Source organism: Martes martes (assembly GCF_963455335.1).
Source record: "Martes martes genome assembly, chromosome: 14".
In the NCBI taxonomy this organism is placed as follows: Eukaryota; Metazoa; Chordata; class Mammalia; order Carnivora; family Mustelidae; genus Martes; species Martes martes.
The window spans coordinates 78,700,063-78,767,177 of NC_137902.1; positions in this window are offsets into that span (position 1 = coordinate 78,700,063).

Here is a 67,115-nt window from a genome sequence, read left to right on the forward strand (position 1 = left end):
TCCCTCAGGCGGGCGAACGCCGTCAGTCGGCCCCAGCGGAGCCAGCCTTCTCGGGGCCCCTTGCTGCGCCCCGGCTCACGGAGAGGTCGGGAGGGCGACGCCGGCCTGCCGGCCAAGCGCTCCGGGGGCGCCGTGAGCAGGGAGGCCCGCCAGAAACGCACGGGGGGAAGCGCCGAGCCCCGGCCCCGGGACGGCTTCTGGGCGACGCCTTGGCCCAGCAAGCCCCACTCCGCGCCGGGCAGAGAGAAGCGGCTGGGACGCCTAGAAGCACGGAGCCAGGCGCCCAACCCTCAGCTCTTGGCACGCGCTTCCCGGAGCAGGCCCTGTCAGCTCCCCATGCCCCTCAAGCACAAGGCCTCCTCTGGGGCGCGGAGGCCCAGGCGCACAGCCTGCCGGCTCGGGCCTCCACCCCAGGGACCTGCGGGTGCCGCCAGCAGCTCCGGGGCGACCGTGGGCTTCGGGGAGTCCAGGTCGTCACACGCCTGATCCCGGAAGCCGAAGGAGACAGCGGGGCCCAGGCTCCCGAGCAACCCGGTGCTGCGGGGGAAAACGTCCGCCCGGGGAAAGACGAGTGCGAAAGGAGAGAAGCGGGGAGGAGAGAGGAAGGGCGCGCTCCGTGAGGCCCGAGCGCCCTGGCTGTGGGGCCGGCCTCTCCCGGGCCGGCGCCTCGCGTCCCCCACGGGGAAGCGGTGGGCTGACTCGCCGGGGCTGGCCACGCCCGGGCTCAAGCCCCTCGACCTCCCTGTGAGAAGCAAGGCAGGGTGCAATGCCACCCCCGTCCCCGTCCACACACACGTCGCTCCACGGAGAAGGATGCCTTCGCAAGGCCTAGCCTGGCAAGCTCGAGTGAGCAGCACAGCCGGACCTCCGAGAAGCCAGCCTGAGGCCGAGCTGCCTTCCGCGGGCAGGCCTCCTTCGCGAGGAGAGAACGCTGGCCGCGGCGGGGTGCGGCGGAAGCCGAAGGAGGGCTGCCTGCCGGGCCTCGGGTGGGGGGCCGTCCTGGAAGGCGGCCCCCGCCCTCGGCCTCAGCGGAGCACCCCGCAGGGGCGTGGGAAGCGGCTCCTGCTGCGACCGTGACGCGGGACCCACGGCAGAGCCATCCCACTCGTTCCGAGGGCGCGGGAGGCCTTCTGGCCGCAGCCCGGCTTCCCTCAGCCAGGCGAACGCCGTCAGTCGGCCCCAGCGGAGCCAGCCTTCTCGGGGCCCCTTGCTGCGCCCCGGCTCACGGCGAGGTCGGGAGGGCGACGCCGGCCTGCCGGCCAAGCGCTCCGGGGGCGCCGTAAGCAGGGAGGCCCGCCAGAAACGCCCGGGGGGAAGCGCCGAGCCCCGGCCACGGGACGGCTTCAGGGCGACGCCTTGGCCCAGCAAGCCCCACTCCGCGCCGGGAGGAGAGGAGCGCCTGGGACGCCTAGAAGCGCGGAGCCGGGCGCCCAACCCTCAGCTCTTGGCAGGCGCTTCCCGGAGCGGGACCTCTCAGCTCCCCATGCCCCTCAAGCACAAGGCCTCCTCTCGGGCGCGGAGGCCGAGGCGCACAGCCTGCCGGCTCGGGCCTCCACCCCAGGGACCTGCGGGTGCCGCCGGCAGCTCCGGGGCGACAGTGGGCTTCGGGGAGTCCTGGTCGTCACACGCCTGATCCCAGAAGCCGGAGGAGACAGCGGGGCCCTGGCTCCCGAGCAACCCGGTGCTGCGGGGGAAAACGTCCGCCCGGGGAAAGACGAGTGCGAAAGGAGAGAAGCGGGGAGGAGAGAGGAAGGGCGCGCTTCGTGAGGCCCGAGCGCCTGGCTGTGGGGCCGGCCTCTCCCGGGCCGGCGCCTCGCGTCCCCCACGGGGAAGCGGTGGGCTGACTCGCCGGGGCTGGCCACGCCCGGCCTCAAGCCCCTCGACCTCCCTGTGAGAAGCAAGGCAGGGTGGAAAGCCACCCCCGTCTCCGTCCACACACACGTCGCTTCACGGAGAAGGATGCCTTCGCAAGGCCTAGCCTGGCAAGCTCGCGTGGGCAGCACAGCCGGACCTCCGAGACGCAAGCCTGAAGCCGAGCTGCCTTCCGCGGGCAGGCCTCCCTCGCGAGGAGAGAAAGCTGGCCGCGGCGGGGTGCGGCGGAAGCCGAAGGAGGGCTGCCTGCCGGGCCTCGGGTGGGGGGCCGTCCTGGAAGGCGGCCCCCGCCCTCGGCCTCAGCGGAGCACCCCGCAGGGGCGTGGGAAGCGGCTCCTGCTGCGACCGTGACGCGGGACCCACGGCAGAGCCATCCCACTCGTTCCGAGGGCGCGGGAGGCCTTCTGGCCGCAGCCCGGCTTCCCTCAGCCGGGCGAACGCCGTCAGTCGGCCCCAGCGGAGCCAGCCTTCTCGGGGCCCCTTGCTGCGCCCCGGCTCACGGCGAGGTCGGGAGGGCGACGGCGGCCTGCCGGCCAAGCGCTCCGGGGGCGCCGTTAGCAGGGAGGCCCGCCAGAAACGCCCGGGGGGAAGCGCCGAGCCCCGGCCACGGGACGGCTTCAGGGCGACGCCTTGGCCCAGCAAGCCCCACTCCGCGCCGGGCAGAGAGAAGCGGCTGGGACGCCTAGAAGCACGGAGCCGGGCGCCCAACCCTCAGCTCTTGGCACGCGCTTCCCGGAGCGGGCCCTGTCAGCTCCCCATGCCCCTCAAGCACAAGGCCTCCTCTGGGGCGCGGAGGCCCAGGCGCACAGCCTGCCGGCTCGGGCCTCCACCCCAGGGACCTGCGGGTGCCGCCAGCAGCTCCGGGGCGACCGTGGGCTTCGGGGAGTCCAGGTCGTCACACGCCTGATCCCGGAAGCCGAAGGAGACAGCGGGGCCCTGGCTCCCGAGCAACCCGGTGCTGCGGGGGAAAACGTCCGCCCGGGGAAAGACGAGTGCGAAAGGAGAGAAGCGGGGAGGAGAGAGGAAGGGCGCGCTCCGTGAGGCCCGAGCGCCCTGGCTGTGGGGCCGGCCTCTCCCGGGCCGGCGCCTCGCGTCCCCCACGGGGAATCGGTGGGCTGACTCGCCGGGGCTGGCCACGCCCGGGCTCAAGCCCCTCGACCTCCCTGTGAGAAGCAAGGCAGGGTGCAATGCCACCCCCGTCCCCGTCCACACACACGTCGCTCCACGGAGAAGGATGCCTTCGCAAGGCCTAGCCTGGCAAGCTCGCGTGAGCAGCACAGCCGGACCTCCGAGAAGCCAGCCTGAGGCCGAGCTGCCTTCCGCGGGCAGGCCTCCTTCGCGAGGAGAGAACGCTGGCCGCGGCGGGGTGCGGCGGAAGCCGAAGGAGGGCTGCCTGCCGGGCCTCGGGTGGGGGGCCGTCCTGGAAGGCGGCCCCCGCCCTCGGCCTCAGCGGAGCACCCCGCAGGGGCGTGGGAAGCGGCTCCTGCTGCGACCGTGACGCGGGACCCACGGCAGAGCCATCCCACTCGTTCCGAGGGCGCGGGAGGCCTTCTGGCCGCAGCCCGGCTTCCCTCAGCCGGGCGAACGCCGTCAGTCGGCCCCAGCGGAGCCAGCCTTCTCGGGGCCCCTTGCTGCGCCCCGGCTCACGGCGAGGTCGGGAGGGCGACGGCGGCCTGCCGGCCAAGCGCTCCGGGGGCGCCGTTAGCAGGGAGGCCCGCCAGAAACGCCCGGGGGGAAGCGCCGAGCCCCGGCCACGGGACGGCTTCAGGGCGACGCCTTGGCCCAGCAAGCCCCACTCCGCGCCGGGAGGAGAGGAGCGCCTGGGACGCCTAGAAGCGCGGAGCCGGGCGCCCAACCCTCAGCTCTTGGCAGGCGCTTCCCGGAGCGGGACCTCTCAGCTCCCCATGCCCCTCAAGCACAAGGCCTCCTCTCGGGCGCGGAGGCCGAGGCGCACAGCCTGCCGGCTCGGGCCTCCACCCCAGGGACCTGCGGGTGCCGCCGGCAGCTCCGGGGCGACAGTGGGCTTCGGGGAGTCCTGGTCGTCACACGCCTGATCCCAGAAGCCGGAGGAGACAGCGGGGCCCTGGCTCCCGAGCAACCCGGTGCTGCGGGGGAAAACGTCCGCCCGGGGAAAGACGAGTGCGAAAGGAGAGAAGCGGGGAGGAGAGAGGAAGGGCGCGCTTCGTGAGGCCCGAGCGCCTGGCTGTGGGGCCGGCCTCTCCCGGGCCGGCGCCTCGCGTCCCCCACGGGGAAGCGGTGGGCTGACTCGCCGGGGCTGGCCACGCCCGGGCTCAAGCCCCTCGACCTCCCTGTGAGAAGCAAGGCAGGGTGCAATGCCACCCCCGTCCCCGTCCACACACACGTCGCTCCACGGAGAAGGATGCCTTCGCAAGGCCTAGCCTGGCAAGCTCGAGTGAGCAGCACAGCCGGACCTCCGAGAAGCCAGCCTGAGGCCGAGCTGCCTTCCGCGGGCAGGCCTCCTTCGCGAGGAGAGAACGCTGGCCGCGGCGGGGTGCGGCGGAAGCCGAAGGAGGGCTGCCTGCCGGGCCTCGGGTGGGGGGCCGTCCTGGAAGGCGGCCCCCGCCCTCGGCCTCAGCGGAGCACCCCGCAGGGGCGTAGGAAGCGGCTCCTGCTGCGACCGTGACGCGGGACCCACGGCAGAGCCATCCCACTCGTTCCGAGGGCGCGGGAGGCCTTCTGGCCGCAGCCCGGCTTCCCTCAGGCGGGCGAACGCCGTCAGTCGGCCCCAGCGGAGCCAGCCTTCTCGGGGCCCCTTGCTGCGCCCCGGCTCACGGAGAGGTCGGGAGGGCGACGCCGGCCTGCCGGCCAAGCGCTCCGGGGGCGCCGTGAGCAGGGAGGCCCGCCAGAAACGCACGGGGGGAAGCGCCGAGCCCCGGCCCCGGGACGGCTTCTGGGCGACGCCTTGGCCCAGCAAGCCCCACTCCGCGCCGGGCAGAGAGAAGCGGCTGGGACGCCTAGAAGCACGGAGCCAGGCGCCCAACCCTCAGCTCTTGGCACGCGCTTCCCGGAGCAGGCCCTGTCAGCTCCCCATGCCCCTCAAGCACAAGGCCTCCTCTGGGGCGCGGAGGCCCAGGCGCACAGCCTGCCGGCTCGGGCCTCCACCCCAGGGACCTGCGGGTGCCGCCAGCAGCTCCGGGGCGACCGTGGGCTTCGGGGAGTCCAGGTCGTCACACGCCTGATCCCGGAAGCCGAAGGAGACAGCGGGGCCCAGGCTCCCGAGCAACCCGGTGCTGCGGGGGAAAACGTCCGCCCGGGGAAAGACGAGTGCGAAAGGAGAGAAGCGGGGAGGAGAGAGGAAGGGCGCGCTCCGTGAGGCCCGAGCGCCCTGGCTGTGGGGCCGGCCTCTCCCGGGCCGGCGCCTCGCGTCCCCCACGGGGAAGCGGTGGGCTGACTCGCCGGGGCTGGCCACGCCCGGGCTCAAGCCCCTCGACCTCCCTGTGAGAAGCAAGGCAGGGTGCAATGCCACCCTCGTCCCCGTCCACACACACGTCCCTCCACGGAGAAGGATGCCTTCGCAAGGCCTAGCCTGGCAAGCTCGAGTGAGCAGCACAGCCGGACCTCCGAGAAGCCAGCCTGAGGCCAAGCTGCCTTCCGCGGGCAGGCCTCCTTCGCGAGGAGAGAACGCTGGCCGCGGCGGGGTGCGGCGGAAGCCGAAGGAGGGCTGCCTGCCGGGCCTCGGGTGGGGGGCCGTCCTGGAAGGCGGCCCCCGCCCTCGGCCTCAGCGGAGCACCCCGCAGGGGCGTGGGAAGCGGCTCCTGCTGCGACCGTGACGCGGGACCCACGGCAGAGCCATCCCACTCGTTCCGAGGGCGCGGGAGGCCTTCTGGCCGCAGCCCGGCTTCCCTCAGGCGGGCGAACGCCGTCAGTCGGCCCCAGCGGAGCCAGCCTTCTCGGGGCCCCTTGCTGCGCCCCGGCTCACGGAGAGGTCGGGAGGGCGACGCCGGCCTGCCGGCCAAGCGCTCCGGGGGCGCCGTGAGCAGGGAGGCCCGCCAGAAACGCACGGGGGGAAGCGCCGAGCCCCGGCCCCGGGACGGCTTCAGGGCGACGCCTTGGCCCAGCAAGCCCCACTCCGCGCCGGGCAGAGAGAAGCGGCTGGGACGCCTAGAAGCACGGAGCCAGGCGCCCAACCCTCAGCTCTTGGCACGCGCTTCCCGGAGCGGGCCCTGTCAGCTCCCCATGCCCCTCAAGCACAAGGCCTCCTCTGGGGCGCGGAGGCCCAGGCGCACAGCCTGCCGGCTCGGGCCTCCACCCCAGGGACCTGCGGGTGCCGCCAGCAGCTCCGGGGCGACCGTGGGCTTCGGGGAGTCCAGGTCGTCACACGCCTGATCCCGGAAGCCGAAGGAGACAGCGGGGCCCTGGCTCCCGAGCAACCCGGTGCTGCGGGGGAAAACGTCCGCCCGGGGAAAGACGAGTGCGAAAGGAGAGAAGCGGGGAGGAGAGAGGAAGGGCGCGCTCCGTGAGGCCCGAGCGCCCTGGCTGTGGGGCCGGCCTCTCCCGGGCCGGCGCCTCGCGTCCCCCACGGGGAAGCGGTGGGCTGACTCGCCGGGGCTGGCCACGCCCGGGCTCAAGCCCCTCGACCTCCCTGTGAGAAGCAAGGCAGGGTGCAATGCCACCCCCGTCCCCGTCCACACACACGTCGCTCCACGGAGAAGGATGCCTTCGCAAGGCCTAGCCTGGCAAGCTCGAGTGAGCAGCACAGCCGGACCTCCGAGAAGCCAGCCTGAGGCCGAGCTGCCTTCCGCGGGCAGGCCTCCTTCGCGAGGAGAGAACGCTGGCCGCGGCGGGGTGCGGCGGAAGCCGAAGGAGGGCTGCCTGCCGGGCCTCGGGTGGGGGGCCGTCCTGGAAGGCGGCCCCCGCCCTCGGCCTCAGCGGAGCACCCCGCAGGGGCGTAGGAAGCGGCTCCTGCTGCGACCGTGACGCGGGACCCACGGCAGAGCCATCCCACTCGTTCCGAGGGCGCGGGAGGCCTTCTGGCCGCAGCCCGGCTTCCCTCAGGCGGGCGAACGCCGTCAGTCGGCCCCAGCGGAGCCAGCCTTCTCGGGGCCCCTTGCTGCGCCCCGGCTCACGGAGAGGTCGGGAGGGCGACGCCGGCCTGCCGGCCAAGCGCTCCGGGGGCGCCGTGAGCAGGGAGGCCCGCCAGAAACGCACGGGGGGAAGCGCCGAGCCCCGGCCCCGGGACGGCTTCTGGGCGACGCCTTGGCCCAGCAAGCCCCACTCCGCGCCGGGCAGAGAGAAGCGGCTGGGACGCCTAGAAGCACGGAGCCAGGCGCCCAACCCTCAGCTCTTGGCACGCGCTTCCCGGAGCAGGCCCTGTCAGCTCCCCATGCCCCTCAAGCACAAGGCCTCCTCTGGGGCGCGGAGGCCCAGGCGCACAGCCTGCCGGCTCGGGCCTCCACCCCAGGGACCTGCGGGTGCCGCCAGCAGCTCCGGGGCGACCGTGGGCTTCGGGGAGTCCAGGTCGTCACACGCCTGATCCCGGAAGCCGAAGGAGACAGCGGGGCCCAGGCTCCCGAGCAACCCGGTGCTGCGGGGGAAAACGTCCGCCCGGGGAAAGACGAGTGCGAAAGGAGAGAAGCGGGGAGGAGAGAGGAAGGGCGCGCTCCGTGAGGCCCGAGCGCCCTGGCTGTGGGGCCGGCCTCTCCCGGGCCGGCGCCTCGCGTCCCCCACGGGGAAGCGGTGGGCTGACTCGCCGGGGCTGGCCACGCCCGGGCTCAAGCCCCTCGACCTCCCTGTGAGAAGCAAGGCAGGGTGCAATGCCACCCCCGTCCCCGTCCACACACACGTCCCTCCACGGAGAAGGATGCCTTCGCAAGGCCTAGCCTGGCAAGCTCGAGTGAGCAGCACAGCCGGACCTCCGAGAAGCCAGCCTGAGGCCAAGCTGCCTTCCGCGGGCAGGCCTCCTTCGCGAGGAGAGAACGCTGGCCGCGGCGGGGTGCGGCGGAAGCCGAAGGAGGGCTGCCTGCCGGGCCTCGGGTGGGGGGCCGTCCTGGAAGGCGGCCCCCGCCCTCGGCCTCAGCGGAGCACCCCGCAGGGGCGTGGGAAGCGGCTCCTGCTGCGACCGTGACGCGGGACCCACGGCAGAGCCATCCCACTCGTTCCGAGGGCGCGGGAGGCCTTCTGGCCGCAGCCCGGCTTCCCTCAGGCGGGCGAACGCCGTCAGTCGGCCCCAGCGGAGCCAGCCTTCTCGGGGCCCCTTGCTGCGCCCCGGCTCACGGAGAGGTCGGGAGGGCGACGCCGGCCTGCCGGCCAAGCGCTCCGGGGGCGCCGTGAGCAGGGAGGCCCGCCAGAAACGCACGGGGGGAAGCGCCGAGCCCCGGCCCCGGGACGGCTTCAGGGCGACGCCTTGGCCCAAAAGCCCCACTCCGCGCCGGGCAGAGAGAAGCGGCTGGGACGCCTAGAAGCACGGAGCCAGGCGCCCAACCCTCAGCTCTTGGCACGCGCTTCCCGGAGCGGGCCCTGTCAGCTCCCCATGCCCCTCAAGCACAAGGCCTCCTCTGGGGCGCGGAGGCCCAGGCGCACAGCCTGCCGGCTCGGGCCTCCACCCCAGGGACCTGCGGGTGCCGCCAGCAGCTCCGGGGCGACCGTGGGCTTCGGGGAGTCCAGGTCGTCACACGCCTGATCCCGGAAGCCGAAGGAGACAGCGGGGCCCTGGCTCCCGAGCAACCCGGTGCTGCGGGGGAAAACGTCCGCCCGGGGAAAGACGAGTGCGAAAGGAGAGAAGCGGGGAGGAGAGAGGAAGGGCGCGCTCCGTGAGGCCCGAGCGCCCTGGCTGTGGGGCCGGCCTCTCCCGGGCCGGCGCCTCGCGTCCCCCACGGGGAAGCGGTGGGCTGACTCGCCGGGGCTGGCCACGCCCGGGCTCAAGCCCCTCGACCTCCCTGTGAGAAGCAAGGCAGGGTGCAATGCCACCCCCGTCCCCGTCCACACACACGTCGCTCCACGGAGAAGGATGCCTTCGCAAGGCCTAGCCTGGCAAGCTCGAGTGAGCAGCACAGCCGGACCTCCGAGAAGCCAGCCTGAGGCCGAGCTGCCTTCCGCGGGCAGGCCTCCTTCGCGAGGAGAGAACGCTGGCCGCGGCGGGGTGCGGCGGAAGCCGAAGGAGGGCTGCCTGCCGGGCCTCGGGTGGGGGGCCGTCCTGGAAGGCGGCCCCCGCCCTCGGCCTCAGCGGAGCACCCCGCAGGGGCGTGGGAAGCGGCTCCTGCTGCGACCGTGACGCGGGACCCACGGCAGAGCCATCCCACTCGTTCCGAGGGCGCGGGAGGCCTTCTGGCCGCAGCCCGGCTTCCCTCAGCCGGGCGAACGCCGTCAGTCGGCCCCAGCGGAGCCAGCCTTCTCGGGGCCCCTTGCTGCGCCCCGGCTCACGGCGAGGTCGGGAGGGCGACGCCGGCCTGCCGGCCAAGCGCTCCGGGGGCGCCGTAAGCAGGGAGGCCCGCCAGAAACGCCCGGGGGGAAGCGCCGAGCCCCGGCCACGGGACGGCTTCAGGGCGACGCCTTGGCCCAGCAAGCCCCACTCCGCGCCGGGAGGAGAGGAGCGCCTGGGACGCCTAGAAGCGCGGAGCCGGGCGCCCAACCCTCAGCTCTTGGCAGGCGCTTCCCGGAGCGGGACCTCTCAGCTCCCCATGCCCCTCAAGCACAAGGCCTCCTCTCGGGCGCGGAGGCCGAGGCGCACAGCCTGCCGGCTCGGGCCTCCACCCCAGGGACCTGCGGGTGCCGCCGGCAGCTCCGGGGCGACAGTGGGCTTCGGGGAGTCCTGGTCGTCACACGCCTGATCCCAGAAGCCGGAGGAGACAGCGGGGCCCTGGCTCCCGAGCAACCCGGTGCTGCGGGGGAAAACGTCCGCCCGGGGAAAGACGAGTGCGAAAGGAGAGAAGCGGGGAGGAGAGAGGAAGGGCGCGCTTCGTGAGGCCCGAGCGCCTGGCTGTGGGGCCGGCCTCTCCCGGGCCGGCGCCTCGCGTCCCCCACGGGGAAGCGGTGGGCTGACTCGCCGGGGCTGGCCACGCCCGGCCTCAAGCCCCTCGACCTCCCTGTGAGAAGCAAGGCAGGGTGGAAAGCCACCCCCGTCTCCGTCCACACACACGTCGCTTCACGGAGAAGGATGCCTTCGCAAGGCCTAGCCTGGCAAGCTCGCGTGGGCAGCACAGCCGGACCTCCGAGACGCAAGCCTGAAGCCGAGCTGCCTTCCGCGGGCAGGCCTCCCTCGCGAGGAGAGAAAGCTGGCCGCGGCGGGGTGCGGCGGAAGCCGAAGGAGGGCTGCCTGCCGGGCCTCGGGTGGGGGGCCGTCCTGGAAGGCGGCCCCCGCCCTCGGCCTCAGCGGAGCACCCCGCAGGGGCGTGGGAAGCGGCTCCTGCTGCGACCGTGACGCGGGACCCACGGCAGATCCATCCCACTCATTCCGAGGGCGCCGGAGGCCTTCTGGCCGCAGCCCCGCTTCCCTCAGCCGGGCGAACGCCGTCAGTCGGCCCCAGCGGAGCCAGCGTTCTCGGGGCGCCTTGCTGCGCCCCGGCTCACGGCGAGGTCGGGAGGGCGACGCCGGCCTGCCGGCCAAGCGCTCCGGGGGCGCCGTAAGCAGGGAGGCCCGCCAGAAACGCCCGGGGGGAAGCGCCGAGCCCCGGCCACGGGACGGCTTCAGGGCGACGCCTTGGCCCAGCAAGCCCCACTCCGCGCCGGGAGGAGAGGAGCGCCTGGGACGCCTAGAAGCACGGAGCCGGGCGCCCAACCCTCAGCTCTTGGCAGGCGCTTCCCGGAGCGGGACCTCTCAGCTCCCCATGCCCCTCAAGCACAAGGCCTCCTCTCGGGCGCGGAGGCCGAGGCGCACAGCCTGCCGGCTCGGGCCTCCACCCCAGGGACCTGCGGGTGCCGCCAGCAGCTCCGGGGCGACAGTGGGCTTCGGGGAGTCCTGGTCGTCACACGCCTGATCCCAGAAGCCGGAGGAGACAGCGGGGCCCTGGCTCCCGAGCAACCCGGTGCTGCGGGGGAAAACGTCCGCCCGGGGAAAGACGAGTGCGAAAGGAGAGAAGCGGAGAGGAGAGAGGAAGGGCGCGCTTCGTGAGGCCCGAGCGCCTGGCTGTGGGGCCGGCCTCTCCCGGGCCGGCGCCTCGCGTCCCCCACGGGGAAGCGGTGGGCTGACTCGCCGGGGCTGGCCACGCCCGGGCTCAAGCCCCTCGACCTCCCTGTGAGAAGCAAGGCAGGGTGGAAAGCCACCCCCGTCCCCGTCCACACACACGTCGCTTCACGGAGAAGGATGCCTTCGCAAGGCCTAGCCTGGCAAGCTCGCGTGGGCAGCACAGCCGGACCTCCGAGAAGCCAGCCTGAAGCCGAGCTGCCTTCCGCGGGCAGGCCTCCCTCGCGAGGAGCGAACGCTGGCCGCGGCGGGGTGCGGCGGAAGCCGAAGGAGGGCTGCCTGCCGGGCCTCGGGTGGGGGGCCGTCCTGGAAGGCGGCCCCCGCCCTCGGCCTCAGCGGAGCACCCCGCAGGGGCGTGGGAAGCGGCTCCTGCTGCGACCGTGACGCGGGACCCACGGCAGATCCATCCCACTCATTCCGAGGGCGCCGGAGGCCTTCTGGCCGCAGCCCCGCTTCCCTCAGCCGGGCGAACGCCGTCAGTCGGCCCCAGCGGAGCCAGCGTTCTCGGGGCGCCTTGCTGCGCCCCGGCTCACGGCGAGGTCGGGAGGGCGACGCCGGCCTGCCGGCCAAGCGCTCCGGGGGCGCCGTAAGCAGGGAGGCCCGCCAGAAACGCCCGGGGGGAAGCGCCGAGCCCCGGCCACGGGACGGCTTCAGGGCGACGCCTTGGCCCAGCAAGCCCCACTCCGCGCCGGGAGGAGAGGAGCGCCTGGGACGCCTAGAAGCGCGGAGCCGGGCGCCCAACCCTCAGCTCTTGGCAGGCGCTTCCCGGAGCGGGACCTCTCAGCTCCCCATGCCCCTCAAGCACAAGGCCTCCTCTCGGGCGCGGAGGCCGAGGCGCACAGCCTGCCGGCTCGGGCCTCCACCCCAGGGACCTGCGGGTGCCGCCGGCAGCTCCGGGGCGACAGTGGGCTTCGGGGAGTCCTGGTCGTCACACGCCTGATCCCAGAAGCCGGAGGAGACAGCGGGGCCCTGGCTCCCGAGCAACCCGGTGCTGCGGGGGAAAACGTCCGCCCGGGGAAAGACGAGTGCGAAAGGAGAGAAGCGGGGAGGAGAGAGGAAGGGCGCGCTTCGTGAGGCCCGAGCGCCTGGCTGTGGGGCCGGCCTCTCCCGGGCCGGCGCCTCGCGTCCCCCACGGGGAAGCGGTGGGCTGACTCGCCGGGGCTGGCCACGCCCGGGCTCAAGCCCCTCGACCTCCCTGTGAGAAGCAAGGCAGGGTGGAAAGCCACCCCCGTCCCCGTCCACACACACGTCGCTTCACGGAGAAGGATGCCTTCGCAAGGCCTAGCCTGGCAAGCTCGCGTGGGCAGCACAGCCGGACCTCCGAGAAGCCAGCCTGAAGCCGAGCTGCCTTCCGCGGGCAGGCCTCCCTCGCGAGGAGTGAACGCTGGCCGCGGCGGGGTGCGGCGGAAGCCGAAGGAGGGCTGCCTGCCGGGCCTCGGGTGGGGGGCCGTCCTGGAAGGCGGCCCCCGCCCTCGGCCTCAGCGGAGCACCCCGCAGGGGCGTGGGAAGCGGCTCCTGCTGCGACCGTGACGCGGGACCCACGGCAGATCCATCCCACTCATTCCGAGGGCGCCGGAGGCCTTCTGGCCGCAGCCCCGCTTCCCTCAGCCGGGCGAACGCCGTCAGTCGGCCCCAGCGGAGCCAGCGTTCTCGGGGCGCCTTGCTGCGCCCCGGCTCACGGCGAGGTCGGGAGGGCGACGCCGGCCTGCCGGCCAAGCGCTCCGGGGGCGCCGTAAGCAGGGAGGCCCGCCAGAAACGCCCGGGGGGAAGCGCCGAGCCCCGGCCAAGGGACGGCTTCAGGGCGACGCCTTGGCCCAGCAAGCCCCACTCCGCGCCGGGAGGAGAGGAGCGCCTGGGACGCCTAGAAGCGCGGAGCCGGGCGCCCAACCCTCAGCTCTTGGCAGGCGCTTCCCGGAGCGGGACCTCTCAGCTCCCCATGCCCCTCAAGCACAAGGCCTCCTCTCGGGCGCGGAGGCCGAGGCGCACAGCCTGCCGGCTCGGGCCTCCACCCCAGGGACCTGCGGGTGCCGCCGGCAGCTCCGGGGCGACAGTGGGCTTCGGGGAGTCCTGGTCGTCACACGCCTGATCCCAGAAGCCGGAGGAGACAGCGGGGCCCTGGCTCCCGAGCAACCCGGTGCTGCGGGGGAAAACGTCCGCCCGGGGAAAGACGAGTGCGAAAGGAGAGAAGCGGGGAGGAGAGAGGAAGGGCGCGCTTCGTGAGGCCCGAGCGCCTGGCTGTGGGGCCGGCCTCTCCCGGGCCGGCGCCTCGCGTCCCCCACGGGGAAGCGGTGGGCTGACTCGCCGGGGCTGGCCACGCCCGGCCTCAAGCCCCTCGACCTCCCTGTGAGAAGCAAGGCAGGGTGGAAAGCCACCCCCGTCCCCGTCCACACACACGTCGCTTCACGGAGAAGGATGCCTTCGCAAGGCCTAGCCTGGCAAGCTCGCGTGGGCAGCACAGCCGGACCTCCGAGAAGCCAGCCTGAAGCCGAGCTGCCTTCCGCGGGCAGGCCTCCCTCGCGAGGAGCGAACGCTGGCCGCGGCGGGGTGCGGCGGAAGCCGAAGGAGGGCTGCCTGCCGGGCCTCGGGTGGGGGGCCGTCCTGGAAGGCGGCCCCCGCCCTCGGCCTCAGCGGAGCACCCCGCAGGGGCGTGGGAAGCGGCTCCTGCTGCGACCGTGACGCGGGACCCACGGCAGATCCATCCCACTCATTCCGAGGGCGCCGGAGGCCTTCTGGCCGCAGCCCCGCTTCCCTCAGCCGGGCGAACGCCGTCAGTCGGCCCCAGCGGAGCCAGCGTTCTCGGGGCGCCTTGCTGCGCCCCGGCTCACGGCGAGGTCGGGAGGGCGACGCCGGCCTGCCGGCCAAGCGCTCCGGGGGCGCCGTAAGCAGGGAGGCCCGCCAGAAACGCCCGGGGGGAAGCGCCGAGCCCCGGCCACGGGACGGCTTCAGGGCGACGCCTTGGCCCAGCAAGCCCCACTCCGCGCCGGGAGGAGAGGAGCGCCTGGGACGCCTAGAAGCACGGAGCCGGGCGCCCAACCCTCAGCTCTTGGCAGGCGCTTCCCGGAGCGGGACCTCTCAGCTCCCCATGCCCCTCAAGCACAAGGCCTCCTCTCGGGCGCGGAGGCCGAGGCGCACAGCCTGCCGGCTCGGGCCTCCACCCCAGGGACCTGCGGGTGCCGCCGGCAGCTCCGGGGCGACAGTGGGCTTCGGGGAGTCCTGGTCGTCACACGCCTGATCCCAGAAGCCGGAGGAGACAGCGGGGCCCTGGCTCCCGAGCAACCCGGTGCTGCGGGGGAAAACGTCCGCCCGGGGAAAGACGAGTGCGAAAGGAGAGAAGCGGGGAGGAGAGAGGAAGGGCGCGCTTCGTGAGGCCCGAGCGCCTGGCTGTGGGGCCGGCCTCTCCCGGGCCGGCGCCTCGCGTCCCCCACGGGGAAGCGGTGGGCTGACTCGCCGGGGCTGGCCACGCCCGGCCTCAAGCCCCTCGACCTCCCTGTGAGAAGCAAGGCAGGGTGGAAAGCCACCCCCGTCCCCGTCCACACACACGTCGCTTCACGGAGAAGGATGCCTTCGCAAGGCCTAGCCTGGCAAGCTCGCGTGGGCAGCACAGCCGGACCTCCGAGAAGCCAGCCTGAAGCCGAGCTGCCTTCCGCGGGCAGGCCTCCCTCGCGAGGAGCGAACGCTGGCCGCGGCGGGGTGCGGCGGAAGCCGAAGGAGGGCTGCCTGCCGGGCCTCGGGTGGGGGGCCGTCCTGGAAGGCGGCCCCCGCCCTCGGCCTCAGCGGAGCACCCCGCAGGGGCGTGGGAAGCGGCTCCTGCTGCGACCGTGACGCGGGACCCACGGCAGATCCATCCCACTCATTCCGAGGGCGCCGGAGGCCTTCTGGCCGCAGCCCCGCTTCCCTCAGCCGGGCGAACGCCGTCAGTCGGCCCCAGCGGAGCCAGCGTTCTCGGGGCGCCTTGCTGCGCCCCGGCTCACGGCGAGGTCGGGAGGGCGACGCCGGCCTGCCGGCCAAGCGCTCCGGGGGCGCCGTAAGCAGGGAGGCCCGCCAGAAACGCCCGGGGGGAAGCGCCGAGCCCCGGCCACGGGACGGCTTCAGGGCGACGCCTTGGCCCAGCAAGCCCCACTCCGCGCCGGGAGGAGAGGAGCGCCTGGGACGCCTAGAAGCACGGAGCCGGGCGCCCAACCCTCAGCTCTTGGCAGGCGCTTCCCGGAGCGGGACCTCTCAGCTCCCCATGCCCCTCAAGCACAAGGCCTCCTCTCGGGCGCGGAGGCCGAGGCGCACAGCCTGCCGGCTCGGGCCTCCACCCCAGGGACCTGCGGGTGCCGCCGGCAGCTCCGGGGCGACAGTGGGCTTCGGGGAGTCCTGGTCGTCACACGCCTGATCCCAGAAGCCGGAGGAGACAGCGGGGCCCTGGCTCCCGAGCAACCCGGTGCTGCGGGGGAAAACGTCCGCCCGGGGAAAGACGAGTGCGAAAGGAGAGAAGCGGGGAGGAGAGAGGAAGGGCGCGCTTCGTGAGGCCCGAGCGCCTGGCTGTGGGGCCGGCCTCTCCCGGGCCGGCGCCTCGCGTCCCCCACGGGGAAGCGGTGGGCTGACTCGCCGGGGCTGGCCACGCCCGGCCTCAAGCCCCTCGACCTCCCTGTGAGAAGCAAGGCAGGGTGGAAAGCCACCCCCGTCCCCGTCCACACACACGTCGCTTCACGGAGAAGGATGCCTTCGCAAGGCCTAGCCTGGCAAGCTCGCGTGGGCAGCACAGCCGGACCTCCGAGAAGCCAGCCTGAAGCCGAGCTGCCTTCCGCGGGCAGGCCTCCCTCGCGAGGAGCGAACGCTGGCCGCGGCGGGGTGCGGCGGAAGCCGAAGGAGGGCTGCCTGCCGGGCCTCGGGTGGGGGGCCGTCCTGGAAGGCGGCCCCCGCCCTCGGCCTCAGCGGAGCACCCCGCAGGGGCGTGGGAAGCGGCTCCTGCTGCGACCGTGACGCGGGACCCACGGCAGATCCATCCCACTCATTCCGAGGGCGCCGGAGGCCTTCTGGCCGCAGCCCCGCTTCCCTCAGCCGGGCGAACGCCGTCAGTCGGCCCCAGCGGAGCCAGCGTTCTCGGGGCGCCTTGCTGCGCCCCGGCTCACGGCGACGTCGGGAGGGCGACGCCGGCCTGCCGGCCAAGCGCTCCGGGGGCGCCGTAAGCAGGGAGGCCCCCCAGAAACGCCCGGGGGGAAGCGCCGAGCCCCGGCCACGGGACGGCTTCAGGGCGACGCCTTGGCCCAGCAAGCCCCACTCCGCGCCGGGAGGAGAGGAGCGCCTGGGACGCCTAGAAGCGCGGAGCCGGGCGCCCAACCCTCAGCTCTTGGCAGGCGCTTCCCGGAGCGGGACCTCTCAGCTCCCCATGCCCCTCAAGCACAAGGCCTCCTCTCGGGCGCGGAGGCCGAGGCGCACAGCCTGCCGGCTCGGGCCTCCACCCCAGGGACCTGCGGGTGCCGCCGGCAGCTCCGGGGCGACAGTGGGCTTCGGGGAGTCCTGGTCGTCACACGCCTGATCCCAGAAGCCGGAGGAGACAGCGGGGCCCTGGCTCCCGAGCAACCCGGTGCTGCGGGGTAAAACGTCCGCCCGGGGAAAGACGAGTGCGAAAGGAGAGAAGCGGGGAGGAGAGAGGAAGGGCGCGCTTTGTGAGGCCCGAGCGCCTGGCTGTGGGGCCGGCCTCTCCCGGGCCGGCGCCTCGCGTCCCCCACGGGGAAGCGGTGGGCTGACTCGCCGGGGCTGGCCACGCCCGGCCTCAAGCCCCTCGACCTCCCTGTGAGAAGCAAGGCAGGGTGGAAAGCCACCCCCGTCCCCGTCCACACACACGTCGCTTCACGGAGAAGGATGCCTTCGCAAGGCCTAGCCTGGCAAGCTCGCGTGGGCAGCACAGCCGGACCTCCGAGAAGCCAGCCTGAAGCCGAGCTGCCTTCCGCGGGCAGGCCTCCCTCGCGAGGAGCGAACGCTGGCCGCGGCGGGGTGCGGCGGAAGCCGAAGGAGGGCTGCCTGCCGGGCCTCGGGTGGGGGGCCGTCCTGGAAGGCGGCCCCCGCCCTCGGCCTCAGCGGAGCACCCCGCAGGGGCGTGGGAAGCGGCTCCTGCTGCGACCGTGACGCGGGACCCACGGCAGATCCATCCCACTCATTCCGAGGGCGCCGGAGGCCTTCTGGCCGCAGCCCCGCTTCCCTCAGCCGGGCGAACGCCGTCAGTCGGCCCCAGCGGAGCCAGCGTTCTCGGGGCGCCTTGCTGCGCCCCGGCTCACGGCGAGGTCGGGAGGGCGACGCCGGCCTGCCGGCCAAGCGCTCCGGGGGCGCCGTAAGCAGGGAGGCCCGCCAGAAACGCCCGGGGGGAAGCGCCGAGCCCCGGCCACGGGACGGCTTCAGGGCGACGCCTTGGCCCAGCAAGCCCCACTCCGCGCCGGGAGGAGAGGAGCGCCTGGGACGCCTAGAAGCGCGGAGCCGGGCGCCCAACCCTCAGCTCTTGGCAGGCGCTTCCCGGAGCGGGACCTCTCAGCTCCCCATGCCCCTCAAGCACAAGGCCTCCTCTCGGGCGCGGAGGCCGAGGCGCACAGCCTGCCGGCTCGGGCCTCCACCCCAGGGACCTGCGGGTGCCGCCGGCAGCTCCGGGGCGACAGTGGGCTTCGGGGAGTCCTGGTCGTCACACGCCTGATCCCAGAAGCCGGAGGAGACAGCGGGGCCCTGGCTCCCGAGCAACCCGGTGCTGCGGGGGAAAACGTCCGCCCGGGGAAAGACGAGTGCGAAAGGAGAGAAGCGGGGAGGAGAGAGGAAGGGCGCGCTTCGTGAGGCCCGAGCGCCTGGCTGTGGGGCCGGCCTCTCCCGGGCCGGCGCCTCGCGTCCCCCACGGGGAAGCGGTGGGCTGACTCGCCGGGGCTGGCCACGCCCGGCCTCAAGCCCCTCGACCTCCCTGTGAGAAGCAAGGCAGGGTGGAAAGCCACCCCCGTCCCCGTCCACACACACGTCGCTTCACGGAGAAGGATGCCTTCGCAAGGCCTAGCCTGGCAAGCTCGCGTGGGCAGCACAGCCGGACCTCCGAGAAGCCAGCCTGAAGCCGAGCTGCCTTCCGCGGGCAGGCCTCCCTCGCGAGGAGCGAACGCTGGCCGCGGCGGGGTGCGGCGGAAGCCGAAGGAGGGCTGCCTGCCGGGCCTCGGGTGGGGGGCCGTCCTGGAAGGCGGCCCCCGCCCTCGGCCTCAGCGGAGCACCCCGCAGGGGCGTGGGAAGCGGCTCCTGCTGCGACCGTGACGCGGGACCCACGGCAGATCCATCCCACTCATTCCGAGGGCGCCGGAGGCCTTCTGGCCGCAGCCCCGCTTCCCTCAGCCGGGCGAACGCCGTCAGTCGGCCCCAGCGGAGCCAGCGTTCTCGGGGCGCCTTGCTGCGCCCCGGCTCACGGCGAGGTCGGGAGGGCGACGCCGGCCTGCCGGCCAAGCGCTCCGGGGGCGCCGTAAGCAGGGAGGCCCGCCAGAAACGCCCGGGGGGAAGCGCCGAGCCCCGGCCACGGGACGGCTTCAGGGCGACGCCTTGGCCCAGCAAGCCCCACTCCGCGCCGGGAGGAGAGGAGCGCCTGGGACGCCTAGAAGCACGGAGCCGGGCGCCCAACCCTCAGCTCTTGGCAGGCGCTTCCCGGAGCGGGACCTCTCAGCTCCCCATGCCCCTCAAGCACAAGGCCTCCTCTCGGGCGCGGAGGCCGAGGCGCACAGCCTGCCGGCTCGGGCCTCCACCCCAGGGACCTGCGGGTGGGGCCGGCAGCTCCGGGGCGACAGTGGGCTTCGGGGAGTCCTGGTCGTCACACGCCTGATCCCAGAAGCCGGAGGAGACAGCGGGGCCCTGGCTCCCGAGCAACCCGGTGCTGCGGGGGAAAACGTCCGCCCGGGGAAAGACGAGTGCGAAAGGAGAGAAGCGGGGAGGAGAGAGGAAGGGCGCGCTTCGTGAGGCCCGAGCGCCTGGCTGTGGGGCCGGCCTCTCCCGGGCCGGCGCCTCGCGTCCCCCACGGGGAAGCGGTGGGCTGACTCGCCGGGGCTGGCCACGCCCGGCCTCAAGCCCCTCGACCTCCCTGTGAGAAGCAAGGCAGGGTGGAAAGCCACCCCCGTCCCCGTCCACACACACGTCGCTTCACGGAGAAGGATGCCTTCGCAAGGCCTAGCCTGGCAAGCTCGCGTGGGCAGCACAGCCGGACCTCCGAGAAGCCAGCCTGAAGCCGAGCTGCCTTCCGCGGGCAGGCCTCCCTCGCGAGGAGCGAACGCTGGCCGCGGCGGGGTGCGGCGGAAGCCGAAGGAGGGCTGCCTGCCGGGCCTCGGGTGGGGGGCCGTCCTGGAAGGCGGCCCCCGCCCTCGGCCTCAGCGGAGCACCCCGCAGGGGCGTGGGAAGCGGCTCCTGCTGCGACCGTGACGCGGGACCCACGGCAGATCCATCCCACTCATTCCGAGGGCGCCGGAGGCCTTCTGGCCGCAGCCCCGCTTCCCTCAGCCGGGCGAACGCCGTCAGTCGGCCCCAGCGGAGCCAGCGTTCTCGGGGCGCCTTGCTGCGCCCCGGCTCACGGCGAGGTCGGGAGGGCGACGCCGGCCTGCCGGCCAAGCGCTCCGGGGGCGCCGTAAGCAGGGAGGCCCGCCAGAAACGCCCGGGGGGAAGCGCCGAGCCCCGGCCACGGGACGGCTTCAGGGCGACGCCTTGGCCCAGCAAGCCCCACTCCGCGCCGGGAGGAGAGGAGCGCCTGGGACGCCTAGAAGCGCGGAGCCGGGCGCCCAACCCTCAGCTCTTGGCAGGCGCTTCCCGGAGCGGGACCTCTCAGCTCCCCATGCCCCTCAAGCACAAGGCCTCCTCTTGGGCGCGGAGGCCGAGGCGCACAGCCTGCCGGCTCGGGCCTCCACCCCAGGGACCTGCGGGTGCCGCCGGCAGCTCCGGGGCGACAGTGGGCTTCGGGGAGTCCTGGTCGTCACACGCCTGATCCCAGAAGCCGGAGGAGACAGCGGGGCCCTGGCTCCCGAGCAACCCGGTGCTGCGGGGGAAAACGTCCGCCCGGGGAAAGACGAGTGCGAAAGGAGAGAAGCGGGGAGGAGAGAGGAAGGGCGCGCTTCGTGAGGCCCGAGCGCCTGGCCGTGGGGCCGGCCTCTCCCGGGCCGGCGCCTCGCGTCCCCCACGGGGAAGCGGTGGGCTGACTCGCCGGGGCTGGCCACGCCCGGCCTCAAGCCCCTCGACCTCCCTGTGAGAAGCAAGGCAGGGTGGAAAGCCACCCCCGTCCCCGTCCACACACACGTCGCTTCACGGAGAAGGATGCCTTCGCAAGGCCTAGCCTGGCAAGCTCGCGTGGGCAGCACAGCCGGACCTCCGAGAAGCCAGCCTGAAGCCGAGCTGCCTTCCGCGGGCAGGCCTCCCTCGCGAGGAGCGAACGCTGGCCGCGGCGGGGTGCGGCGGAAGCCGAAGGAGGGCTGCCTGCCGGGCCTCGGGTGGGGGGCCGTCCTGGAAGGCGGCCCCCGCCCTCGGCCTCAGCGGAGCACCCCGCAGGGGCGTGGGAAGCGGCTCCTGCTGCGACCGTGACGCGGGACCCACGGCAGATCCATCCCACTCATTCCGAGGGCGCCGGAGGCCTTCTGGCCGCAGCCCCGCTTCCCTCAGCCGGGCGAACGCCGTCAGTCGGCCCCAGCGGAGCCAGCGTTCTCGGGGCGCCTTGCTGCGCCCCGGCTCACGGCGAGGTCGGGAGGGCGACGCCGGCCTGCCGGCCAAGCGCTCCGGGGGCGCCGTAAGCAGGGAGGCCCGCCAGAAACGCCCGGGGGGAAGCGCCGAGCCCCGGCCACGGGACGGCTTCAGGGCGACGCCTTGGCCCAGCAAGCCCCACTCCGCGCCGGGAGGAGAGGAGCGCCTGGGACGCCTAGAAGCACGGAGCCGGGCGCCCAACCCTCAGCTCTTGGCAGGCGCTTCCCGGAGCGGGACCTCTCAGCTCCCCATGCCCCTCAAGCACAAGGCCTCCTCTCGGGCGCGGAGGCCGAGGCGCACAGCCTGCCGGCTCGGGCCTCCACCCCAGGGACCTGCGGGTGCCGCCGGCAGCTCCAGGGCGACAGTGGGCTTCGGGGAGTCCTGGTCGTCACACGCCTGATCCCAGAAGCCGGAGGAGACAGCGGGGCCCTGGCTCCCGAGCAACCCGGTGCTGCGGGGGAAAACGTCCGCCCGGGGAAAGACGAGTGCGAAAGGAGAGAAGCGGGGAGGAGAGAGGAAGGGCGCGCTTCGTGACGCCCGAGCGCCTGGCTGTGGGGCCGGCCTCTCCCGGGCCGGCGCCTCGCGTCCCCCACAGGGAAGCGGTGGGCTGACTCGCCGGGGCTGGCCACGCCCGGCCTCAAGCCCCTCGACCTCCCTGTGAGAAGCAAGGCAGGGTGGAAAGCCACCCCCGTCCCCGTCCACACACACGTCGCTTCACGGAGAAGGATGCCTTCGCAAGGCCTAGCCTGGCAAGCTCGCGTGGGCAGCACAGCCGGACCTCCGAGAAGCCAGCCTGAAGCCGAGCTGCCTTCCGCGGGCAGGCCTCCCTCGCGAGGAGCGAACGCTGGCCGCGGCGGGGTGCGGCGGAAGCCGAAGGAGGGCTGCCTGCCGGGCCTCGGGTGGGGGGCCGTCCTGGAAGGCGGCCCCCGCCCTCGGCCTCAGCGGAGCACCCCGCAGGGGCGTGGGAAGCGGCTCCTGCTGCGACCGTGACGCGGGACCCACGGCAGATCCATCCCACTCATTCCGAGGGCGCCGGAGGCCTTCTGGCCGCAGCCCCGCTTCCCTCAGCCGGGCGAACGCCGTCAGTCGGCCCCAGCGGAGCCAGCGTTCTCGGGGCGCCTTGCTGCGCCCCGGCTCACGGCGAGGTCGGGAGGGCGACGCCGGCCTGCCGGCCAAGCGCTCCGGGGGCGCCGTAAGCAGGGAGGCCCGCCAGAAACGCCCGGGGGGAAGCGCCGAGCCCCGGCCACGGGACGGCTTCAGGGCGACGCCTTGGCCCAGCAAGCCCCACTCCGCGCCGGGAGGAGAGGAGCGCCTGGGACGCCTAGAAGCACGGAGCCGGGCGCCCAACCCTCAGCTCTTGGCAGGCGCTTCCCGGAGCGGGACCTCTCAGCTCCCCATGCCCCTCAAGCACAAGGCCTCCTCTCGGGCGCGGAGGCCGAGGCGCACAGCCTGCCGGCTCGGGCCTCCACCCCAGGGACCTGCGGGTGCCGCCGGCAGCTCCGGGGCGACAGTGGGCTTCGGGGAGTCCTGGTCGTCACACGCCTGATCCCAGAAGCCGGAGGAGACAGCGGGGCCCTGGCTCCCGAGCAACCCGGTGCTGCGGGGGAAAACGTCCGCCCGGGGAAAGACGAGTGCGAAAGGAGAGAAGCGGGGAGGAGAGAGGAAGGGCGCGCTTCGTGAGGCCCGAGCGCCTGGCTGTGGGGCCGGCCTCTCCCGGGCCGGCGCCTCGCGTCCCCCACGGGGAAGCGGTGGGCTGACTCGCCGGGGCTGGCCACGCCCGGCCTCAAGCCCCTCGACCTCCCTGTGAGAAGCAAGGCAGGGTGGAAAGCCACCCCCGTCCCCGTCCACACACACGTCGCTTCACGGAGAAGGATGCCTTCGCAAGGCCTAGCCTGGCAAGCTCGCGTGGGCAGCACAGCCGGACCTCCGAGAAGCCAGCCTGAAGCCGAGCTGCCTTCCGCGGGCAGGCCTCCCTCGCGAGGAGCGAACGCTGGCCGCGGCGGGGTGCGGCGGAAGCCGAAGGAGGGCTGCCTGCCGGGCCTCGGGTGGGGGGCCGTCCTGGAAGGCGGCCCCCGCCCTCGGCCTCAGCGGAGCACCCCGCAGGGGCGTGGGAAGCGGCTCCTGCTGCGACCGTGACGCGGGACCCACGGCAGATCCATCCCACTCATTCCGAGGGCGCCGGAGGCCTTCTGGCCGCAGCCCCGCTTCCCTCAGCCGGGCGAACGCCGTCAGTCGGCCCCAGCGGAGCCAGCGTTCTCGGGGCGCCTTGCTGCGCCCCGGCTCACGGCGAGGTCGGGAGGGCGACGCCGGCCTGCCGGCCAAGCGCTCCGGGGGCGCCGTAAGCAGGGAGGCCCGCCAGAAACGCCCGGGGGGAAGCGCCGAGCCCCGGCCACGGGACGGCTTCAGGGCGACGCCTTGGCCCAGCAAGCCCCACTCCGCGCCGGGAGGAGAGGAGCGCCTGGGACGCCTAGAAGCACGGAGCCGGGCGCCCAACCCTCAGCTCTTGGCAGGCGCTTCCCGGAGCGGGACCTCTCAGCTCCCCATGCCCCTCAAGCACAAGGCCTCCTCTCGGGCGCGGAGGCCGAGGCGCACAGCCTGCCGGCTCGGGCCTCCACCCCAGGGACCTGCGGGTGCCGCCGGCAGCTCCGGGGCGACAGTGGGCTTCGGGGAGTCCTGGTCGTCACACGCCTGATCCCAGAAGCCGGAGGAGACAGCGGGGCCCTGGCTCCCGAGCAACCCGGTGCTGCGGGGGAAAACGTCCGCCCGGGGAAAGACGAGTGCGAAAGGAGAGAAGCGGGGAGGAGAGAGGAAGGGCGCGCTTCGTGAGGCCCGAGCGCCTGGCTGTGGGGCCGGCCTCTCCCGGGCCGGCGCCTCGCGTCCCCCACGGGGAAGCGGTGGGCTGACTCGCCGGGGCTGGCCACGCCCGGCCTCAAGCCCCTCGACCTCCCTGTGAGAAGCAAGGCAGGGTGGAAAGCCACCCCTGTCCCCGTCCACACACACGTCGCTTCACGGAGAAGGATGCCTTCGCAAGGCCTAGCCTGGCAAGCTCGCGTGGGCAGCACAGCCGGACCTCCGAGAAGCCAGCCTGAAGCCGAGCTGCCTTCCGCGGGCAGGCCTCCCTCGCGAGGAGCGAACGCTGGCCGCGGCGGGGTGCGGCGGAAGCCGAAGGAGGGCTGCCTGCCGGGCCTCGGGTGGGGGGCCGTCCTGGAAGGCGGCCCCCGCCCTCGGCCTCAGCGGAGCACCCCGCAGGGGCGTGGGAAGCGGCTCCTGCTGCGACCGTGACGCGGGACCCACGGCAGATCCATCCCACTCATTCCGAGGGCGCCGGAGGCCTTCTGGCCGCAGCCCCGCTTCCCTCAGCCGGGCGAACGCCGTCAGTCGGCCCCAGCGGAGCCAGCGTTCTCGGGGCGCCTTGCTGCGCCCCGGCTCACGGCGAGGTCGGGAGGGCGACGCCGGCCTGCCGGCCAAGCGCTCCGGGGGCGCCGTAAGCAGGGAGGCCCGCCAGAAACGCCCGGGGGGAAGCGCCGAGCCCCGGCCACGGGACGGCTTCAGGGCGACGCCTTGGCCCAGCAAGCCCCACTCCGCGCCGGGAGGAGAGGAGCGCCTGGGACGCCTAGAAGCACGGAGCCGGGCGCCCAACCCTCAGCTCTTGGCAGGCGCTTCCCGGAGCGGGACCTCTCAGCTCCCCATGCCCCTCAAGCACAAGGCCTCCTCTCGGGCGCGGAGGCCGAGGCGCACAGCCTGCCGGCTCGGGCCTCCACCCCAGGGACCTGCGGGTGCCGCCGGCAGCTCCGGGGCGACAGTGGGCTTCGGGGAGTCCTGGTCGTCACACGCCTGATCCCAGAAGCCGGAGGAGACAGCGGGGCCCTGGCTCCCGAGCAACCCGGTGCTGCGGGGGAAAACGTCCGCCCGGGGAAAGACGAGTGCGAAAGGAGAGAAGCGGAGAGGAGAGAGGAAGGGCGCGCTTCGTGAGGCCCGAGCGCCTGGCCGTGGGGCCGGCCTCTCCCGGGCCGGCGCCTCGCGTCCCCCACGGGGAAGCGGTGGGCTGACTCGCCGGGGCTGGCCACGCCCGGCCTCAAGCCCCTCGACCTCCCTGTGAGAAGCAAGGCAGGGTGGAAAGCCACCCCCGTCCCCGTCCACACACACGTCGCTTCACGGAGAAGGATGCCTTCGCAAGGCCTAGCCTGGCAAGCTCGCGTGGGCAGCACAGCCGGACCTCCGAGAAGCCAGCCTGAAGCCGAGCTGCCTTCCGCGGGCAGGCCTCCCTCGCGAGGAGCGAACGCTGGCCGCGGCGGGGTGCGGCGGAAGCCGAAGGAGGGCTGCCTGCCGGGCCTCGGGTGGGGGGCCGTCCTGGAAGGCGGCCCCCGCCCTCGGCCTCAGCGGAGCACCCCGCAGGGGCGTGGGAAGCGGCTCCTGCTGCGACCGTGACGCGGGACCCACGGCAGATCCATCCCACTCATTCCGAGGGCGCCGGAGGCCTTCTGGCCGCAGCCCCGCTTCCCTCAGCCGGGCGAACGCCGTCAGTCGGCCCCAGCGGAGCCAGCGTTCTCGGGGCGCCTTGCTGCGCCCCGGCTCACGGAGAGGTCGGGAGGGCGACGCCGGCCTGCCGGCCAAGCGCTCCGGGGGCGCCGTAAGCAGGGAGGCCCGCCAGAAACGCCCGGGGGGAAGCGCCGAGCCCCGGCCACGGGACGGCTTCAGGGCGACGCCTTGGCCCAGCAAGCCCCACTCCGCGCCGGGAGGAGAGGAGCGCCTGGGACGCCTAGAAGCGCGGAGCCGGGCGCCCAACCCTCAGCTCTTGGCAGGCGCTTCCCGGAGCGGGACCTCTCAGCTCCCCATGCCCCTCAAGCACAAGGCCTCCTCTCGGGCGCGGAGGCCGAGGCGCACAGCCTGCCGGCTCGGGCCTCCACCCCAGGGACCTGCGGGTGCCGCCGGCAGCTCCGGGGCGACAGTGGGCTTCGGGGAGTCCTGGTCGTCACACGCCTGATCCCAGAAGCCGGAGGAGACAGCGGGGCCCTGGCTCCCGAGCAACCCGGTGCTGCGGGGGAAAACGTCCGCCCGGGGAAAGACGAGTGCGAAAGGAGAGAAGCGGGGAGGAGAGAGGAAGGGCGCGCTTCGTGAGGCCCGAGCGCCTGGCTGTGGGGCCGGCCTCTCCCGGGCCGGCGCCTCGCGTCCCCCACGGGGAAGCGGTGGGCTGACTCGCCGGGGCTGGCCACGCCCGGCCTCAAGCCCCTCGACCTCCCTGTGAGAAGCAAGGCAGGGTGGAAAGCCACCCCCGTCCCCGTCCACACACACGTCGCTTCACGGAGAAGGATGCCTTCGCAAGGCCTAGCCTGGCAAGCTCGCGTGGGCAGCACAGCCGGACCTCCGAGAAGCCAGCCTGAAGCCGAGCTGCCTTCCGCGGGCAGGCCTCCCTCGCGAGGAGCGAACGCTGGCCGCGGCGGGGTGCGGCGGAAGCCGAAGGAGGGCTGCCTGCCGGGCCTCGGGTGGGGGGCCGTCCTGGAAGGCGGCCCCCGCCCTCGGCCTCAGCGGAGCACCCCGCAGGGGCGTGGGAAGCGGCTCCTGCTGCGACCGTGACGCGGGACCCACGGCAGATCCATCCCACTCATTCCGAGGGCGCCGGAGGCCTTCTGGCCGCAGCCCCGCTTCCCTCAGCCGGGCGAACGCCGTCAGTCGGCCCCAGCGGAGCCAGCGTTCTCGGGGCGCCTTGCTGCGCCCCGGCTCACGGCGAGGTCGGGAGGGCGACGCCGGCCTGCCGGCCAAGCGCTCCGGGGGCGCCGTAAGCAGGGAGGCCCGCCAGAAACGCCCGGGGGGAAGCGCCGAGCCCCGGCCACGGGACGGCTTCAGGGCGACGCCTTGGCCCAGCAAGCCCCACTCCGCGCCGGGAGGAGAGGAGCGCCTGGGACGCCTAGAAGCACGGAGCCGGGCGCCCAACCCTCAGCTCTTGGCAGGCGCTTCCCGGAGCGGGACCTCTCAGCTCCCCATGCCCCTCAAGCACAAGGCCTCCTCTCGGGCGCGGAGGCCGAGGCGCACAGCCTGCCGGCTCGGGCCTCCACCCCAGGGACCTGCGGGTGCCGCCGGCAGCTCCGGGGCGACAGTGGGCTTCGGGGAGTCCTGGTCGTCACACGCCTGATCCCAGAAGCCGGAGGAGACAGCGGGGCCCTGGCTCCCGAGCAACCCGGTGCTGCGGGGGAAAACGTCCGCCCGGGGAAAGACGAGTGCGAAAGGAGAGAAGCGGGGAGGAGAGAGGAAGGGCGCGCTTCGTGAGGCCCGAGCGCCTGGCTGTGGGGCCGGCCTCTCCCGGGCCGGCGCCTCGCGTCCCCCACGGGGAAGCGGTGGGCTGACTCGCCGGGGCTGGCCACGCCCGGCCTCAAGCCCCTCGACCTCCCTGTGAGAAGCAAGGCAGGGTGGAAAGCCACCCCCGTCCCCGTCCACACACACGTCGCTTCACGGAGAAGGATGCCTTCGCAAGGCCTAGCCTGGCAAGCTCGCGTGGGCAGCACAGCCGGACCTCCGAGAAGCCAGCCTGAAGCCGAGCTGCCTTCCGCGGGCAGGCCTCCCTCGCGAGGAGCGAACGCTGGCCGCGGCGGGGTGCGGCGGAAGCCGAAGGAGGGCTGCCTGCCGGGCCTCGGGTGGGGGGCCGTCCTGGAAGGCGGCCCCCGCCCTCGGCCTCAGCGGAGCACCCCGCAGGGGCGTGGGAAGCGGCTCCTGCTGCGACCGTGACGCGGGACCCACGGCAGATCCATCCCACTCATTCCGAGGGCGCCGGAGGCCTTCTGGCCGCAGCCCCGCTTCCCTCAGCCGGGCGAACGCCGTCAGTCGGCCCCAGCGGAGCCAGCGTTCTCGGGGCGCCTTGCTGCGCCCCGGCTCACGGCGAGGTCGGGAGGGCGACGCCGGCCTGCCGGCCAAGCGCTCCGGGGGCGCCGTAAGCAGGGAGGCCCGCCAGAAACGCCCGGGGGGAAGCGCCGAGCCCCGGCCACGGGACGGCTTCAGGGCGACGCCTTGGCCCAGCAAGCCCCACTCCGCGCCGGGAGGAGAGGAGCGCCTGGGACGCCTAGAAGCACGGAGCCGGGCGCCCAACCCTCAGCTCTTGGCAGGCGCTTCCCGGAGCGGGACCTCTCAGCTCCCCATGCCCCTCAAGCACAAGGCCTCCTCTCGGGCGCGGAGGCCGAGGCGCACAGCCTGCCGGCTCGGGCCTCCACCCCAGGGACCTGCGGGTGCCGCCGGCAGCTCCGGGGCGACAGTGGGCTTCGGGGAGTCCTGGTCGTCACACGCCTGATCCCAGAAGCCGGAGGAGACAGCGGGGCCCTGGCTCCCGAGCAACCCGGTGCTGCGGGGGAAAACGTCCGCCCGGGGAAAGACGAGTGCGAAAGGAGAGAAGCGGGGAGGAGAGAGGAAGGGCGCGCTTCGTGAGGCCCGAGCGCCTGGCTGTGGGGCCGGCCTCTCCCGGGCCGGCGCCTCGCGTCCCCCACGGGGAAGCGGTGGGCTGACTCGCCGGGGCTGGCCACGCCCGGCCTCAAGCCCCTCGACCTCCCTGTGAGAAGCAAGGCAGGGTGGAAAGCCACCCCCGTCCCCGTCCACACACACGTCGCTTCACGGAGAAGGATGCCTTCGCAAGGCCTAGCCTGGCAAGCTCGCGTGGGCAGCACAGCCGGACCTCCGAGAAGCCAGCCTGAAGCCGAGCTGCCTTCCGCGGGCAGGCCTCCCTCGCGAGGAGCGAACGCTGGCCGCGGCGGGGTGCGGCGGAAGCCGAAGGAGGGCTGCCTGCCGGGCCTCGGGTGGGGGGCCGTCCTGGAAGGCGGCCCCCGCCCTCGGCCTCAGCGGAGCACCCCGCAGGGGCGTGGGAAGCGGCTCCTGCTGCGACCGTGACGCGGGACCCACGGCAGATCCATCCCACTCATTCCGAGGGCGCCGGAGGCCTTCTGGCCGCAGCCCCGCTTCCCTCAGCCGGGCGAACGCCGTCAGTCGGCCCCAGCGGAGCCAGCGTTCTCGGGGCGCCTTGCTGCGCCCCGGCTCACGGCGAGGTCGGGAGGGCGACGCCGGCCTGCCGGCCAAGCGCTCCGGGGGCGCCGTAAGCAGGGAGGCCCGCCAGAAACGCCCGGGGGGAAGCGCCGAGCCCCGGCCACGGGACGGCTTCAGGGCGACGCCTTGGCCCAGCAAGCCCCACTCCGCGCCGGGAGGAGAGGAGCGCCTGGGACGCCTAGAAGCACGGAGCCGGGCGCCCAACCCTCAGCTCTTGGCAGGCGCTTCCCGGAGCGGGACCTCTCAGCTCCCCATGCCCCTCAAGCACAAGGCCTCCTCTCGGGCGCGGAGGCCGAGGCGCACAGCCTGCCGGCTCGGGCCTCCACCCCAGGGACCTGCGGGTGCCGCCGGCAGCTCCGGGGTGACAGTGGGCTTCGGGGAGTCCTGGTCGTCACACGCCTGATCCCAGAAGCCGGAGGAGACAGCGGGGCCCTGGCTCCCGAGCAACCCGGTGCTGCGGGGGAAAACGTCCGCCCGGGGAAAGACGAGTGCGAAAGGAGAGAAGCGGGGAGGAGAGAGGAAGGGCGCGCTTCGTGAGGCCCGAGCGCCTGGCTGTGGGGCCGGCCTCTCCCGGGCCGGCGCCTCGCGTCCCCCACGGGGAAGCGGTGGGCTGACTCGCCGGGGCTGGCCACGCCCGGCCTCAAGCCCCTCGACCTCCCTGTGAGAAGCAAGGCAGGGTGGAAAGCCACCCCCGTCCCCGTCCACACACACGTCGCTTCACGGAGAAGGATGCCTTCGCAAGGCCTAGCCTGGCAAGCTCGCGTGGGCAGCACAGCCGGACCTCCGAGAAGCCAGCCTGAAGCCGAGCTGCCTTCCGCGGGCAGGCCTCCCTCGCGAGGAGCGAACGCTGGCCGCGGCGGGGTGCGGCGGAAGCCGAAGGAGGGCTGCCTGCCGGGCCTCGGGTGGGGGGCCGTCCTGGAAGGCGGCCCCCGCCCTCGGCCTCAGCGGAGCACCCCGCAGGGGCGTGGGAAGCGGCTCCTGCTGCGACCGTGACGCGGGACCCACGGCAGATCCATCCCACTCATTCCGAGGGCGCCGGAGGCCTTCTGGCCGCAGCCCCGCTTCCCTCAGCCGGGCGAACGCCGTCAGTCGGCCCCAGCGGAGCCAGCGTTCTCGGGGCGCCTTGCTGCGCCCCGGCTCACGGCGAGGTCGGGAGGGCGACGCCGGCCTGCCGGCCAAGCGCTCCGGGGGCGCCGTAAGCAGGGAGGCCCGCCAGAAACGCCCGGGGGGAAGCGCCGAGCCCCGGCCACGGGACGGCTTCAGGGCGACGCCTTGGCCCAGCAAGCCCCACTCCGCGCCGGGAGGAGAGGAGCGCCTGGGACGCCTAGAAGCACGGAGCCGGGCGCCCAACCCTCAGCTCTTGGCAGGCGCTTCCCGGAGCGGGACCTCTCAGCTCCCCATGCCCCTCAAGCACAAGGCCTCCTCTCGGGCGCGGAGGCCGAGGCGCACAGCCTGCCGGCTCGGGCCTCCACCCCAGGGACCTGCGGGTGCCGCCGGCAGCTCCGGGGCGACAGTGGGCTTCGGGGAGTCCTGGTCGTCACACGCCTGATCCCAGAAGCCGGAGGAGACAGCGGGGCCCTGGCTCCCGAGCAACCCGGTGCTGCGGGGGAAAACGTCCGCCCGGGGAAAGACGAGTGCGAAAGGAGAGAAGCGGGGAGGAGAGAGGAAGGGCGCGCTTCGTGAGGCCCGAGCGCCTGGCTGTGGGGCCGGCCTCTCCCGGGCCGGCGCCTCGCGTCCCCCACGGGGAAGCGGTGGGCTGACTCGCCGGGGCTGGCCACGCCCGGCCTCAAGCCCCTCGACCTCCCTGTGAGAAGCAAGGCAGGGTGGAAAGCCACCCCCGTCCCCGTCCACACACACGTCGCTTCACGGAGAAGGATGCCTTCGCAAGGCCTAGCCTGGCAAGCTCGCGTGGGCAGCACAGCCGGACCTCCGAGAAGCCAGCCTGAAGCCGAGCTGCCTTCCGCGGGCAGGCCTCCCTCGCGAGGAGCGAACGCTGGCCGCGGCGGGGTGCGGCGGAAGCCGAAGGAGGGCTGCCTGCCGGGCCTCGGGTGGGGGGCCGTCCTGGAAGGCGGCCCCCGCCCTCGGCCTCAGCGGAGCACCCCGCAGGGGCGTGGGAAGCGGCTCCTGCTGCGACCGTGACGCGGGACCCACGGCAGATCCATCCCACTCATTCCGAGGGCGCCGGAGGCCTTCTGGCCGCAGCCCCGCTTCCCTCAGCCGGGCGAACGCCGTCAGTCGGCCCCAGCGGAGCCAGCGTTCTCGGGGCGCCTTGCTGCGCCCCGGCTCACGGCGAGGTCGGGAGGGCGACGCCGGCCTGCCGGCCAAGCGCTCCGGGGGCGCCGTAAGCAGGGAGGCCCGCCAGAAACGCCCGGGGGGAAGCGCCGAGCCCCGGCCACGGGACGGCTTCAGGGCGACGCCTTGGCCCAGCAAGCCCCACTCCGCGCCGGGAGGAGAGGAGCGCCTGGGACGCCTAGAAGCACGGAGCCGGGCGCCCAACCCTCAGCTCTTGGCAGGCGCTTCCCGGAGCGGGACCTCTCAGCTCCCCATGCCCCTCAAGCACAAGGCCTCCTCTCGGGCGCGGAGGCCGAGGCGCACAGCCTGCCGGCTCGGGCCTCCACCCCAGGGACCTGCGGGTGCCGCCGGCAGCTCCGGGGCGACAGTGGGCTTCGGGGAGTCCTGGTCGTCACACGCCTGATCCCAGAAGCCGGAGGAGACAGCGGGGCCCTGGCTCCCGAGCAACCCGGTGCTGCGGGGTAAAACGTCCGCCCGGGGAAAGACGAGTGCGAAAGGAGAGAAGCGGAGAGGAGAGAGGAAGGGCGCGCTTCGTGACGCCCGAGCGCCTGGCTGTGGGGCCGGCCTCTCCCGGGCCGGCGCCTCGCGTCCCCCACGGGGAAGCGGTGGGCTGACTCGCCGGGGCTGGCCACGCCCGGCCTCAAGCCCCTCGACCTCCCTGTGAGAAGCAAGGCAGGGTGGAAAGCCACCCCCGTCCCCGTCCACACACACGTCGCTTCACGGAGAAGGATGCCTTCGCAAGGCCTAGCCTGGCAAGCTCGCGTGGGCAGCACAGCCGGACCTCCGAGAAGCCAGCCTGAAGCCGAGCTGCCTTCCGCGGGCAGGCCTCCCTCGCGAGGAGCGAACGCTGGCCGCGGCGGGGTGCGGCGGAAGCCGAAGGAGGGCTGCCTGCCGGGCCTCGGGTGGGGGGCCGTCCTGGAAGGCGGCCCCCGCCCTCGGCCTCAGCGGAGCACCCCGCAGGGGCGTGGGAAGCGGCTCCTGCTGCGACCGTGACGCGGGACCCACGGCAGATCCATCCCACTCATTCCGAGGGCGCCGGAGGCCTTCTGGCCGCAGCCCCGCTTCCCTCAGCCGGGCGAACGCCGTCAGTCGGCCCCAGCGGAGCCAGCGTTCTCGGGGCGCCTTGCTGCGCCCCGGCTCACGGCGAGGTCGGGAGGGCGACGCCGGCCTGCCGGCCAAGCGCTCCGGGGGCGCCGTAAGCAGGGAGGCCCGCCAGAAACGCCCGGGGGGAAGCGCCGAGCCCCGGCCACGGGACGGCTTCAGGGCGACGCCTTGGCCCAGCAAGCCCCACTCCGCGCCGGGAGGAGAGGAGCGCCTGGGACGCCTAGAAGCGCGGAGCCGGGCGCCCAACCCTCAGCTCTTGGCAGGCGCTTCCCGGAGCGGGACCTCTCAGCTCCCCATGCCCCTCAAGCACAAGGCCTCCTCTCGGGCGCGGAGGCCGAGGCGCACAGCCTGCCGGCTCGGGCCTCCACCCCAGGGACCTGCGGGTGCCGCCGGCAGCTCCGGGGCGACAGTGGGCTTCGGGGAGTCCTGGTCGTCACACGCCTGATCCCAGAAGCCGGAGGAGACAGCGGGGCCCTGGCTCCCGAGCAACCCGGTGCTGCGGGGGAAAACGTCCGCCCGGGGAAAGACGAGTGCGAAAGGAGAGAAGCGGGGAGGAGAGAGGAAGGGCGCGCTTCGTGAGGCCCGAGCGCCTGGCTGTGGGGCCGGCCTCTCCCGGGCCGGCGCCTCGCGTCCCCCACGGGGAAGCGGTGGGCTGACTCGCCGGGGCTGGCCACGCCCGGCCTCAAGCCCCTCGACCTCCCTGTGAGAAGCAAGGCAGGGTGGAAAGCCACCCCCGTCCCCGTCCACACACACGTCGCTTCACGGAGAAGGATGCCTTCGCAAGGCCTAGCCTGGCAAGCTCGCGTGGGCAGCACAGCCGGACCTCCGAGAAGCCAGCCTGAAGCCGAGCTGCCTTCCGCGGGCAGGCCTCCCTCGCGAGGAGCGAACGCTGGCCGCGGCGGGGTGCGGCGGAAGCCGAAGGAGGGCTGCCTGCCGGGCCTCGGGTGGGGGGCCGTCCTGGAAGGCGGCCCCCGCCCTCGGCCTCAGCGGAGCACCCCGCAGGGGCGTGGGAAGCGGCTCCTGCTGCGACCGTGACGCGGGACCCACGGCAGATCCATCCCACTCATTCCGAGGGCGCCGGAGGCCTTCTGGCCGCAGCCCCGCTTCCCTCAGCCGGGCGAACGCCGTCAGTCGGCCCCAGCGGAGCCAGCGTTCTCGGGGCGCCTTGCTGCGCCCCGGCTCACGGCGAGGTCGGGAGGGCGACGCCGGCCTGCCGGCCAAGCGCTCCGGGGGCGCCGTAAGCAGGGAGGCCCGCCAGAAACGCCCGGGGGGAAGCGCCGAGCCCCGGCCACGGGACGGCTTCAGGGCGACGCCTTGGCCCAGCAAGCCCCACTCCGCGCCGGGAGGAGAGGAGCGCCTGGGACGCCTAGAAGCGCGGAGCCGGGCGCCCAACCCTCAGCTCTTGGCAGGCGCTTCCCGGAGCGGGACCTCTCAGCTCCCCATGCCCCTCAAGCACAAGGCCTCCTCTCGGGCGCGGAGGCCGAGGCGCACAGCCTGCCGGCTCGGGCCTCCACCCCAGGGACCTGCGGGTGCCGCCGGCAGCTCCGGGGCGACAGTGGGCTTCGGGGAGTCCTGGTCGTCACACGCCTGATCCCAGAAGCCGGAGGAGACAGCGGGGCCCTGGCTCCCGAGCAACCCGGTGCTGCGGGGGAAAACGTCCGCCCGGGGAAAGACGAGTGCGAAAGGAGAGAAGCGGGGAGGAGAGAGGAAGGGCGCGCTTCGTGAGGCCCGAGCGCCTGGCTGTGGGGCCGGCCTCTCCCGGGCCGGCGCCTCGCGTCCCCCACGGGGAAGCGGAGGGCTGACTCGCCGGGGCTGGCCACGCCCAGCCTCAAGCCCCTCGACCTCCCTGTGAGAAGCAAGGCAGGGTGGAAAGCCACCCCCGTCCCCGTCCACACACACGTCGCTTCACGGAGAAGGATGCCTTCGCAAGGCCTAGCCTGGCAAGCTCGCGTGGGCAGCACAGCCGGACCTCCGAGAAGCCAGCCTGAAGCCGAGCTGCCTTCCGCGGGCAGGCCTCCCTCGCGAGGAGCGAACGCTGGCCGCGGCGGGGTGCGGCGGAAGCCGAAGGAGGGCTGCCTGCCGGGCCTCGGGTGGGGGGCCGTCCTGGAAGGCGGCCCCCGCCCTCGGCCTCAGCGGAGCACCCCGCAGGGGCGTGGGAAGCGGCTCCTGCTGCGATCGTGACGCGGGACCCACGGCAGATCCATCCCACTCATTCCGAGGGCGCCGGAGGCCTTCTGGCCGCAGCCCCGCTTCCCTCAGCCGGGCGAACGCCGTCAGTCGGCCCCAGCGGAGCCAGCGTTCTCGGGGCGCCTTGCTGTGCCCCGGCTCACGGCGAGGTCGGGAGGGCGACGCCGGCCTGCCGGCCAAGCGCTCCGGGGGCGCCGTAAGCAGGGAGGCCCGCCAGAAATGCCCGGGGGGAAGCGCCGAGCCCCGGCCACGGGACGGCTTCAGGGCGACGCCTTGGCCCAGCAAGCCCCACTCCGCGCCGGGAGGAGAGGAGCGCCTGGGACGGCTAGAAGCACGGAGCCGGGCGCCCAACCCTCAGCTCTTGGCAGGCGCTTCCCGGAGCGGGACCTCTCAGCTCCCCATGCCCCTCAAGCACAAGGCCTCCTCTCGGGCGCGGAGGCCGAGGCGCACAGCCTGCCGGCTCGGGCCTCCACCCCAGGGACCTGCGGGTGCCGCCAGCAGCTCCGGGGCGACAGTGGGCTTCGGGGAGTCCTGGTCGTCACACGCCTGATCCCAGAAGCCGGAGGAGACAGCGGGGCCCTGGCTCCCGAGCAACCCGGTGCTGCGAGGAAAACGTCCGCCCGGGGAAAGACGAGTGCGAAAGGAGAGAAGCGGGGAAAAGAGAGGAAGGGCGCGCTTCGTGAGGTCCGAGCGCCCTGGCTGTGGGAAACGGCCTCTCCCGGAACGGCGCCTCGCGTCCCACACGGGGAAGCGGTGGGCTGACTCGCCGGGGCTGGCCACGCCCGGGCTCAAGCCCCTCGACGTCCCTGTGAGAAGCAAGGCTGGGTGGAATGCCACCCCCGTCCACGTCCACAGACGTCGCTCCACGGAGAATGATGCCTTCGCAAGGCCTAGCCTGGCAAGCTCGCGTGGGCAGCACAGCCGGACCTCCGAGAAGACAGCCTGAAGCCGAGCTGCCTTCCGCGGGCAGGCCTCCCTCGCGAGGAGCGAACGCTGGCCGCGGCGGGGTGCGGCGGAAGCCGAAGGAGGGCTGCCTGCCGGGCCTCGGGTGGGGGGCCGTCCTGGAAGGCGGCCCCCGCCCTCGGCCTCAGCGGAGCACCCCGCAGGGGCGTGGGAAGCGGCTCCTGCTGCGACCGTGACGCGGGACCCACGGCAGATCCATCCCACTCGTTCCGAGGGCGCCGGAGGCCTTCTGGCCGCAGCCCCGCTTCCCTCAGCCGGGCGAACGCCGTCAGTCGGCCCCAGCGGAGCCAGCGTTCTCGGGGCGCCTTGCTGCGCCCCGGCTCACGGCGAGGTCGGGAGGGCGACGCCGGCCTGCCGGCCAAGCGCTCCGGGGGCGCCGTGAGCAGGGAGGCCCGCCAGAAATGCCCGGGGGGAAGCGCCGAGCCCCGGCCACGGGACGGCTTCAGGGCGACGCCTTGGCCCAGCAAGCCCCACTCCGCGCCGGGAGGAGAGGAGCGCCTGGGACGCCTAGAAGCACGGAGCCGGGCGCCCAACCCTCAGCTCTTGGCAGGCGCTTCCCGGAGCGGGACCTCTCAGCTCCCCTGCCCCTCAAGCACAAGGCCTCCTCTCGGGCGCGGAGGCCGAGGCGCACAGCCTGCCGGCTCGGGCGTCCACCCCAGGGACCTGCGGGTGCCGCCAGCAGCTCCGGGGCGAAAGTGGGCTTCGGGGAGTCCTGGTCGTCACACGCCTGATCCCAGAAGCCGGAGGAGACAGCGGGGCCCTGGCTCCCGAGCAACCCGGTGCTGCGGGGGAAAACGTCCGCCCGGGGAAAGACGAGTGCGAAAGGAGAGAAGCGGGGAGGATAGAGGAAGGGCGCGCTTCGTGACGCCCGAGCGCCTGGCTGTGGGGCTGGCCTCTCCCGGGCCGGCGCCTCGCGTCCCCCACGGGGAAGCGGTGGGCTGACTCGCCGGGCCTGGCCACGCCCGGCCTCAAGCCCCTCGACCTCCCTGTGAGAAGCAAGGCAGGGTGGAAAGCCACCCCCGTCCCCGTCCACACACACGTCGCTTCACGGAGAAGGATGCCTTCGCAAGGCCTAGCCTGGCAAGCTCGCGTGGGCAGCACAGCCGGACCTCCGAGAAGCCAGCATGAAGCCGAGCTGCCTTCCGCGGGCAGGCCTCCCTCGCGAGGAGCGAACGCTGGCCGCGGCGGGGTGCGGCGGAAGCCGAAGGAGGGCTGCCTGCCGGGCCTCGGGTGGGGGGCCGTCCTGGAAGGCGGCCCCCGCCCTCGGCCTCAGCGGAGCACCCCGCAGGGGCGTGGGAAGCGGCTCCTGCTGCGACCGTGACGCGGGACCCACGGCAGATCCATCCCACTCATTCCGAGGGCGCCGGAGGCCTTCTGACCGCAGCCCCGCTTCCCTCAGCCGGGCGAACGCCGTCAGTCGGCCCCAGCGGAGCCAGCGTTCTCGGGGCGCCTTGCTGCGCCCCGGCTCACGGCGAGGTCGGGAGGGCGACGCCGGCCTGCCGGCCAAGCGCTCCGGGGGCGCCGTAAGCAGGGAGGCCCGCCAGAAACGCCCGGGGGGAAGCGCCGAGCCCCGGCCACGGGACGGCTTCAGGGCGACGCCTTGGCCCAGCAAGCCCCACTCCGCGCCGGGAGGAGAGGAGCGCCTGGGACGCCTAGAAGCACGGAGCCGGGCGCCCAACCCTCAGCTCTTGGCAGGCGCTTCCCGGAGCGGGACCTCTCAGCTCCCCATGCCCCTCAAGCACAAGGCCTCCTCTCGGGCGCGGAGGCCGAGGCGCACAGCCTGCCGGCTCGGGCCTCCACCCCAGGGACCTGCGGGTGCCGCCGGCAGCTCCGGGGCGACAGTGGGCTTCGGGGAGTCCTGGTCGTCACACGCCTGATCCCAGAAGCCGGAGGAGACAGCGGGGCCCTGGCTCCCGAGCAACCCGGTGCTGCGGGGGAAAACGTCCGCCCGGGGAAAGACGAGTGCGAAAGGAGAGAAGCGGAGAGGAGAGAGGAAGGGCGCGCTTCGTGAGGCCCGAGCGCCTGGCTGTGGGGCCGGCCTCTCCCGGGCCGGCGCCTCGCGTCCCCCACGGGGAAGCGGTGGGCTGACTCGCCGGGGCTGGCCACGCCCAGCCTCAAGCCCCTCGACCTCCCTGTGAGAAGCAAGGCAGGGTGGAAAGCCACCCCCGTCCCCGTCCACACACACGTCGCTTCACGGAGAAGGATGCCTTCGCAAGGCCTAGCCTGGCAAGCTCGCGTGGGCAGCACAGCCGGACCTCCGAGAAGCCAGCCTGAAGCCGAGCTGCCTTCCGCGGGCAGGCCTCCCTCGCGAGGAGCGAACGCTGGCCGCGGCGGGGTGCGGCGGAAGCCGAAGGAGGGCTGCCTGCCGGGCCTCGGGTGGGGGGCCGTCCTGGAAGGCGGCCCCCGCCCTCGGCCTCAGCGGAGCACCCCGCAGGGGCGTGGGAAGCGGCTCCTGCTGCGATCGTGACGCGGGACCCACGGCAGATCCATCCCACTCATTCCGAGGGCGCCGGAGGCCTTCTGGCCGCAGCCCCGCTTCCCTCAGCCGGGCGAACGCCGTCAGTCGGCCCCAGCGGAGCCAGCGTTCTCGGGGCGCCTTGCTGCGCCCCGGATCACGGCGAGGTCGGGAGGGCGACGCCGGCCTGCCGGCCAAGCGCTCCGGGGGCGCCGTAAGCAGGGAGGCCCGCCAGAAACGCCCGGGGGGAAGCGCCGAGCCCCGGCCACGGGACGGCTTCAGGGCGACGCCTTGGCCCAGCAAGCCCCACTCCGCGCCGGGAGGAGAGGAGCGCCTGGGACGCCTAGAAGCACGGAGCCGGGCGCCCAACCCTCAGCTCTTGGCAGGCGCTTCCCGGAGCGGGACCTCTCAGCTCCCCTGCCCCTCAAGCACAAGGCCTCCTCTCGGGCGCGGAGGCCGAGGCGCACAGCCTGCCGGCTCGGGCCTCCACCCCAGGGACCTGCGGGTGCCGCCAGCAGCTCCGGGGCGACAGTGGGCTTCGGGGAGTCCTGGTCGTCACACGCCTGATCCCAGAAGCCGGAGGAGACAGCGGGGCCCTGGCTCCCGAGCAACCCGGTGCTGCGGGGAAAACGTCCGCTCGGGGAAAGTCGAGTGCGAAAGGAGAGAAGCGGGGAGGAGAGAGGAAGGGCGTGCTTCGTGACGCCCGAGCGCCTGGCTGTGGGGCCGGCGTCTCCCGGGCCGGCGCCTCGCGTCCCCCACGGGGAAGCGGTGGGCTGACTCGCCGGGGCTGGCCACGCCCGGCCTCAAGCCCCTCGACCTCCCTGTGAGAAGCAAGGCAGGGTGGAAAGCCACCCCCGTCCCCGTCCACACACACGTCGCTTCACGGAGAAGGATGCCTTCGCAAGGCCTCGCCTGGCAAGCTCGCGTGGGCAGCACAGCCGGACCTCCGAGAAGCCAGCCTGAAGCCGAGCTGCCTTCCGCGGGCAGGCCTCCCTCGCGAGGAGCGAACGCTGGCCGCGGCGGGGTGCGGCGGAAGCCGAAGGAGGGCTGCCTGCCGGGCCTCGGGTGGGGGGCCGTCCTGGAAGGCGGCCCCCGCCCTCGGCCTCAGCGGAGCACCCCGCAGGGGCGTGGGAAGCGGCTCCTGCTGCGACCGTGACGCGGGACCCACGGCAGATCCATCCCACTCATTCCGAGGGCGCCGGAGGCCTTCTGGCCGCAGCCCCGCTTCCCTCAGCCGGGCGAACGCCGTCAGTCGGCCCCAGCGGAGCCAGCGTTCTCGGGGCGCCTTGCTGCGCCCCGGCTCACGGCGAGGTCGGGAGGGCGACGCCGGCCTGCCGGCCAAGCGCTCCGGGGGCGCCGTAAGCAGGGAGGCCCGCCAGAAACGCCCGGGGGGAAGCGCCGAGCCCCGGCCACGGGACGGCTTCAGGGCGACGCCTTGGCCCAGCAAGCCCCACTCCGCGCCGGGAGGAGAGGAGCGCCTGGGACGCCTAGAAGCACGGAGCCGGGCGCCCAACCCTCAGCTCTTGGCAGGCGCTTCCCGGAGCGGGACCTCTCAGCTCCCCATGCCCCTCAAGCACAAGGCCTCCTCTCGGGCGCGGAGGCCGAGGCGCACAGCCTGCCGGCTCGGGCCTCCACCCCAGGGACCTGCGGGTGCCGCCAGCAGCTCCGGGGCGACAGTGGGCTTCGGGGAGTCCTGGTCGTCACACGCCTGATCCCAGAAGCCGGAGGAGACAGCGGGGCCCTGGCTCCCGAGCAACCCGGTGCTGCGGGGGAAAACGTCCGCCCGGGGAAAGACGAGTGCGAAAGGAGAGAAGCGGGGAGGAGAGAGGAAGGGCGTGCTTCGTGACGCCCGAGCGCCTGGCTGTGGGGCCGGCCTCTCCCGGGCCGGCACCTCGCGTCCCCCACGGGGAAGCGGTGGGCTGACTCGCCGGGGCTGGCCACGCCCGGCCTCAAGCCCCTCGACCTCCCTGTGAGAAGCAAGGCAGGGTGGAAAGCCACCCCCGTCCCCGTCCACACACACGTCGCTTCACGGAGAAGGATGCCTTCGCAAGGCCTAGCCTGGCAAGCTCGCGTGGGCAGCACAGCCGGACCTCCGAGAAGCCAGCCTGAAGCCGAGCTGCCTTCCGCGGGCAGGCCTCCCTCGCGAGGAGCGAACGCTGGCCGCGGCGGGGTGCGGCGGAAGCCGAAGGAGGGCTGCCTGCCGGGCCTCGGGTGGGGGGCCGTCCTGGAAGGCGGCCCCCGCCCTCGGCCTCAGCGGAGCACCCCGCAGGGGCGTGGGAAGCGGCTCCTGCTGCGACCGTGACGCAGGACCCACGGCAGAGCCATCCCACTCATTCCGAAGGCGCCGGAGGCCTTCTGGCCGCAGCCCCGCTTCCCTCAGCCGGGCGAACGCCGTCAGTCGGCCCCAGCGGAGCCAGCGTTCTCGGGGCGCCTTGCTGCGCCCCGGCTCACGGCGAGGTCGGGAGGGCGACGCCGGCCTGCCGGCCAAGCGCTCCGGGGGCGCCGTAAGCAGGGAGGCCCGCCAGAAACGCCCGGGGGGAAGCGCCGAGCCCCGGCCACGGGACGGCTTCAGGGCGACGCCTTGGCCCAGCAAGCCCCACTCCGCGCCGGGAGGAGAGGAGCGCCTGGGACGCCTAGAAGCACGGAGCCGGGCGCCCAACCCTCAGCTCTTGGCAGGCGCTTCCCGGAGCGGGACCTCTCAGCTCCCCATGCCCCTCAAGCACAAGGCCTCCTCTCGGGCGCGTAGGCCGAGGCGCACAGCCTGCCGGCTCGGGCCTCCACCCCAGGGACCTGCGGGTGCCGCCAGCAGCTCCGGGGCGACAGTGGGCTTCGGGGAGTCCTGGTCGTCACACGCCTGATCCCAGAAGCCGGAGGAGACAGCGGGGCCCTGGCTCCCGAGCAACCCGGTGCTGCGGGGGAAAACGTCCGCCCGGGGAAAGACGAGTGTGAAAGGAGAGAAGCGGGGAGGAGAGAGGAAGGGCGTGCTTCGTGACGCCCGAGCGCCTGGCTGTGGGGCCGGCCTCTCCCGGGCCGGCGCCTCGCATCCCACACGGGGAAGCGGTGGGCTGACTCGCCGGGGCTGGCCACGCCCGGACTCAAGCCCCTCGACCTCCCTGTGAGAAGCAAGGCAGGGTGGAAAGCCACCCCCGTCCCCGTCCACACACACGTCGCTTCACGGAGAAGGATGCCTTCGCAAGGCCTAGCCTGGCAAGCTCGCGTGGGCAGCACAGCCGGACCTCCGAGAAGACAGCCTGAAGCCGAGCTGCCTTCCGCGGGCAGGCCTCCCTCGCGAGGAGCGAACGCTGGCCGCGGCGGGGTGCGGCGGAAGCCGAAGGAGGGCTGCCTGCCGGGCCTCGGGTGGGGGGCCGTCCTGGAAGGCGGCCCCCGCCCTCGGCCTCAGCGGAGCACCCCGCAGGGGCGTGGGAAGCGGCTCCTGCTGCGACCGTGACGCGGGACCCACGGCAGATCCATCCCACTCATTCCGAGGGCGCCGGAGGCCTTCTGGCCGCAGCCCCGCTTCCCTCAGCCGGGCGAACGCCGTCAGTCGGCCACAGCGGAGCCAGCGTTCTCGGGGCGCCTTGCTGCGCCCCGGCTCACGGCGAGGTCGGGAGGGCGACGCCGGCCTGCCGGCCAAGCGCTCCGGGGGCGCCGTAAGCAGGGAGGCCCGCCAGAAATGCCCGGGGGGAAGCGCCGAGCCCCGGCCACGGGACGGCTTCAGGGCGACGCCTTGGCCCAGCAAGCCCCACTCCGCGCCGGGAGGAGAGGAGCGCCTGGGACGCCTAGAAGCACGGAGCCGGGCGCCCAACCCTCAGCTCTTGGCAGGCGCTTCCCAGAGCGGGACCTCTCAGCTCCCCATGCCCCTCAAGCACAAGGCCTCCTCTCGGGCGCGGAGGCCGAGGCGCACAGCCTGCCGGCTCGGGCCTCCACCCCAGGGACCTGCGGGTGCCGCCAGCAGCTCCGGGGCGACAGTGGGCTTCGGGGAGTCCTGGTCGTCACACGCCTGATCCCAGAAGCCGGAGGAGACAGCGGGGCCCTGGCTCCCGAGCAACCCGGTGCTGCGGGGAAAACGTCCGCCCGGGGAAAGACGAGTGCGAAAGGAGAGAAGCGGGGAGGAGAGAGGAAGGGCGCGCTTCGTGAGGTCCGAGCGCCCTGGCTGTGGGGCCGGCCTCTCCCGGGCCGGCGCCTCGCGTCCCACACGGGGAAGCGGTGGGCTGAATCGCCGGGGCTGGCCACGCCCGGGCTCAAGCCCCTCGACGTCCCTGTGAGAAGCAAGGCAGGGTGGAATGCCACCCCCGTCCCCGTCCACACACGTCGCTCCACGGAGAAGGATGCCTTCGCAAGGCCTAGCCTGGCAAGCTCGCGTGGGCAGCACAGCCGGACCTCCGAGAAGACAGCCTGAAGGCGAGCTGCCTTCCGCGGGCAGGCCTCCCTCGCGAGGAGCGAACGCTGGCCGCGGCGGGGTGCGGCGGAAGCCGAAGGAGGGCTGCCTGCCGGGCCTCGGGTGGGGGGCCGTCCTGGAAGGCGGCCCCCGCCCTCGGCCTCAGCGGAGCACCCCGCAGGGGCGTGGGAAGCGGCTCCTGCTGCGACCGTGACGCGGGACCCACGGCAGAGCCATCCCACTCGTTCCCAGGGCGCCGGAGGCCTCCTGGCCGCAGCCCCGCTTCCCTCAGCCGGGCGAACGCCGTCAGTCGGCCCCAGCGGAGCCAGCGTTCTCGGGGCCCCTTGCTGTGCCCCGGCTCACGGCGAGGTCGGGAGGGCGACGCCGGCCTGCCGGCCAAGCGCTCCGGGGGCGCCGTGAGCAGGGAGGCCCGCCAGAAACGCCCGGGGGGAAGCGCCGAGCCCCGGCCACGGGACGGCTTCAGGGCGACGCCTTGGCCCAGCAAGCCCCACTCCGCGCCGGGAGGAGAGGAGCGCCTGGGACGCCTAGAAGCACGGAGCCGGGCGCCCAACCCTCAGCTCTTGGCAGGCGCTTCCCGGAGCGGGACCTCTAAGCTCCCCATGCCCCTCAAGCACAAGGCCTCCTCTCGGGCGCGGAGGCCGAGGCGCACAGCCTGCCGGCTCGGGCCTCCACCCCAGGGACCTGCGGGTGCCGCCAGCAGCTCCGGGGCGACAGTGGGCTTCGGGGAGTCCAGGTCGTCACACGCCTGATCCCAGAAGCCGGAGGAGACAGCGGGGCCCTGGCTCCCGAGCAACCCGTTGCTGCGGGGAAAACGTCCGCCCGGGGAAAGTCGAGTGCGAAAGGAGAGAAGCGGGGAGGAGAGAGGAAGGGCGTGCTTCGGGCCGCCCGAGCGCCTGGCTGTGGGGCCGTCCTCTCCCGGGCCGGCGCCTCGCGTCCCCCACGGGGAAGCGGTGGGCTGAATCGCCGGGGCTGGCCACGCCCCGCCTCAAGCCCCTCGACCTCCCTGTGAGAAGCAAGGGAGGGTGGAAAGCCACCCCCGTCCCCGTCCACACACACGTCGCTTCACGGAGAAGGATGCCTTCGCAAGGCCTAGCCTGGCAAGCTCGCGTGGGCAGCACAGCCGGACCTCCGAGAAGCCAGCCTGAAGCCGAGCTGCCTTCCGCGGGCAGGCCTCCCTCGCGAGGAGCGAACGCTGGCCGCGGCGGGGTGCGGCGGAAGCCAAAGGAGGGCTGCCTGCCGGGCCTCGGGTGGGGGGCCGTCCTGGAAGGCGGCCCCCGCCCTCGGCCTCAGCGGAGCACCCCGCAGGGGCGTGGGAAGCGGCTCCTGCTGCGACCGTGACGCGGGACCCACGGCAGAGCCATCCCACTCATTCCGAGGGCGCCGGAGGCCTCCTGGCCGCAGCCCCGCTTCCCTCAGCCGGGCGAACGCCGTCAGTCGGCCCCAGCGGAGCCAGCGTTCTCGGGGCGCCTTGCTGCGCCCCGGCTCACGGCGAGGTCGGGAGGGCGACGCTGGCCTGCCGGCCAAGCGCTCCGGGGGCGCCGTAAGCAGGGAGGCCCGCCAGAAACGCCCGGGGGGAAGCGCCGAGCCCCGGCCACGGGAAGGCTTCAGGGCGACGCCTTGGCCCAGCAAGCCCCACTCCGCGCCGTGAGGAGAGGAGCGCCTGGGACGCCTAGAAGCACGGAAACGGGCGCCCAACCCTCAGCTCTTGGCAGGCCCTTCCCGGAGCGGGACCTCTCAGCTCCCCATGCCCCTCAAGCACAAGGCCTCCTCTCGGGCGCGGAGGCCGAGGCGCACAGCCTGCCGGCTCGGGCCTCCACCCCAGGGACCTGCGGGTGCCGCCAGCAGCTCCAGGGCGACAGTGGGCTTCGGGGAGTCCTGGTCGTCACACGCCTGATCCCAGAAGCCGGAGGAGACAGCGGGGCCCTGGCTCCCGAGCAACCCGGTGCTGCGGGGGAAAACGTCCGCCCGGGGAAAGACGAGTGCGAAAGGAGAGAAGCGGGGAGGAGAGAGGAAGGGCGTGCTTCGTGACGCCCGAGCGCCTGGCTGTGGGGCCGGCCTCTCCCGGGCCGGCGCCTCGCGTCCCCCACGGGGAAGCGGTGGGCTGACTCGCCCGGGCTTGCCACGCCCGGCCTCAAGCCCCTCGACCTCCCTGTGAGAATCAAGGCAGGGTGGAAAGCCACCCCCGTCCCCGTCCACACACACGTCGCTTCACGGAGAAGGATGCCTTCGCAAGGCCTAGCCTGGCAAGCTCGCGTGGGCAGCACAGCCGGACCTCCGAGAAGCCAGCCTGAAGCCGAGCTGCCTTCCGCGGGCAGGCCTCCCTCGCGAGGAGCGAACGCTGGCCGCGGCGGGGTGCGGCGGAAGCCGAAGGAGGGCTGCCTGCCGGGCCTCGGGTGGGGGGCCGTCCTGGAAGGCGGCCCCCGCCCTCGGCCTCAGCGGAGCACCCCGCAGGGGCGTGGGAAGCGGCTCCTGCTGCGACCGTGACGCGGGACCCACGGCAGATCCATCCCACTCCTTCCGAGGGCGCCGGAGGCCTTCTGGCCGCAGCCCCGCTTCCCTCAGCCGGGCGAACGCCGTCAGTCGGCCCCAGCGGAGCCAGCGTTCTCGGGGCGCCTTGCTGCGCCCCGGCTCACGGCGAGGTCGGGAGGGCGACGCCGGCCTGCCGGCCAAGCGCTCCGGGGGCGCCGTAAGCAGGGATGCCCGCCAGAAACGCCCGGGGGGAAGCGCCGAGCCCCGGCCACGGGACGGCTTCAGGGCGACGCCTTGGCCCAGCAAGCCCCACTCCGCGCCGGGAGGAGAGGAGCGCCTGGGACGCCTAGAAGCACGGAGCCGGGCGCCCAACCCTCAGCTCTTGGCAGGCGCTTCCCGGAGCGGGACCTCTCAGCTCCCCATGCCCCTCAAGCACAAGGCCTCCTCTCGGGCGCGGAGGCCGAGGCGCACAGCCTGCCGGCTCGGGCCTCCACCCCAGGGACCTGCGGGTGCCGCCAGCAGCTCCGGGGCGACAGTGGGCTTCGGGGAGTCCTGGTCGTCACACGCCTGATCCCAGAAGCCGGAGGAGACAGCGGGGCCCTGGCTCCCGAGCAACCCGGTGCTGCGGGGAAAACGTCCGCCCGGGGAAAGACGAGTGCGAAAGGAGAGAAGCGGGGAGAAGAGAGGAAGGGCGCGCTTCGTGAGGTCCGAGCGCCCTGGCTGTGGGGCCGGCCTCTCCCGGGCCGGCGACTCGCGTCCCACACGGGGAAGCGGTGGGCTGACTCGCCGGGGCTGGCCACGCCCGGGCTCAAGCCCCTCGACGTCCCTGTGAGAAGCAAGGCACGGTGGAATGCCACCCCCGTCCCCGTCCACACACGTCGCTCCACGGAGAAGGATGCCTTCGCAAGGCCTAGCCTGGCAAGCTCGCGTGGGCAGCACAGCCGGACCTCCGAGAAGACAGCCTGAAGCCGAGCTGCCTTCCGCGGGCAGGCCTCCCTCGCGAGGAGCGAACGCTGGCCGCGGCGGGGTGCGGCGGAAGCCGAAGGAGGGCTGCCTGCCGGGCCTCGGGTGGGGGGCCGTCCTGGAAGGCGGCCCCCGCCCTCGGCCTCAGCGGAGCACCCCGCAGGGGCGTGGGAAGCGGCTCCTGCTGCGACCGTGACGCGGGACCCACGGCAGAGCCATCCCACTCATTCCGAGGGCGCCGGAGGCCTCCTGGCCGCAGCCCCGCTTCCCTCAGCCGGGCGAACGCCGTCAGTCGGCCCCAGCGGAGCCAGCGTTCTCGGGGCGCCTTGCTGCGCCCCGGCTCACGGCGAGGTCGGGAGGGCGACGCTGGCCTGCCGGCCAAGCGCTCCGGGGGCGCCGTAAGCAGGGAGGCCCGCCAGAAACGCCCGGGGGGAAGCGCCGAGCCCCGGCCACGGGAAGGCTTCAGGGCGACGCCTTGGCCCAGCAAGCCCCACTCCGCGCCGGGAGGAGAGGAGCGCCTGGGACGCCTAGAAGCACGGAAACGGGCGCCCAACCCTCAGCTCTTGGCAGGCGCTTCCCGGAGCGGGACCTCTCAGCTCCCCATGCCCCTCAAGCACAAGGCCTCCTCTCGGGCGCGGAGGCCGAGGCGCACAGCCTGCCGGCTCGGGCCTCCACCCCAGGGACCTGCGGGTGCCGCCAGCAGCTCCGGGGCGACAGTGGGCTTCGGGGAGTCCTGGTCGTCACACGCCTGATCCCAGAAGCCGGAGGAGACAGCGGGGCCCTGGCTCCCGAGCAACCCGGTGCTGCGGGGGAAAACGTCCGCCCGGGGAAAGACGAGTGCGAAAGGAGAGAAGCGGGGAGGAGAGAGGAAGGGCGTGCTTCGTGACGCCCGAGCGCCTGGCTGTGGGGCCGGGCTCTCCCGGGCCGGCGCCTCGCGTCCCCCACGGGGAAGCGGTGGGCTGACTCGCCGGGGCTGGCCACGCCCGGCCTCAAGCCCCTCGACCTCCCTGTGAGAAGCAAGGCAGGGTGGAAAGCCACCCCCGTCCCCGTCCACACACACGTCGCTTCACGGAGAAGGATGCCTTCGCAAGGCCTAGCCTGGCAAGCTCGCGTGGGCAGCACAGCCGGACCTCCGAGAAGCCAGCCTGAAGCCGAGCTGCCTTCCGCGGGCAGGCCTCCCTCGCGAGGAGCGAACGCTGGCCGCGGCGGGGTGCGGCGGAAGCCGAAGGAGGGCTGCCTGCCGGGCCTCGGGTGGGGGGCCGTCCTGGAAGGCGGCCCCCGCCCTCGGCCTCAGCGGAGCACCCCGCAGGGGCGTGGGAAGCGGCTCCTGCTGCGACCGTGACGCGGGACCCACGGCAGATCCATCCCACTCCTTCCGAGGGCGCCGGAGGCCTTCTGGCCGCAGCCCCGCTTCCCTCAGCCGGGCGAACGCCGTCAGTCGGCCCCAGCGGAGCCAGCGTTCTCGGGGCGCCTTGCTGCGCCCCGGCTCACGGCGAGGTCGGGAGGGCGACGCCGGCCTGCCGGCCAAGCGCTCCGGGGGCGCCGTGAGCAGGGAGGCCCGCCAGAAACGCCCGGGGGGAAGCGCCGAGCCCCGGCCACGGGACGGCTTCAGGGCGACGCCTTGGCCCAGCAAGCCCCACTCCGCGCCGGGAAGGGAGGAGCGCCTGGGACGCCTAGAAGCACGGAGCCGGGCGCCCAACCCTCAGCTCTTGGCAGGCGCTTCCCGGAGCGGGACCTCTAAGCTCCCCATGCCCCTCAAGCACAAGGCCTCCTCTCGGGCGCGGAGGCCGAGGCGCACAGCCTGCCGGCTCGGGCCTCCACCCCAGGGACCTGCGGGTGCCGCCAGCAGCTCCGGGGCGACAGTGGGCTTCGGGGAGTCCAGGTCGTCACACGCCTGATCCCAGAATCCGGAGGAGACAGCGGGGCCCTGGCTCCCGAGCAACCCGTTGCTGCGGGGAAAACGTCCGCCCGGGGAAAGTCGAGTGCGAAAGGAGAGAAGCGGGGAGGAGAGAGGAAGGGCGTGCTTCGGGCCGCCCGAGCGCCTGGCTGTGGGGCCGGCCTCTCCCGGGCCGGCGCCTCGCGTCCCCCACGGGGAAGCGGTGGGCTGAATCGCCGGGGCTGGCCACGCCCGGCCTCAAGCCCCTCGACCTCCCTGTGAGAAGCAAGGCAGGGTGGAAAGCCACCCCCGTCCCCGTCAACACACACGTCGCTCCACGGAGAAGGATGCCTTCGCAAGGCCTAGCCTGGCAAGCTCGCGTGGGCAGCACAGCCGGACCTCCGAGACGCCAGCCTGAAGCCGAGCTGCCTTCCGCGGGCAGGCCTCCTTCGCGAGGAGAGAAAGCTGGCCGCGGCGGGGTGCGGCGGAAGCCGAAGGAGGGCTGCCTGCCGGGCCTCGGGTGGGGGGCCGTCCTGGAAGGCGGCCCCCGCCCTCGGCCTCAGCGGAGCACCCCGCAGGGGCGTGGGAAGCGGCTCCTGCTGCGACCGTGACGCGGGACCCACGGCAGATCCATCCCACTCATTCCGAGGGCGCCGGAGGCCTCCTGGCCGCAGCCCCGCTTCCCTCAGCCGGGCGAACCCCGTCAGTCGGCCCCAGGGGACCCAGCGTTCTCGGGGCCCCTTGCTGCGCCCCGGCTCACGGAGAGGTAGGGAGGGTGACGCCGGCCTGCCGGCCAAGCGCTCCGGGGGCGCCGTGAGCAGGGAGGCCCGCCAGAATCGCCCGGGGGGAAGCGCCGAGCCCCGGCCACGGGACGGCTTCAGGGCGACGCCTTGGCCCAGCAAACCCCACTCCGCGCCAGGAGGAGAGGAGCGCCTGGGACGCCTAGAAGCACGGAGCCGGGCGCCCAACCCTCAGCTCTTGGCAGGCGCTTCCCGGAGCAGGCCCTGTCACCTCCCCATGCCCCTCAAGCACAAGGCCTCCTCTCGGGCACGGAGGCCGAGGCGCACAGCCTGCCGGCTCGGGCCGCCACCCCAGGGACCTGCGGGTGCCGCCAGCAGCTCCGGGGCTACAGTGGGCTTCGGGGAGTCCAGGTCGTCACACGCATGATCCCGGAAGCCGGAGGAGACAGCGGGGCCCTGGCTCCCGAGCAACCCGGTGCTGCGGGGGAAAACGTCCGCCCGGGGAAAGACGAGTGCGAAAGGAGAGAAGCGGGGAGGAGAGAGGAAGGGCGTGCTTCGTGACGCCCGAGCGCCTGGCTGTGGGGCCGGCCTCTCCCGGGCCGGCGCCTCGCGTCCCCCACGGGGAAGCGGTGGGCTGACTCGCCGGGGCTGGCCACGCCCGGCCTCAAGCCCCTCGACCTCCCTGTGAGAAGCAAGGCAGGGTGGAAAGCCACCCCCGTCCCCGTCCACACACACGTCGCTTCACGGAGAAGGATGCCTTCGCAAGGCCTAGCCTGGCAAGCTCGCGTGGGCAGCACAGCCGGACCTCCGAGAAGCCAGCCTGAAGCCGAGCTGCCTTCCGCGGGCAGGCCTCCCTCGCGAGGAGCGAACGCTGGCCGCGGCGGGGTGCGGCGGAAGCCGAAGGAGGGCTGCCTGCCGGGCCTCGGGTGGGGGGCCGTCCTGGAAGGCGGCCCCCGCCCTCGGCCTCAGCGGAGCACCCCGCAGGGGCGTGGGAAGCGGCTCCTGCTGCGACCGTGACGCGGGACCCACGGCAGATCCATCCCACTCCTTCCGAGGGCGCCGGAGGCCTTCTGGCCGCAGCCCCGCTTCCCTCAGCCGGGCGAACGCCGTCAGTCGGCCCCAGCGGAGCCAGCGTTCTCGGGGCGCCTTGCTGCGCCCCGGCTCACGGCGAGGTCGGGAGGGCGACGCCGGCCTGCCGGCCAAGCGCTCCGGGGGCGCCGTGAGCAGGGAGGCCCGCCAGAAACGCCCGGGGGGAAGCGCCGAGCCCCGGCCACGGGACGGCTTCAGGGCGACGCCTTGGCCCAGCAAGCCCCACTCCGCGCCGGGAGGAGAGGAGCGCCTGGGACGCCTAGAAGCACGGAGCCGGGCGCCCAACCCTCAGCTCTTGGCAGGCGCTTCCCGGAGCGGGACCTCTCAGCTCCCCATGCCCCTCAAGCACAAGGCCTCCTCTCGGGCGCGGAGGCCGAGGCGCACAGCCTGCCGGCTCGGGCCTCCACCCCAGGGACCTGCGGGTGCCGCCGGCAGCTCCGGGGCGACAGTGGGCTTCGGGGAGTACTGGTCGTCACACGCCTCATCCCAGAAGCCGGAGGAGACAGCGGGGCCCTGGCTCCCGAGCAACCCGGTGCTGCGGGGGAAAACGTCCGCCCGGGGAAAGACGAGTGCGAAAGGAGAGAAGCGGGGAGGAGAGAGGAAGGGCGTGCTTCGTGACGCCCGAGCGCCTGGCTGTGGGGCCGGCCTCTCCCGGGCCGGCGCCTCGCGTCCCCCACGGGGAAGCGGTGGGCTGACTCGCCGGGGCTGGCCACGCCCGGCCTCAAGCCCCTCGACCTCCCTGTGAGAAGCAAGGCAGGGTGGAAAGCCACCCCCGTCCCCGTCCACACACACGTCGCTTCACGGAGAAGGATGCCTTCGCAAGGCCTAGCCTGGCAAGCTCGCGTGGGCAGCACAGCCGGACCTCCGAGAAGCCAGCCTGAAGCCGAGCTGCCTTCCGCGGGCAGGCCTCCCTCGCGAGGAGCGAACGCTGGCCGCGGCGGGGTGCGGCGGAAGCCGAAGGAGGGCTGCCTGCCGGGCCTCGGGTGGGGGGCCGTCCTGGAAGGCGGCCCCCGCCCTCGGCCTCAGCGGAGCACCCCGCAGGGGCGTGGGAAGCGGCTCCTGCTGCGACCGTGACGCGGGACCCACGGCAGATCCATCCCACTCCTTCCGAGGGCGCCGGAGGCCTTCTGGCCGCAGCCCCGCTTCCCTCAGCCGGGCGAACGCCGTCAGTCGGCCCCAGCGGAGCCAGCGTTCTCGGGGCGCCTTGCTGCGCCCCGGCTCACGGCGAGGTCGGGAGGGCGACGCCGGCCTGCCGGCCAAGCGCTCCGGGGGCGCCGTGAGCAGGGAGGCCCGCCAGAAACGCCCGGGGGGAAGCGCCGAGCCCCGGCCACGGGACGGCTTCAGGGCGACGCCTTGGCCCAGCAAGCCCCACTCCGCGCCGGGAAGGGAGGAGCGCCTGGGACGCCTAGAAGCACGGAGCCGGGCGCCCAACCCTCAGCTCTTGGCAGGCGCTTCCCGGAGCGGGACCTCTCAGCTCCCCATGCCCCTCAAGCACAAGGCCTCCTCTCGGGCGCGGAGGCCGAGGAGCACAGCCTGCCGGCTCGGGCCTCCACCCCAGGGACCTGCGGGTGCCGCCAGCAGCTCCGGGGCGACAGTGGGCTTCGGGGAGTCCAGGTCGTCACACGCCTGATCCCAGAATCCGGAGGAGACAGCGGGGCCCTGGCTCCCGAGCAACCCGTTGCTGCGGGGAAAACGTCCGCCCGGGGAAAGTCGAGTGCGAAAGGAGAGAAGCGGGGAGGAGAGAGGAAGGGCGTGCTTCGGGCCGCCCGAGCGCCTGGCTGTGGGGCCGGCCTCTCCCGGGCCGGCGCCTCGCGTCCCCCACGGGGAAGCGGTGGGCTGAATCGCCGGGGCTGGCCACGCCCGGCCTCAAGCCCCTCGACCTCCCTGTGAGAAGCAAGGCAGTGTGGAAAGCCACCCCCGTCCCCGTCAACACACACGTCGCTCCACGGAGAAGGATGCCTTCGCAAGTCCTAGCCTGGCAAGCTCGCGTGGGCAGCACAGCCGGACCTCCGAGACGCCAGCCTGAAGCCGAGCTGCCTTCCGCGGGCAGGCCTCCTTCGCGAGGAGAGAAAGCTGGCCGCGGCGGGGTGCGGCGGAAGCCGAAGGAGGGCTGCCTGCCGGGCCTCGGGTGGGGGGCCGTCCTGGAAGGCGGCCCCCGCCCTCGGCCTCAGCGGAGCACCCCGCAGGGGCGTGGGAAGCGGCTCCTGCTGCGACCGTGACGCGGGACCCACGGCAGATCCATCCCACTCATTCCGAGGGCGCCGGAGGCCTCCTGGCCGCAGCCCCGCTTCCCTCAGCCGGGCGAACCCCGTCAGTCGGCCCCAGGGGACCCAGCGTTCTCGGGGCCCCTTGCTGCGCCCCGGCTCACGGAGAGGTAGGGAGGGTGACGCCGGCCTGCCGGCCAAGCGCTCCGGGGGCGCCGTGAGCAGGGAGGCCCGCCAGAATCGCCCGGGGGGAAGCGCCGAGCCCCGGCCACGGGACGGCTTCAGGGCGACGCCTTGGCCCAGCAAACCCCACTCCGCGCCAGGAGAAGAGGAGCGCCTGGGACGCCTAGAAGCACGGAGCCGGGCGCCCAACCCTCAGCTCTTGGCAGGCGCTTCCCGGAGCAGGCCCTGTCACCTCCCCATGCCCCTCAAGCACAAGGCCTCCTCTCGGGCACGGAGGCCGAGGCGCACAGCCTGCCGGCTCGGGCCGCCACCCCAGGGACCTGCGGGTGCCGCCAGCAGCTCCGGGGCTACAGTGGGCTTCGGGGAGTCCAGGTCGTCACACGCATGATCCCGGAAGCCGGAGGAGACAGCGGGGCCCTGGCTCCCGAGCAACCCGGTGCTGCGGGGGAAAACGTCCGCCCGGGGAAAGACGAGTGCGAAAGGAGAGAAGCGGGGAGGAGAGAGGAAGGGCGTGCTTCGTGACGCCCGAGCGCCTGGCTGTGGGGCCGGCCTCTCCCGGGCCGGCGCCTCGCGTCCCCCACGGGGAAGCGGTGGGCTGACTCGCCGGGGCTGGCCACGCCCGGCCTCAAGCCCCTCGACCTCCCTGTGAGAAGCAAGGCAGGGTGGAAAGCCACCCCCGTCCCCGTCCACACACACGTCGCTTCACGGAGAAGGATGCCTTCGCAAGGCCTAGCCTGGCAAGCTCGCGTGGGCAGCACAGCCGGACCTCCGAGAAGCCAGCCTGAAGCCGAGCTGCCTTCCGCGGGCAGGCCTCCCTCGCGAGGAGCGAACGCTGGCCGCGGCGGGGTGCGGCGGAAGCCGAAGGAGGGCTGCCTGCCGGGCCTCGGGTGGGGGGCCGTCCTGGAAGGCGGCCCCCGCCCTCGGCCTCAGCGGAGCACCCCGCAGGGGCGTGGGAAGCGGCTCCTGCTGCGACCGTGACGCGGGACCCACGGCAGATCCATCCCACTCATTCCGAGGGCACCGGAGGCCTTCTGGCCGCAGCCCCGCTTCCCTCAGCCGGGCGAACGCCGTCAGTCGGCCCCAGCGGAGCCAGCGTTCTCGGGGCGCCTTGCTGCGCCCCGGCTCACGGCGAGGTCGGGAGGGCGACGCCGGCCTGCCGGCCAAGCGCTCCGGGGGCGCCGTAAGCAGGGAGGCCCGCCAGAAACGCCCGGGGGGAAGCGCCGAGCCCCGGCCACGGGACGGCTTCAGGGCGACGCCTTGGCCCAGCAAGCCCCACTCCGCGCCGGGAGGAGAGGAGCGCCTGGGACGCCTAGAAGCACGGAGCCGGGCGCCCAACCCTCAGCTCTTGGCAGGCGCTTCCCGGAGCGGGACCTCTCAGCTCCCCATGCCCCTCAAGCACAAGGCCTCCTCTGGGGCGCGGAGGCCGAGGCGCACAGCCTGCCGGCTCGGGCCTCCACCCCAGGGACCTGCGGGTGCCGCCAGCAGCTCCGGGGCGACAGTGGGCTTCGGGGAGTCCTGGTCGTCACACGCCTGATCCCAGAAGCCGGAGGAGACAGCGGGGCCCTGGCTCCCGAGCAACCCGGTGCTGCGGGGGAAAACGTCCGCCCGGGGAAAGACGAGTGCGAAAGGAGAGAAGCGGGGAGGAGAGAGGAAGGGCGTGCTTCGTGACGCCCGAGCGCCTGGCTGTGGGGCCGGCGTCTCCCGGGCTGGCGCCTCGCGTCCCCCACGGGGAAGCGGTGGGCTGACTCGCCGGGGCTGGCCACGCCCGGCCTCAAGCCCCTCGACCTCCCTGTGAGAAGCAAGGCAGGGTGGAAAGCCACCCCCGTCCCCGTCCACACACACGTCGCTTCACGGAGAAGGATGCCTTCGCAAGGCCTAGCCTGGCAAGCTCGCGTGGGCAGCACAGCCGGACCTCCGAGAAGCCAGCCTGAAGCCGAGCTGCCTTCCGCGGGCAGGCCTCCCTCGCGAGGAGAGAAAGCTGGCCGCGGCGGGGTGCGGCGGAAGCCGAAGGAGGGCTGCCTGCCGGGCCTCGGGTGGGGGGCCGTCCTGGAAGGCGGCCCCCGCCCTCGGCCTCAGCGGAGCACCCCGCAGGGGCGTGGGAAGCGGCTCCTGCTGCGACCGTGACGCGGGACCCACGGCAGATCCATCCCACTCGTTCCGAGGGCGCCGGAGGACTTCTGGCCGCAGCCCCGCTTCCCTCAGCCGGGCGAACGCCGTCAGTCGGCCCCAGCGGAGCCAGCGTTCTCGGGGCGCCTTGCTGCGCCCCGGCTCACGGCGAGGTCGGGAGGGCGACGCCGGCCTGCCGGCCAAGCGCTCCGGGGGCGCCGTAAGCAGGGAGGCCCGCCAGAAACGCCCGGGGGGAAGCGCCGAGCCCCGGCCACGGGACGGCTTCAGGGCGACGCCTTGGCCCAGCAAGCCCCACTCCGCGCCGGGAGGAGAGGAGCGCCTGGGACGCCTAGAAGCACGGAGCCGGGCGCCCAACCCTCAGCTCTTGGCAGGCGCTTCCCGGAGCGGGACCTCTCAGCTCCCCATGCCCCTCAAGCACAAGGCCTCCTCTCGGGCGCGGAGGCTGAGGCGCACAGCCTGCCGGCTCGGGCCTCCACCCCAGGGACCTGCGGGTGCCGCCGGCAGCTCCGGGGCGACAGTGGGCTTCGGGGAGTCCTGGTCGTCACACGCCTGATCCCAGAAGCCGGAGGAGACAGCGGGGCCCTGGCTCCCGAGCAACCCGGTGCTGCGGGGGAAAACGTCCGCCCGGGGAAAGTCGAGTGCGAAAGGAGAGAAGCGGGGAGGAGAGAGGAAGGGCGTGCTTCGGGCCGCCCGAGCGCCTGGCTGTGGGGCCGGCCTCTCCCGGGCCGGCGCCTCGCGTCCCCCACGGGGAAGCGGTGGGCTGAATCGCCGGGGCTGGCCACGCCCGGCCTCAAGCCCCTCGACCTCCCTGTGAGAAGCAAGGCAGTGTGGAAAGCCACCCCCGTCCCCGTCAACACACACGTCGCTCCACGGAGAAGGATGCCTTCGCAAGGCCTAGCCTGGCAAGCTCGCGTGGGCAGCACAGCCGGACCTCCGAGACGCCAGCCTGAAGCCGAGCTGCCTTCCGCGGGCAGGCCTCCTTCGCGAGGAGAGAAAGCTGGCCGCGGCGGGGTGCGGCGGAAGCCGAAGGAGGGCTGCCTGCCGGGCCTCGGGTGGGGGGCCGTCCTGGAAGGCGGCCCCCGCCCTCGGCCTCAGCGGAGCACCCCGCAGGGGCGTGGGAAGCGGCTCCTGCTGCGACCGTGACGCGGGACCCACGGCAGATCCATCCCACTCATTCCGAGGGCGCCGGAGGCCTCCTGGCCGCAGCCCCGCTTCCCTCAGCCGGGCGAACCCCGTCAGTCGGCCCCAGGGGACCCAGCGTTCTCGGGGCCCCTTGCTGCGCCCCGGCTCACGGAGAGGTAGGGAGGGTGACGCCGGCCTGCCGGCCAAGCGCTCCGGGGGCGCCGTGAGCAGGGAGGCCCGCCAGAATCGCCCGGGGGGAAGCGCCGAGCCCCGGCCACGGGACGGCTTCAGGGCGACGCCTTGGCCCAGCAAACCCCACTCCGCGCCAGGAGAAGAGGAGCGCCTGGGACGCCTAGAAGCACGGAGCCGGGCGCCCAACCCTCAGCTCTTGGCAGGCGCTTCCCGGAGCAGGCCCTGTCACCTCCCCATGCCCCTCAAGCACAAGGCCTCCTCTCGGGCACGGAGGCCGAGGCGCACAGCCTGCCGGCTCGGGCCGCCACCCCAGGGACCTGCGGGTGCCGCCAGCAGCTCCGGGGCTACAGTGGGCTTCGGGGAGTCCAGGTCGTCACACGCATGATCCCGGAAGCCGGAGGAGACAGCGGGGCCCTGGCTCCCGAGCAACCCGGTGCTGCGGGGGAAAACGTCCGCCCGGGGAAAGACGAGTGCGAAAGGAGAGAAGCGGGGAGGAGAGAGGAAGGGCGTGCTTCGTGACGCCCGAGCGCCTGGCTGTGGGGCCGGCCTCTCCCGGGCCGGCGCCTCGCGTCCCCCACGGGGAAGCGGTGGGCTGACTCGCCGGGGCTGGCCACGCCCGGCCTCAAGCCCCTCGACCTCCCTGTGAGAAGCAAGGCAGGGTGGAAAGCCACCCCCGTCCCCGTCCACACACACGTCGCTTCACGGAGAAGGATGCCTTCGCAAGGCCTAGCCTGGCAAGCTCGCGTGGGCAGCACAGCCGGACCTCCGAGAAGCCAGCCTGAAGCCGAGCTGCCTTCCGCGGGCAGGCCTCCCTCGCGAGGAGCGAACGCTGGCCGCGGCGGGGTGCGGCGGAAGCCGAAGGAGGGCTGCCTGCCGGGCCTCGGGTGGGGGGCCGTCCTGGAAGGCGGCCCCCGCCCTCGGCCTCAGCGGAGCACCCCGCAGGGGCGTGGGAAGCGGCTCCTGCTGCGACCGTGACGCGGGACCCACGGCAGATCCATCCCACTCATTCCGAGGGCACCGGAGGCCTTCTGGCCGCAGCCCCGCTTCCCTCAGCCGGGCGAACGCCGTCAGTCGGCCCCAGCGGAGCCAGCGTTCTCGGGGCGCCTTGCTGCGCCCCGGCTCACGGCGAGGTCGGGAGGGCGACGCCGGCCTGCCGGCCAAGCGCTCCGGGGGCGCCGTAAGCAGGGAGGCCCGCCAGAAACGCCCGGGGGGAAGCGCCGAGCCCCGGCCACGGGACGGCTTCAGGGCGACGCCTTGGCCCAGCAAGCCCCACTCCGCGCCGGGAGGAGAGGAGCGCCTGGGACGCCTAGAAGCACGGAGCCGGGCGCCCAACCCTCAGCTCTTGGCAGGCGCTTCCCGGAGCGGGACCTCTCAGCTCCCCATGCCCCTCAAGCACAAGGCCTCCTCTGGGGCGCGGAGGCCGAGGCGCACAGCCTGCCGGCTCGGGCCTCCACCCCAGGGACCTGCGGGTGCCGCCAGCAGCTCCGGGGCGACAGTGGGCTTCGGGGAGTCCTGGTCGTCACACGCCTGATCCCAGAAGCCGGAGGAGACAGCGGGGCCCTGGCTCCCGAGCAACCCGGTGCTGCGGGGGAAAACGTCCGCCCGGGGAAAGACGAGTGCGAAAGGAGAGAAGCGGGGAGGAGAGAGGAAGGGCGTGCTTCGTGACGCCCGAGCGCCTGGCTGTGGGGCCGGCGTCTCCCGGGCTGGCGCCTCGCGTCCCCCACGGGGAAGCGGTGGGCTGACTCGCCGGGGCTGGCCACGCCCGGCCTCAAGCCCCTCGACCTCCCTGTGAGAAGCAAGGCAGGGTGGAAAGCCACCCCCGTCCCCGTCCACACACACGTCGCTTCACGGAGAAGGATGCCTTCGCAAGGCCTAGCCTGGCAAGCTCGCGTGGGCAGCACAGCCGGACCTCCGAGAAGCCAGCCTGAAGCCGAGCTGCCTTCCGCGGGCAGGCCTCCCTCGCGAGGAGCGAACGCTGGCCGCGGCGGGGTGCGGCGGAAGCCGAAGGAGGGCTGCCTGCCGGGCCTCGGGTGGGGGGCCGTCCTGGAAGGCGGCCCCCGCCCTCGGCCTCAGCGGAGCACCCCGCAGGGGCGTGGGAAGCGGCTCCTGCTGCGACCGTGACGCGGGACCCACGGCAGATCCATCCCACTCGTTCCGAGGGCGCCGGAGGACTTCTGGCCGCAGCCCCGCTTCCCTCAGCCGGGCGAACGCCGTCAGTCGGCCCCAGCGGAGCCAGCGTTCTCGGGGCGCCTTGCTGCGCCCCGGCTCACGGCGAGGTCGGGAGGGCGACGCCGGCCTGCCGGCCAAGCGCTCCGGGGGCGCCGTAAGCAGGGAGGCCCGCCAGAAACGCCCGGGGGGAAGCGCCGAGCCCCGGCCACGGGACGGCTTCAGGGCGACGCCTTGGCCCAGCAAGCCCCACTCCGCGCCGGGAGGAGAGGAGCGCCTGGGACGCCTAGAAGCACGGAGCCGGGCGCCCAACCCTCAGCTCTTGGCAGGCGCTTCCCGGAGCGGGACCTCTCAGCTCCCCATGCCCCTCAAGCACAAGGCCTCCTCTCGGGCGCGGAGGCTGAGGCGCACAGCCTGCCGGCTCGGGCCTCCACCCCAGGGACCTGCGGGTGCCGCCGGCAGCTCCGGGGCGACAGTGGGCTTCGGGGAGTCCTGGTCGTCACACGCCTGATCCCAGAAGCCGGAGGAGACAGCGGGGCCCTGGCTCCCGAGCAACCCGGTGCTGCGGGGGAAAACGTCCGCCCGGGGAAAGACGAGTGCGAAAGGAGAGAAGCGGGGAGGAGAGAGGAAGGGCGTGCTTCGTGACGCCCGAGCGCCTGGCTGTGGGGCCGGCCTCTCCCGGGCCGGCGCCTCGCGTCCCCCACGGGGAAGCGGTGGGCTGACTCGCCGAGGCTGGCCACGCCCGGCCTCAAGCCCCTCGACCTCCCTGTGAGAAGCAAGGCAGGGTGGAAAGCCACCCCCGTCCCCGTCCACACACACGTCGCTTCACGGAGAAGGATGCCTTCGCAAGGCCTAGCCTGGCAAGCTCGCGTGGGCAGCACAGCCGGACCTCCGAGAAGCCAGCCTGAAGCCGAGCTGCCTTCCGCGGGCAGGCCTCCCTCGCGAGGAGCGAACGCTGGCCGCGGCGGGGTGCGGCGGAAGCCGAAGGAGGGCTGCCTGCCGGGCCTCGGGTGGGGGGCCGTCCTGGAAGGCGGCCCCCGCCCTCGGCCTCAGCGGAGCACCCCGCAGGGGCGTGGGAAGCGGCTCCTGCTGCGACCGTGACACGGGAACCACGGCAGAGCCATCCCACTCGTTCCGAGGGCGCCGGAGGCCTTCTGGCCGCAGCCCCGCTTCCCTCATGCGGGCGAACGCCGTCAGTCGGCCCCAGCCGAGCCAGCGTTCTCGGGGCCCCTTGCTGCGCCCCGGCTCAGGGCGAGGTCGGGACGGCGACGCCGACCTGCCGGCCAAGCGCTCCAGGTGCGCCGTGAGCAGGGAGGCCCGCCAGAAACGCCCGGGGGGAAGCGCCGAGCCCCGGCCACGGGACGGCTTCAGGGCGACGCCTTGGCCCAGCAAGCCCCAATCCGCGCCGGGAGGAGAGGAGCGCCTGGGACGCCTAGAAGCACGGAGCCGGGCGCCCAACCCTCAGCTCTTGGCAGGCGCTTCCCGGAGCGGGACCTCTCAGCTCCCCATGCCCCTCAAGCACAAGGCCTCCTCTCGGGCGCGGAGGCCGAGGCGCACAGCCTGCCGGCTCGGGCCTCCACCCCAGGGACCTGCGGGTGCCGCCAGCAGCTCCGGGGCGACAGTGGGCTTCGGGGAGTCCAGGTCGTCACACGCCTGATCCCAGAAGCCGGAGGAGACAGCGGGGCCCTGGCTCCCGATCAACCCGGTGCTGCGGGGAAAACGTCCGCCCGGGGAAAGACGAGTGCGAAAGGAGAGAAGCGGGGAGGAGAGAGGAAGGGCGTGCTTCGTGATGCCCGAGCGCCTGGCTGTGGGGCCGGCCTCTCCCGGGCCGGCGCCTCGCGTCCCCCACGGGGAAGCGGTGGGCTGACTCGCCGGGGCTGGCCACGCCCGGCCTCAAGCCCCTCGACCTCCCTGTGAGAAGCAAGGCAGGGTGGAAAGCCACCCCCGTCCCCGTCCACACACACGTCGCTTCACGGAGAAGGATGCCTTCGCAAGGCCTAGCCTGGCAAGCTCGCGTGGGCAGCACAGCCGGACCTCCGAGAAGCCAGCCTGAAGCCGAGCTGCCTTCCGCGGGCAGGCCTCCCTCGCGAGGAGAGAACGCTGGCCGCGGCGGGGTGCGGCGGAAGCCGAAGGAGGGCTGCCTGCCGGGCCTCGGGTGGGGGGCCGTCCTGGAAGGCGGACCCCGCCCTCGGCCTCAGCGGAGCACCCCGCAGGGGCGTGGGAAGCGGCTCCTGCTGCGACCGTGACGCGGGACCCACGGCAGAGCCATCCCACTCGTTCCGAGGGCGCCGGAACCTCCTGGCCGCAGCCCCGCTTCCCTCAGTCGGGCGAACGCCGTCAGTCGGCCCCAGCGGAGCCAGCGTTCTCGGGGCGCCTTGCTGCGCCCCGGCTCACGGCGAGGTCGGGAGGGCGACGCCGGCCTGCCGGCCAAGCGCTCCGGGGGCGCCGTAAGCAGGGAGGCCCGCCAGAAACGCCCGGGGGGAAGCGCCGAGCCCCGGCCCCGGGACGGCTTCAGGGCGACGCCTTGGCCCAGCAAGCCCCAACCGCGCCGGGCAGAGAGAAGCGGCTGGGACGCCTAGAAGCACGGAGCCAGGCGCCCAACCCTCAGCTCTTGGCACGCGCTTCCCGGAGCGGGCCCTGTCAGCTCCCCATGCCCCTCAAGCACAAGGCCTCCTCTGGGGCGCGGAGGCCCAGGCGTACAGCCTGCCGGCTCGGGCCTCCACCCCAGGGACCTGCGGGTGCCGCCAGCAGCTCCGGGGCGACCGTGGGCTTCGGGGAGTCCAGGTCGTCACACGCCTGATCCCGGAAGCCGAAGGAGACAGCGGGGCCCTGGCTCCCGAGCAACCCGGTGCTGCGGGGGAAAACGTCCGCCCGGGGAAAGACGAGTGCGAAAGGAGAGAAGCGGGGAGGAGAGAGGAAGGGCGCGCTCCGTGAGGCCCGAGCGCCCTGGCTGTGGGGCCGGCCTCTCCCGGGCCGGCGCCTCGCGTCCCCCACGGGGAAGCGGTGGGCTGACTCGCCGGGGCTGGCCACGCCCGGGCTCAAGCCCCTCGACCTCCCTGTGAGAAGCAAGGCAGGGTGCAATGCCACCCCCGTCCCCGTCCACACACACGTCGCTCCACGGAGAAGGATGCCTTCGCAAGGCCTAGCCTGGCAAGCTCGAGTGAGCAGCACAGCCGGACCTCCGAGAAGCCAGCCTGAGGCCGAGCTGCCTTCCGCGGGCAGGCCTCCTTCGCGAGGAGAGAACGCTGGCCGCGGCGGGGTGCGGCGGAAGCCGAAGGAGGGCTGCCTGCCGGGCCTCGGGTGGGGGGCCGTCCTGGAAGGCGGCCCCCGCCCTCGGCCTCAGCGGAGCACCCCGCAGGGGCGTGGGAAGCGGCTCCTGCTGCGACCGTGACGCGGGACCCACGGCAGAGCCATCCCACTCGTTCCGAGGGCGCGGGAGGCCTTCTGGCCGCAGCCCCGCTTCCCTCATGCGGGCGAACGCCGTCAGTCGGCCCCAGCGGAGCCAGCCTTCTCGGGGCCCCTTGCTGCGCCCCGGCTCACGGAGAGGTCGGGAGGGCGACGCCGGCCTGCCGGCCAAGCGCTCCGGGGGCGCCGTGAGCAGGGAGGCCCGCCAGAAACGCACGGGGGGAAGCGCCGAGCCCCGGCCCCGGGACGGCTTCAGGGCGACGCCTTGGCCCAGCAAGCCCCACTCCGCGCCGGGCAGAGAGAAGCGGCTGGGACGCCTAGAAGCACGGAGCCAGGCGCCCAACCCTCAGCTCTTGGCACGCGCTTCCCGGAGCGGGCCCTGTCAGCTCCCCATGCCCCTCAAGCACAAGGCCTCCTCTGGGGCGCGGAGGCCCAGGCGCACAGCCTGCCGGCTCGGGCCTCCACCCCAGGGACCTGCGGGTGCCGCCAGCAGCTCCGGGGCGACCGTGGGCTTCGGGGAGTCCAGGTCGTCACACGCCTGATCCCGGAAGCCGAAGGAGACAGCGGGGCCCTGGCTCCCGAGCAACCCGGTGCTGCGGGGGAAAACGTCCGCCCGGGGAAAGACGAGTGCGAAAGGAGAGAAGCGGGGAGGAGAGAGGAAGGGCGTGCTTCGTGACGCCCGAGCGCCTGGCTGTGGGGCCGGCCTCTCCCGGGCCGGCGCCTCGCGTCCCCCACGGGGAAGCGGTGGGATGACTCGCCGGGGCTGGCCACGCCCGGCCTCAAGCCCCTCGACCTCCCTGTGAGAAGCAAGGCAGGGTGGAAAGCCACCCCCGTCCCGTCCACACACACGTCGCTTCACGGAGAAGGATGCCTTCGCAAGGCCTAGCCTGGCAAGCTCGCGTGGGCAGCACAGCCGGACCTCCGAGAAGCCAGCCTGAAGGCGAGCTGCCTTCCGCGGGTAGGCCTCCCTCGCGAGGAGCGAACGCTGGCCGCGGCGCGGTGGGGCGGAAGCCGAAGGAGGGCTGCCTGCCGGGCCTCGGGTGGGGGGCCGTCCTGGAAGGCGGCCCCCGCCCTCGGCCTCAGCGGAGCACCCCGCAGGGGCGTGGGAAGCGGCTCCTGCTGCGACCGTGAAGCGGGACCCACGGCAGATCCATCCCACTCGTTCCGAGGGCGCCGGAGGCCTTCTGGCCGCAGCCCCGCTTCCCTCAGCCGGGCGAACGCCGTCAGTCGGCCCCAGCGGAGCCAGCGTTCTCGGGGCGCCTTGCTGCGCCCCGGCTCACGGCGAGGTCGGGAGGGCGACGCCGGCCTGCCGGCCAAGCGCTCCGGGGGCGCCGTAAGCAGGGAGGCCCGCCAGAAACGCCCGGGGGGAAGCGCCGAGCCCCGGCCACGGGACGGCTTCAGGGCGACGCCTTGGCCCAGCAAGCCCCACTCCGCGCCGGGAGGAGAGGAGCGCCTGGGACGCCTAGAAGCACGGAGCCGGGCGCCCAACCCTCAGCTCTTGGCAGGCGCTTCCCGGAGCGGGACCTCTCAGCTCCCCATGCCCCTCAAGCACAAGGCCTCCTCTCGGGCGCGGAGGCTGAGGCGCACAGCCTGCCGGCTTGGGCCTCCACCCCAGGGACCTGCGGGTGCCGCCAGCAGCTCCGGGGCGACAGTGGGCTTCGGGGAGTCCTGGTCGTCACACGCCTGATCCCAGAAGCCGGAGGAGACAGCGGGGCCCTGGCTCCCGAGCAACCCGGTGCTGCGGGGAAAACGTCCGCCCGGGGAAAGACGAGTGCGAAAGGAGAGAAGCGGGGAGAAGAGAGGAAGGGCGCGCTTCGTGAGGTCCGAGCGCCCTGTCTGTGGGGCCGGCCTCTCCCGGGCCGGCGCCTCGCGTCCCACACGGGGAAGCGGTGGGCTGACTCGCCGGGGCTGGCCACGCCCGGGCTCAAGCCCCTCGACATCCCTGTGAGAAGCAAGGCAGGGTGGAATGCCAACCCCGTTCCCGTCCACACACGTCGCTCCACGGAGAAGGATGCCTTCGCAAGGCCTAGCCTGGCAAGCTCGCGTGGGCAGCACAGCCGGACCTCCGAGAAGACAGCCTGAAGCCGAGCTGCCTTCCGCGGGCAGGCCTCCCTCGCGAGGAGCGAACGCTGGCCGCGGCGGGGTGCGGCGGAAGCCGAAGGAGGGCTGCCTGCCGGGCCTCGGGTGGGGGGCCGTCCTGGAAGGCGGCCCCCGCCCTCGGCCTCAGCGGAGCACCCCGCAGGGGCGTGGGAAGCGGCTCCTGCTGCGACCGTGACGCGGGACCCACGGCAGATCCATCCCACTCATTCCGAGGGCGCCGGAGGCCTTCTGGCCGCAGCCCCGCTTCCCTCAGCCGGGCGAACGCCGTCAGTCGGCCCCAGCGGAGCCAGCGTTCTCGGGGCGCCTTGCTGCGCCCCGGCTCACGGCGAGGTCGGGAGGGCGACGCCGGCCTGCCGGCCAAGCGCTCCGGGGGCGCCGTAAGCAGGGAGGCCCGCCAGAAACGCCCGGGGGGAAGCGCCGAGCCCCGGCCACGGGACGGCTTCAGGGCGACGCCTTGGCCCAGCAAGCCCCACTCCGCGCCGGGAGGAGAGGAGCGCCTGGGACGCCTAGAAGCACGGAGCCGGGCGCCCAACCCTCAGCTCTTGGCAGGCGCTTCCCGGAGCGGGACCTCTCAGCTCCCCATGCCCCTCAAGCACAAGGCCTCCTCTCGGGCGCGGAGGCCGAGGCGCACAGCCTGCCGGCTCGGGCCTCCACCCCAGGGACCTGCGGGTGCCGCCGGCAGCTCCGGGGCGACAGTGGGCTTCGGGGAGTCCTGGTCGTCACACGCCTGATCCCAGAAGCCGGAGGAGACAGCGGGGCCCTGGCTCCCGAGCAACCCGGTGCTGCGGGGGAAAACGTCCGCCCGGGGAAAGACGAGTGCGAAAGGAGAGAAGCGGGGAGGAGAGAGGAAGGGCGTGCTTCGTGACGCCCGAGCGCCTGGCTGTGGGGCCGGCCTCTCCCGGGCCGGCGCCTCGCGTCCCCCACGGGGAAGCGGTGGGCTGACTCGCCGGGGCTGGCCACGCCCGGCCTCAAGCCCCTCGACCTCCCTGTGAGAAGCAAGGCAGGGTGGAAAGCCACCCCCGTCCCCGTCCACACACACGTCGCTTCACGGAGAAGGATGCCTTCGCAAGGCCTAGCCTGGCAAGCTCGCGTGGGCAGCACAGCCGGACCTCCGAGAAGCCAGCCTGAAGCCGAGCTGCCTTCCGCGGGCAGGCCTCCCTCGCGAGGAGCGAACGCTGGCCGCGGCGGGGTGCGGCGGAAGCCGAAGGAGGGCTGCCTGCCGGGCCTCGGGTGGGGGGCCGTCCTGGAAGGCGGCCCCCGCCCTCGGCCTCAGCGGAGCACCCCGCAGGGGCGTGGGAAGCGGCTCCTGCTGCGACCGTGACGCGGGACCCACGGCAGATCCATCCCACTCATTCCGAGGGCGCCGGAGGCCTTCTGGCCGCAGCCCCGCTTCCCTCAGCCGGGCGAACGCCGTCAGTCGGCCCCAGCGGAGCCACCGTTCTCGGGGCGCCTTGCTGCGCCCCGGCTCACGGCGAGGTCGGGAGGGCGACGCCGGCCTGCCGGCCAAGCGCTCCGGGGGCGCCGTAAGCAGGGAGGCCCGCCAGAAACGCCCGGGGGGAAGCGCCGAGCCCCGGCCACGGGACGGCTTCAGGGCGACGCCTTGGCCCAGCAAGCCCCACTCCGCGCCGGGAGGAGAGGAGCGCCTGGGACGCCTAGAAGCACGGAGCCGGGCGCCCAACCCTCAGCTCTTGGCAGGCGCTTCCCGGAGCGGGACCTCTCAGCTCCCCATGCCCCTCAAGCACAAGGCCTCCTCTCGGGCGCGGAGGCCGAGGCGCACAGCCTGCCGGCTCGGGCCTCCACCCCAGGGACCTGCGGGTGCCGCCAGCAGCTCCGGGGCGACAGTGGGCTTCGGGGAGTCCTGGTCGTCACACGCCTGATCCCAGAAGCCGGAGGAGACAGCGGGGCCCTGGCTCCCGAGCAACCCGGTGCTGCGGGGGAAAACGTCCGCCCGGGGAAAGACGAGTGCGAAAGGAGAGAGCGGGGAGGAGAGAGGAAGGGCGTGCTTCGTGACGCCCGAGCGCCTGGCTGTGGGGCCGGCCTCTCCCGGGCCGGCGCCTCGCGTCCCCCACGGGGAAGCGGTGGGCTGACTCGCCGGGGCTGGCCACGCCCGGCCTCAAGCCCCTCGACCTCCCTGTGAGAAGCAAGGCAGGGTGGAAAGCCACCCCCGTCCCGGTCCACACACACGTCGCTTCACGGAGAAGGATGCCTTCGCAAGGCCTAGCCTGGCAAGCTCGCGTGGGCAGCACAGCCGGACCTCCGAGAAGCCAGCCTGAAGCCGAGCTGCCTTCCGCGGGCAGGCCTCCCTCGCGAGGAGCGAACGCTGGCCGCGGCGGGGTGCGGCGGAAGCCGAAGGAGGGCTGCCTGCCGGGCCTCGGGTGGGGGGCCGTCCTGGAAGGCGGCCCCCGCCCTCGGCCTCAGCGGAGCACCCCGCAGGGGCGTGGGAAGCGGCTCCTGCTGCGACCGTGACGCGGGACCCACGGCAGATCCATCCCACTCGTTCCGAGGGCGCCGGAGGCCTTCTGGCCGCAGCCCCGCTTCCCTCAGCCGGGCGAACGCCGTCAGTCGGCCCCAGCGGAGCCAGCGTTCTCGGGGCGCCTTGCTGCGCCCCGGCTCACGGCGAGGTCGGGAGGGCGACGCCGGCCTGCCGGCCAAGCGCTCCGGGGGCGCCGTAAGCAGGGAGGCCCGCCAGAAACGCCCGGGGGGAAGCGCCGAGCCCCGGCCACGGGACGGCTTCAGGGCGACGCCTTGGCCCAGCAAGCCCCACTCCGCGCCGGGAGGAGAGGAGCGCCTGGGACGCCTAGAAGCACGGAGCCGGGCGCCCAACCCTCAGCTCTTGGCAGGCGCTTCCCGGAGCGGGACCTCTCAGCTCCCCATGCCCCTCAAGCACAAGGCCTCCTCTCGGGCGCGGAGGCCGAGGCGCACAGCCTGCCGGCTCGGGCCTCCACCCCAGGGACCTGCGGGTGCCGCCAGCAGCTCCGGGGCGACCGTGGGCTTCGGGGAGTTCTGGTCGTCACACGCCTGATCCCAGAAGCCGGAGGAGACAGCGGGGCCCTGGCTCCCGAGCAACCCGGTGCTGCGGGGGAAAACGTCCGCCCGGGGAAAGACGAGTGCGAAAGGAGAGAAGCGGGGAGGAGAGAGGAAGGGCGTGCTTCGTGACGCCCGAGCGCCTGGCTGTGGGGCCGGCCTCTCCCGGGCCGGCGCCTCGCGTCCCCCACGGGGAAGCGGTGGGATGACTCGCCGGGGCTGGCCACGCCCGGCCTCAAGCCCCTCGACCTCCCTGTGAGAAGCAAGGCAGGGTGGAAAGCCACCCCCGTCCCCGTCCACACACACGTCGCTTCACGGAGAAGGATGCCTTCGCAAGGCCTAGCCTGGCAAGCTCGCGTGGGCAGCACAGCCGGACCTCCGAGAAGCCAGCCTGAAGCCGAGCTGCCTTCCGCGGGTAGGCCTCCCTCGCGAGGAGCGAACGCTGGCCGCGGCGGGGTGGGGCGGAAGCCGAAGGAGGGCTGCCTGCCGGGCCTCGGGTGGGGGGCCGTCCTGGAAGGCGGCCCCCGCCCTCGGCCTCAGCGGAGCACCCCGCAGGGGCGTGGGAAGCGGCTCCTGCTGCGACCGTGACGCGGGACCCACGGCAGATCCATCCCACTCGTTCCGAGGGCGCCGGAGGCCTTCTGGCCGCAGCCCCGCTTCCCTCAGCCGGGCGAACGCCGTCAGTCGGCCCCAGCGGAGCCAGCGTTCTCGGGGCGCCTTGCTGCGCCCCGGCTCACGGCGAGGTCGGGAGGGCGACGCCGGCCTGCCGGCCAAGCGCTCCGGGGGCGCCGTAAGCAGGGAGGCCCGCCAGAAACGCCCGGGGGGAAGCGCCGAGCCCCGGCCACGGGACGGCTTCAGGGCGACGCCTTGGCCCAGCAAGCCCCACTCCGCGCCGGGAGGAGAGGAGCGCCTGGGACGCCTAGAAGCACGGAGCCGGGCGCCCAACCCTCAGCTCTTGGCAGGCGCTTCCCGGAGCGGGACCTCTCAGCTCCCCATGCCCCTCAAGCACAAGGCCTCCTCTCGGGCGCGGAGGCTGAGGCGCACAGCCTGCCGGCTTGGGCCTCCACCCCAGGGACCTGCGGGTGCCGCCAGCAGCTCCGGGGCGACAGTGGGCTTCGGGGAGTCCTGGTCGTCACACGCCTGATCCCAGAAGCCGGAGGAGACAGCGGGGCCCTGGCTCCCGAGCAACCCGGTGCTGCGGGGAAAACGTCCGCCCGGGGAAAGACGAGTGCGAAAGGAGAGAAGCGGGGAGAAGAGAGGAAGGGCGCGCTTCGTGAGGTCCGAGCGCCCTGTCTGTGGGGCCGGCCTCTCCCGGGC